At 49.3% G+C, this 64,453-nt stretch overlaps 2 protein-coding genes and 1 long non-coding RNA gene across 16 annotated transcripts in view; all 3 read right to left on the bottom strand.

Annotated features, from left to right (window-relative positions):
* Window positions 1-12,322: 12,322 nt before the first annotated feature.
* On the bottom strand, window positions 12,323-13,794 carry LOC146765511 (uncharacterized). Its single transcript, XR_014949908.1, has 2 exons — window positions 13,663-13,794; window positions 12,323-12,880 (listed from the first exon to the last, which is right to left on the bottom strand). It is a non-coding gene; the product is annotated as an uncharacterized LOC146765511 (long non-coding RNA).
* A 529-nt stretch (window positions 13,795-14,323) lies between these two features.
* Window positions 14,324-39,951, bottom strand: CLIC4 (CLIC family member 4). The gene is made up of 6 exons (XM_021534968.3): window positions 39,782-39,951; window positions 25,882-25,991; window positions 21,165-21,290; window positions 20,268-20,374; window positions 19,090-19,271; window positions 14,324-18,306 (listed from the first exon to the last, which is right to left on the bottom strand). The coding sequence occupies exons 1-6, from the start codon at window positions 39,851-39,853 to the stop codon at window positions 18,142-18,144; spliced, it is 762 nt and encodes a 253-aa protein (XP_021390643.1). The 5' UTR covers window positions 39,854-39,951; the 3' UTR covers window positions 14,324-18,141.
* A 12,560-nt stretch (window positions 39,952-52,511) lies between these two features.
* The window catches only part of SRRM1 (serine and arginine repetitive matrix 1), a 16,955-nt gene continuing 5,013 nt past the window's right edge, over window positions 52,512-64,453 (bottom strand). For 2 of the 14 annotated variants that reach the window (XM_085559565.1, XM_085559578.1), the window contains 15 exons: window positions 63,830-64,000; window positions 63,520-63,632; window positions 62,878-63,078; window positions 62,219-62,422; window positions 61,583-61,687; window positions 59,815-60,086; window positions 59,598-59,678; window positions 59,184-59,270; window positions 58,419-58,557; window positions 58,145-58,186; window positions 56,441-56,545; window positions 55,476-55,937; window positions 54,320-54,497; window positions 53,672-53,866; window positions 52,512-53,495 (listed from right to left, as the gene is read on the bottom strand). In XM_085559565.1, coding sequence (XP_085415691.1) covers window positions 53,391-53,495; window positions 53,672-53,866; window positions 54,320-54,497; window positions 55,476-55,937; window positions 56,441-56,545; window positions 58,145-58,186; window positions 58,419-58,557; window positions 59,184-59,270; window positions 59,598-59,678; window positions 59,815-60,086; window positions 61,583-61,687; window positions 62,219-62,422; window positions 62,878-63,078; window positions 63,520-63,632; window positions 63,830-64,000 — 2,460 coding nt within the window. In that variant the 3' untranslated portion in view covers window positions 52,512-53,390. The remainder of the gene's footprint in view (window positions 53,496-53,671; window positions 53,867-54,319; window positions 54,498-55,475; window positions 55,938-56,440; window positions 56,546-58,144; window positions 58,187-58,418; window positions 58,558-59,183; window positions 59,271-59,597; window positions 59,679-59,814; window positions 60,087-61,582; window positions 61,688-62,218; window positions 62,423-62,877; window positions 63,079-63,519; window positions 63,633-63,829; window positions 64,001-64,453) is intronic. The other 12 variants (XM_085559575.1, XM_085559579.1, XM_085559567.1 and 9 more) reach the window with 11 other exon arrangements.

Here is a 64,453-nt window from a genome sequence, read left to right on the forward strand (position 1 = left end):
CGGGACATTGCTGAGGGACAGACGTGTCCCAAAAGCCTCCCAGGAGGAGCAGGAGCTCCAGACCTCCCAGGGGAGCGTGGATGAGCTGGCAGGGACACAGGGTCAGAGCAGGGATCCTGTCTGGAGCACGGAGGCTTTGCTGGTCCCCTTGGCTCCAGGGCCACCAGCGTGCAGAAAATCCCTTTCCCAGCCCGCAGGGGCCCGGGACAGCTGCGGAGGGAGGGGATTGCTCATCTCCACGGGGACTGCGGCTCCCGGGGGAGGAAAGGATGTTCCCCATCCTCCCCTCGCACCAGGGATGGATTTTTGGATTTTTTTCCTCTCTGGGACCTCTCTGAAGGGCCAGCTCAGCCCCGTCCCCCCGCAGCTCCCAAAGGGATCTCGGCCGCCTCCTCCGGCACCTCTTCAATGCAGTGGCGGGGATTTGGCGGGGGCGGAAAAGCCAGGAGAGCATCGCGGGGCTCGAGCTGCCCCTGCCCAGGCCGGGACCGGCTCTTGGCCCCTCGGGGCCGGGCAGGGCCGGGGCCGCCGGCGCCGCTCCCGGGAGAGGCCGGCCCGGGGCGCCGGGAGCGGCGGGCGCGGATCAAAGCGCCCGGGAGGTTTCGGAGCGATGGACGAGCCGCGGCGGGAGGGCGAGCAGCCAGCAACCCGCCCCGGCTGCGCCGTGCGGGGCTGCGGGAGGACGGGCAAGGTGCAGGCTCGGAGCTCTGCCCCACTTCCAGGCAGCGACCTCGGGCGCTGCTTTCATCTGGCTCCGGCTCGGCAGACGCGGCTGAAACGCTGCCCTTCGGGGCTGTGCGGATGGCGAGGGCAGCGGGGGCTGGCACCGGGGCTGTGCCAAGGCTGGGCCGCTCCAGGGCCCGGCTGTCCCAGAAGCAGCAAGCTCGGGTGTCCCCAACAAACCTCATCCACTCACCCCGGTCCGGGAGCACCCCCAAACCCCCGTTTGCTGGAAAAGAGGGGAGAAATGCAGAATGGAGTCCAGCCTGGCTTTGCAGCAGGGGGAGGAAATGTGGGAGCTCCTGCACTCACCACCAGCCCCTCCTCACCTCCAAGGGATGCAGCAGCAGCAGCAGCCACAGCCGAGCCCCTCTGGGAGCAGGAGCAGGAGCCGGGGCAGGAGCTGCTCCTTTGGGCCCCAGACCCCCGAGATTCACACCCAGCTCTGCCCATTTCCATCTCCCGGGCCCGGCTGCCCCCGAGTCCCGCTGGGGTTTGCCAGGACGGGAGGAAAGCACAGCCCGGGGAGGCGAGCGGGGCACTGGCACAGGCACTGCAGGAAAAAGGGAGCCTGAACCCAAACCCACACTCCGCTGGTTTCTGGGAAGGGTTTGCAGTGACCACAGGGAAAACACACAGGTCTGGGCAGCACCTGCGGGGTCACAGCCCGGCCTGGGGCCTGGCACAGCGGGCAGTGCCAAGGAAACGCTGTGGGAAGGCAGGAGGGATGTGCTGAGCCTTTCCCTGCGGTCCCCTCCATCCTTTCTGCATCCTCCAAGCTCCACCAGGACTTTTCCCTCCTGGACAAGCCCTTCCCACTCCCAGCGCCGCTGTTTCACAGCGAGCCCGGGTTTTTGGGAGCTCTGCTGGCCACATCAGCCGGGGAGCTCCCAGCTCAGTCCCTCGGCTGGGCCCGGCCAGAGCAGGGAGCTGATCCCTCACCGCCGGCTGCGGCGTCCCCAGCTCGCAGGGAAGGTGGGAGAGGAGGCCGGGCCCAAGTGCCGGTTGTGAAATAAGCCCCGGTACCTGCCCGGCTTTGAAATGCAAAGCGCCCGGCTCCGCTCCGGCAGCGCCGCTGCGGTCTGGGGCGAACAAAGCCCTCAACACAAACGGGCTGCAGTTGCTGATCAACGAGCAGCTTCAGACCGAGAGGCATCTCGCATGCAAATGGGGTTTCCCGCTAATTAAATGCACAAAGGAGATTTTTCCAGGCATCCAAGGTTGCTCCTGCGGAGTCTGAACTCCCACACGCGCACACACCCAGCGCCTCTGCAGAACGAGGGCTTTTTCTGCGCACAAAGCACTTCATTTCCATGCGCGTGGATTGGGCAACGCCGCCGTTCCCGGCTCCCTGCCCCGCTCCCGCCGAGGACATCCCGACCCAGCAGCGGCTCTTGGGGTTCCCGGTTCCACCCCGTGTCCAGCTCGCCGGGAATCACAGCACTGGGATAATTTCAGCCCATTTCCAGGCTCGCTGGAGCTGGGTGAAGCCTCACAGGTGCTGGGCTCCGACAGGTTTGGGGAAAAGATTTTGGTTTGAGGGACAAGACCCACAAGGTCCCATCTCCCAGGGGGATCCATGAGGCCACTTAATCTCCTGTCCCATGAGGATAAATCCCCTGTCCCCTAAGGACGTGGCACTGGCAGTGCCCGTGAGCCAGGCCAGGGATTGCTCTGCCCCAGGAACAGCGTCCAGATCTCCCCCCGGGCTCACCCACAGCCCCTTCCTGCCATGGGGCAGCCCAGGAAACACCAAAACCTGTGTTACACTGCCCAGGGAACACCAAAACCTGTGTTACACAGCCCAGGGAACACCAAAACCTGTGTTACACTGCCCAGGGAACACCAAAACCTGTGTTACACTGCCCAGGGAGCACCAAAACCTGTGTTACACTGCCCAGGGAACACCAAAACCTGTGTTACACTGCCCAGGGAACACCAAAACCTGTGTTACACAGCCCAGGGAACACCAAAACCTGTGTTACACTGCCCAGGGAACACCAAAACCTGTGTTACACAGCCCAGGGAGCACCAAAACCTGTGTTACACAGCCCAGGGAGCACCAAAACCTGTGTTACACAGCCCAGGGAACACCAAAACCTGTGTTACACTGCCCAGGGAACACCAAAACCTGTGTTACACAGCCCAGGGAACACCAAAACCTGTGTTACACTGCCCAGGGAACACCAAAACCTGTGTTACACAGCCCAGGGAGCACCACAGCCCCTCTCCCCTCCTCCCAGCACACCCAGCCCCCCAAATCCAATCCTGACCCCAAAGCTCCCCTCTGCAGCTGCCCCCGGCCCAGCCGTGTCCGGGCTGCGCGGTGGGGCCAGGGCAGGGCCGGGGGATGCTCGGCAGGGTCGGGAGGGGCTGTTGGAGGCGCAGCAGGGACACCCCAGAAGCTCCCAGGCCCGGGGGGACACCCCGGCGGCTCCCAGCCCCGGGGGGACACAGGGGACACTCGGGAGTCAGACCCGGCCGCGTTTCACAACCACCGACGGCTCGGGCTGCCCCCGCCACCACCACCCACACTCGGGGTGTGTTTGCAATGCCGAGATGTGGAGTTTGTATCTCCTGCCCATCTCCAGCTGAAGCATTCCTGCTTGTTTACTGGTCCTCTCCCCCAGTCACAGGATCCCAGTCCAGCAGAGGAGCTTTCGTTTCCTGGGGACATCTTGCATTCATTAGGACATGTTGTTATTGACTTACAAGGCTGCTAATTCCCAAGGTCCAATTTAGCCCTCAAAACCACCAACATGTGTGCTGCGGAGTTGCTACATCCCTGCCAGCAGCCAAGTGTGCTCAGCAGGCACAGAGGGAGCCCAGACTGGAAGCCAGGGAGGTTTGGGAGCTCTCTGCTCCCAGCCCGTACCTGCGCCGGTGGCACACGGCCACCACACCGGCCCAAATATTCGCCCTCTGCAAATAGGGAAAATCAGATGAAAAGCAGCTGGGGAGATGCTGTGGGGTGACGGGGACGGTCCGAGGGGTGACAGGGACAGCTGGACCAGGAGTGCAGCCCCCGGGTCGTGGCCCGGGGCTGGCAGGAGCGGGGCAGGGCCCCGAGGAGCGGAGCCCAAGGGTGAGGGGTGCCTCAGCCGGGGAGGAGCTGCCCCGATGGGCTCCTCGCCGGGTTTAGGTCCGACAGGTTCGCTTAACTCCCCATCTCGGGCTTATCTCTCCCTGCGCTGCTCCCGCAGCCGCGCTGCCCAGCAATAAATAAATAGATAAATATGAAATGTACGGTGTGGCGAGAGCGAGCTTAACTCGGGCCCCCGGGGGCACTGAGTCACCTCAGCGGGAATGAAAGGCTGCCGGCTGAAGCAATTCCAGCCGCCCGCTCCGGCCCCACCCCGGCCGGGAAGCGGCAGCCCCCGGTGGCGGAGCCGCCCGGGAGCGGCGCCCGGGCCGGGCGGGGAGCGGCGGGCCGGGAGCCCGGGGCCGGGAGCCCGGGGCCGGGAGCGGCGGGCCGGGAGCCCGGGGCCGGGAGCCCGGGGCCGGGAGCCCGGGGCCGGGAGCCCGGGGCCGGGAGCCCGGGGCCGGGAGCGGCGGGCCGGGAGCGGCGGGCCGGGAGCGGCGGGCCGGGAGCCCGGGGCCGGGAGCGGCGGGCCGGGAGCGGCGGGCCGGGAGCCCGGGGCCGGGAGCCCGGGGCCGGGAGCCCGGGGCCGGGAGCCCGGGGCCGGGAGCCCGGGGCCGGGGCAGCCCCGCCGCCGCGGCTGCAGATCGCGGGGGGCACCTGCGGGAGCTGCGGGCCCCGCTCGGTGCCAGGGCTGGGCACGGCCTGGGGAACGCTTCCCCCTCGGCCGGGAGCCCGCACGGAGGGCAGGGAAAGAGCTGGAAGTGCGGGTTGTGCCCCAGCACGGAGCTGGGCACAGCACGACCCCGCTGCCGCCTTCCCTACCCCGGGCTGGCGGCTTTGGAGGGCACGGGGGGCACGGCACCGCCTGCCCTGAGGGTCCGTGGGGACAGGAGCCCTTCGGAGAGGGGTGGGGACCATTTCTGTGAGGCTGAGCAGCTGCAGAGGTTTTCCCTGGGGGCACAGGGACAGCAGCTCTGCCGTGGGCTCGGATCCCCACGGGCACGAGCAGAGGTGTGGGGTTGGCATCAGGTGCAGCTGTGCCCCACAGCCCAGGAAGGGGGCAAAGGCAGCACCCAGCGGGCTCGGGCAGCTCATGAACCTTCCTGCAGGGATCCTGAACTCTGGGAATGGGCTCCACGGTGTCCTGAACCTTGGGAATGGGCTCCAGGCTGTCCTGAACCCCGGGAATTGTCTCCAGGCTGCTCCTGAACCCCTGGAATGGCTCCAGGCTGCCCTGAACCCCGGGAATTGTCTCCAGGCTGCCCTGAACCCCAGGAATTGGCTCCAGGCTGCCCCTGAACCCCAGGAATTGGCTCCAGGCTGCCCCTGAACCCCAGGAATTGGCTCCAGGCTGCCCCTGCTGTGCGAGTGCCGAGGCCCTTTAGGAAATCAGGCTCCTGGAGTGCTGCAGAAAAGGTCAGGAGCTGCTCTAGGAGCTCATTCCCAGAACCAAATCCCAGGAAAGCCAGCCCTGGGCTCCTCTGGAGCATCGATTCTCAGCTCGTGGCCAAGAGGGACGGGAATTCATTACCGTGGACTTGGAAAATGCAGATGAAGAGGAGCCTGGGCAGGACAGAGGCACCTCGCTGCAGGCAACCTGTAATTAAAGGGTTCAATTAACTCTTCCCAGGGTCAGGTCACCACTTCACTGCCCCTCAGAGCACTTTGTCCTGGGAAAATCCCAATCCCAGCCACAGCTGAGAGCATGTGGGTGACATCAGACCCAGAGAACCACCTGCTGATCAACCAAGATGGGACAACAACCAAAAAGGTCCCTTTTGGCATTAAAAACCTACATCTCACCCTTGGAAAAGCAAGCCCAAAAGCCTTTGGTTGGGGATACACATCTCCAGATGCAGCAGAGGCTGAACTTTCATGGAGATCCAGGAGAGGTGGGAGAGGGTCTTCCTAACACACAGCCAGCCCTTGAGAAAACTGAACTGCTCCAAATTGGTTTTAACAGCCTTAAAACAGCAGCTGAAAAATCCAAAGGGATCGTTTCCTCCTGGACATATTTGGGAACGTATTAATTTTATACCTTGTGAAAAAAAAAAAAAAAGAAAAAAAAGAAATTCCAGGATGTAAGTGAGAAGCCAAGAAAAGGAAAAAAAAAAGAAAAAAAAAAGAAAAGAGGGGAGGGGGAAAGAAAGAAAACAAAATTGACTGGGCCTGTTTTCCGTGCAGTATTAAATCTCCAGCACACAATGAATCATGCAGTCCTCGGCCTAACAAGGAGGACTCCAGAAAGTCTGTAGGCTGAAGGAGTCACTGGAGACTCCAAGAAATATGGCAGGCTTGCTCCAAAGTGCACAAAAGTTTTTTTTAGTAAGGGAGAAAGAAAAGAAAAGGAAAAAAAAAAAAATCTCTGAAATGACAGCCCTACACCAGCCTCATTTGTATAATCCCAGTCAGGGCGGGGCTGGTGCAGCTCTCCCCGGGAGCAGCAGCAGATGGCAGAGCCCCAGCACAGGAGGGATGGGATTGTCCCAGCTCCAGCTCCTGTGCTCACGGTGGCACAGGGAGCGCCAGGCCAGGAGGAGCCCACAAATCCCAGAGAAGCAGGGCTGGAGTCACAGAGCTGCTCCCTGCCCCCGGAGCAGCCGTGGCTCCCCAGGGCACAGCCTCCACCCCGCGGGGCACTGCCCCAGCAGCTGCAGATGTCTCCAGGCATCCAACCTCAACCTGCACCTTTGCTTTCCTCTCCCTCGGACAGCAGTGCCCTCCACGGGGGGTGCTGCCTCCTCCCAGACCTTGTTTCCCCAACTGTCACTCCCTCTCCATTTATCCCACAGCAGGCTCCCAGTCCCTCCTCTCTTCTATGGAATTCCAGGAAAAGCCACTTTAAGCTCTCAGGTTTGACCTGGCAGCCTCCAGCCCCGACAGGGCAGGAAAAGGCTCGGGGGAGCTGCAGCAGCTCTGGCCCAGCCTCTGCAGCCTCTCCCCGTGCTCAGGATGTCCTTCCTGACTCCGGGGCTGGACATCCTGAAGGATGGAGCTAGAGGAGGATCCCTGCAGTTCTGACACTGCCTTGGCTCTGCAGGGAGGCTGCAGAAACCAAGAGCTCTCCAGGAGCTGAGGAGCCCAGGAGCTCTGGCAGTGATTCCAGCACCTCCAGAGCCTGTGGAAACCAGCAGGGAGAGCCAGCCCTGGGCACAGCAGAGACCAGAGACCCCTGACCACGGTGCCACCAGGATTTATTTATCTGCTCCTTGAAATCAGCCTCTCCTGCCCCTCTGTAAAATCCTTGGGATGTGCAGCAAGAGGCAGCTGTGGGTCCTGGGGAGGGCAATCCTTTCCCTCTGTGCCCTGCCAAGGAGCAGCTCCAGGATTTGCCCACACATTTTGGCCAGGGTGAGCCCCAAACCCCGCAGTGCAGAGCAGGGAATGTCACACCTTGCCCGGTGCCAGCTCTGACTGGGACTGTTCCTCTTTGGAGCACGTGGAAGGAGGAATGCAGAAGTGAGCACAGAGCAGGGCAGGGGAAGGAGGCTCTGGGAGGAGGGGGCTGCCCTTTTTTTGGGAAGAACAGGCTGCAGCAAGCAAAAGATGGAATTGCCACTCGGCTCAGCCCGGCCACCATTCAGGCAGCAAAACACTCTCTGGTTTTGCTCCATCACCACCACCACAGACCCTTCCTGGAGCTCCCTGGAGTGACTCTGGTGCAGGATGGATGCACGAAAAACCTGGGGAGGGGCAGAAAGCTCAGCCCTGGGCAAGCACAAGCACAGCAAACTCGTTCCTTGGCCTTTCATCTGCTTAATAACAGTCTCTGTGGCATCCAGGGAAACCTGGGAATGGCAAAGAACATGAGCTCGTCTAAAACGGGGATCCACCTTCTCCTTGTGTGCTGGAGCACAGGGAGCTCCAGTGGGGACAGTGACCCAGGGAGCAGCAGAGCCTGGCAGCAGCTGCTGTGCCACCAAAACCTCCACGGGGTTTAAGCCCTCCTGGCTCTCCTGGGTGGGAAATGAAAAAAAATATTTGCTCTGATAACCCCCAAAGGGTTCAGGTCCAGGGAACCCCCCCAAAAACCACCCCAAAGCACCAAAAGGAATGCCAGTGTCCATCTGTGGTCTCCTCTGCATCCTCAGAGTGCAAACTCAGCACATCGGAGATGTGGCAGACCCTGGGATGGAGGCACAAACATTTCTCCAAGCCAAGCCCAGACGTCGCTGTGCTCTCCCCTCAGCATCAGGAAGAAAATCGCGGAGGATGCTGCAGGAGGGCAGCGAGAGGCAGCGAAGCTCGGCCGGGTGGGAGGTGCAGCCTCAGAGGAGCCCCGGGAGGTTCCCGAGCCAAGGCTGACCTCCACAGGCCGGCGGGATCATCACAGCTCTGGGCTCATCACGGTCTCGGGACCACCAAAACCCGGGATCATCACAGCTCCGGGACCACCAAAACCCGGGATCATCACAGCTCTGGGATCATCACGGTCTCGGGACCACAAAAACCCGGGATCATCACAGTCTCGGGACCACCAAAAACCCGGGATCATCACAAACCCGGGATCACCACAGCTCTGGGATCATCACAACTCTGGGACGATCACAGGCCCGGGATCATCACAGGCCCGGGACCAGCACAGTCTTGGGACCACCAAAATCCGGGATCATCACAGTCCTGGAATCATCATAGTCTCAGGACCACCAAAAACCCAGGATCATCACAGCCCTGGGACCACCAAAAACCCGGGATCATCACAGCTCTGGGATCATCACGGTCTCGGGACCACCAAAAACCCGGGATCATCAAAAACCCGGGATCATCACAAACCCGGGATCACCACAGCCCCAGGACCATCACAGTCCCAGCATCATCACAAACCTGGGACCATCACAAACTTGGGATCATCACAGCCCTGGCTGCTCCTGGCACCAGCAGCGCCCAGAAACGTCCCCAAGCCCTGCCCACAGCCCGGGCCCTGCTCCCACCGGCCTGTCCCAGTGCCACCAAAGCTGGGGACACCCGTGGGGGCCGGGAATTCCTGCTGTGTGTCCCAGGAGGGCAGGGAGACACGGGAGATCCCAGGCTGGTTCCTGCTCTCCATCGTTCTGCTACACTCAGGACTCTTCCTGGGAGTCTCCCCCACTGTTTCCTGCTGTTCTGGGAATTAAGAGAGTGTGAGAGATGGGAATGCTGCAGACAGGGAAGGTCTGCAGTGCACAGAGCTGTGGCTCTGACAGGATCTGCAGGAGATGGAGCCTCCAGGCCAGGAGCTGATCCAGAAATCCCAACTGCCCCAAATCCACATCACCTGCTCCAACAGCTGACAGCAGACAAGGGCTGCTTACACATTTGCATTACTGGAAAGGCTTATCCTATATCCCAATAATAATAAGGCAGCAATTTGAGGATTGGGTTTTTTTTTTCCCCTCAAAAAGAGGGAAAGACCCCATGGGTGAAGCTGATACCAGGCTCCTGTTCCAAGAAAGTCTGAGCGAGCACAGCCCTGCCAGGGCTGAGGCATCCCTGGAGGGCAAGGGCAGCTCCAGCCTGGCTGAGGTTTGCACCAACAGCTGCTGCTGTGAATTCCTAGACACAGCCTCTGCCTCCTCAGAGCCTGGGGTTTGTCTGGGTGTCAGCGCCAAATTCCAGAGCGGATCCGCTCTGCCCTTGCCTGTGACGGGAAGGGAAACCTGGCAAGGGCCCCATGGAAGGGCAGCTGGAGCTGCTGCTGGGGGCTTCAGAGCAAGGGAATCAAAGGAGGATCAGCCAGAGACTCGATTTAATGCCTGGGGGAGAGCGAGCAGAGCAAAGCCAAGGGCACAGGAGTGGTTTGCAGGTCTTGTGCTTGAGGACACAGGCCAGAAGTGACGGGGGCTGCTCCGTGTCCCTCACCCCACAGCCTCTCCCCAGGCCTTGGGGTCTCGCTGAGCCCCATTTCCCAGCCCTGGGGCAGCCCCAGCTTCCCTCAGAGCTGCCCAGCCCAAGTTGTCCCACCACCACTGTGACCACCACGTCCCCTCGGAGAGCTGCAGGGCAGCTGTGCCCACAGCACACCCAGCATTCCAGGGACCAGGTTTTCCCTCTCCTAATGCGGGAACAAGCGATGCCAATGGGAAAACAGAGCCCCCAGACCTTCGGGATTGCTGTGCCACTGGACTTGGAGCCTCACTGACCCACCCTGCCTGGCCTGAGTTTACAAGAGGATTCGCTGGGCTGGTGCTGTGGGGGCACGAGGAAAAGGCTCCCATGGAAAGCCCCTGGCAGAGTTTGATGTGCAGGCACATCCTGCAGAGCCAAGAAGTGCACCCTGGGCTGGGCACGGATCAGCAGCACAGCAAGGCTGTAAATCAAATCAGAGTCCAGCACTGACTCCAGCTTGCCCACTCACAACGTTCCCATTCACTCCAGGAAACATTCCCAGCAATGCTCTCATTTGCTGTCTGGCAGCTCAGGCTGCTTTTCCCCTCTGTTGAGCCAACACTCCTGATAAAGCCGGGAGCCTTCCGGCTGCTCTCCCTCGCCTTTCACCCCCTGCTCCAGCCAGCGCGGCCAGAGCAGCGACCCTGGGGGTCAGGAGTGCTGGATTCCCTCCTGGCCCCTCTGCACAGGGGTTCTGCTGAAGCAGGGGTTTGTCAGCCCAGCTCCTGCAGGCACAATAAAATCCACCCTTGGGAGCAGTGAGACCACGGCAGGACCGTGCAGAGGGGCTGTCCCAACCAAGACACAGCTTTGCCCCGGGGTCAGGGCTGGAGAGCTCTGCCCCAGGCTGGGGGCTCACCCCAGGGCACCCAGAGGCAGCTCCTGTGCCCAGGGAAGCCGGAGGGACCCCCAACGACGCCGTGGAGCTCAGCTCTTCCCGGGAACCAGCCCCGACTTGCCTGGGATTCAAGGCCCTCTCTTATCTTCTGCGGCAGCTCGGGCTCGTTGTGAAATCTCCCCACTGGAGATGTTAGCAGCCAGGATTTATGGCTTCTGTAGTTTCCCTTTCATGGCTCCAGCTGGGGAAGCGCTGGCGAGGGATGAAAGGTGCTGCTCCGGGAGGGATGTCAGGAGAGCACTTCAAAGGCTGCCGAGACAGAGTCGCGTTAGGATACTTGGGATCCTTCTCCTCCATCCACCCAGAGCTTCCAGCAGCCTCTCCCTCCTCAGGCACAGCCTTAAAACCAACTGGAGCCAGAGTCAAGCACCTGCAGCTCAGCTCTGGAGCAGGAGCTGCCCTCAGGAGCCCCCAGCAGGTTTCTCATCACCCCCAGCCAGCGAAATGCCAACTGGCTCAGGCAGGGCAGCACCACCACAATCCCAGAGGTTTCATGGGAAAGATGAGCAAGATCTGCCCATAAGGGAAGTCTGGGCTGGAGGGGAAGGCCAGAGGGAGCCTGAGAAGGGAGTTTGGCCACTGCTGCCTCTGGATCACGGCCCCCTCGGGCAAGTCACGCTGTGAGCAGCTTTGCTCATGTGCATCTTTCGCTGCCCGCTGGGACAAAAGGATCTCAGAGTGCCTGAGCTGGGCTGTCACACTCTGGTGCCTGGAGGGAGCCAGGGACAGTCTGCATCCTGTGAGCTGCCTGCAAGTGTGCAAAATTTCTCTTCAAGGAACCTCACAGAGAACAATTCACCCAAAGGTCAGAGCAGCATTATTTCCCTCTCCTCTTGGGTGCTGACTCTGGCTCCAAGGCCACAAAAAGCTGGGAAATTAAAGCCCCGTGAAGAAATCTCACCCTGAACACTTCAAACCCATCAAGCCCATGCATGGAGCCTGCAGTAAATGTTCCTGTGCTGTTGTGGATCTGATTCCTGGGTGAGTGGGTGCAGCAAGATGAAGAGCCAACCACTGCCCTAAAAAACAACCAAACACAGACTGCAGGAACTCCCAGAACCTATAAGAGCTATTGCCTGAGGAAATTAAAACTCAGAAGTAGCTGAAGCAGCACATGCCTGCCCACACTTTAAATCCCCAAAAGCTCCCAGCACTTTCCTGCCCTCTGTCCTTGCCTGGGCATCCTTGTGCCACAGGTGATGCCACCTGGCAGCCAAACAGCAGCTGAGGTTGCCCAGGTGCCCTGAGTGACAGAAAGAACAGCACAGGCTCCATTCTCCAGCTCCAAACACATCCAGAGATGCAGACCAAGGCAGCCAGGCTGGATGGAAAAGCCCAGCTCCAAGGCACAGAGCAGGGCTGGCTGCTCACACAGCTCTGGGACCCCGCTGGAGCTTTGCTGCCAGCAGCCAGAGGAGCTGATAAACTGCAGGCACTGCGAGCAGCACTGCTCAGAAAAGCCAGTTTGCTCAGAGCACGTGTCCTTGTCCTCAAGCAGCCTCCAGGGCAGCGACCTCAGGTCCCCTCCTCACCCCAGGAGCCTCCTGACAGGAGGTGCAGCAGTGCTGGGACTCGTCTGGGGCCACACGTGAGGGTTTGGGCCAGGGCAGGCTCAGCAGCCAAGCTCTGCCCTCCAAAGGGTCCCCCTCAGCTCTCAGATTGTAGCTACACATTGGAAATACCACCAAAACCTTCCAAAGGAAATGATTACTTTGAATTTCTGAAATTAAATTAACTGAAATGGAAAAACACCCAATGAAGGAAAGGGGAATAGTTCACCCTACATTTTAATTACCCTACATTTTCACAACAAATGGGAACAGCCTGCCTGACACGGACAAGAAATGAACTCATGGCCTCTAAAGTCAACTCCAGGGATCCAATTCATCCCATTCCTCATTAGGCTCTTCCCAAAGAGAACTTTACCCCAAAAACAACCTCCAACAGCTGTGCAGGAGCTCCACGTGGCTGTTCACAGGGTCCAGCTCCTCTGCTCTGTGTTTAAAAGCAGCAAAGCCTCTAATGCAGCTCAAAGCCTCAGGCAGGAAATGGTTCAGGAAGACAACTGGGGGGTCGTCATCTCTTTCCTGGCATCCCATAATGGCAGAATCCAGGAGCTGGAGGTCCCCTGGGAGAGCTGTGTGCACACAGCAGCTGGGAGAAGCTGTCTGGGCTCCCTGCGGGAGGCTGGGGCTGTTCAGAAACATCAGGATAGAGGCAGCAGCAGGGACATGGAGGCAAGACAGAAATCAGGAGAAGCTGCAGAGGAGGGAGGGTCCCTGATGCTGGAGTGGGGAGCCAGGTCCCTCTGCACTCTGGGCAGAAGAAAGAAAACCACAAATAACATCTGTCTGCTCCTGCTTCACTGCAAGCACCAGCCCCCTGTGAGACCCTGAGCACGCCCTGCGTGGTCCAGGTCCCATCTCCCATCTCCTGGCAAAGCACAGCAGATCAAAGCAGCCCCTCTGCTGAGCCTTGCCCCAGCTCCCTCCCTGGCAGCCTGTCAGCCCTGCTGCCGTCGCTGTCTGGCTGCCCCAATCAGCAGTTTTAATCACTGAGGATCATTTAGATCTAGAACATTGCTGTGCTCTGCACCCAGAGCTCAGCCCCATAAATGATTTCTCCTCTCCCCCACATTCCCCCCACATGGACAGGGATGTTTTCAGACTCATTAAGAGCAGTATCACTTTAATCAGCCTCTTTAAAATAACAATTCTGTGTGCAAACTGACAAAGTCATTCCCTAGGTCCTGCCAAGCCCTTCGCCGTAGGCAAAGGAGCTGAGACGTCCCTTAGCATCAATTTTGTTTGTTTATTTATAAAGTTCACGTTTGATCTTTGTTTAGCAACTGTTTTCATCTCCCTGTCCAGTGGTAAGAACACAGCAGTTCTTCTCTTGAGTCAAAGAATCATGAGTTCTCTTTTCCCAGCTCTGGAAAGCATCCAGCATCAGCCTGGAGAGCTCATCCCAAATTTAGGCAGGCCCAGTGCAGGAGGCTCTGTGGGGAGGGCTGCTCCCCTCCACTGCTCACCAGGAACAGCCCAGCCTCTGGGTGCTGAAATGAAGGTTTTTAATAATTACCTGGTGACTAACTCACCTCCATGGCTGTGATTTCTTTCAAACGTTGCCATCACGACCCCAGCCTGCTCAGTCACAGCTTTTGGCAATCCTGGAAAAACACTGACCCAGATTAAAACACTTTGGTACTGCCAGAGCTGCTGCATCTTATCTGAAAGCAAAGACAGCAAAGAAACCCATCTGAAATTCAGAACAAGAGCTCTGAAATCCAGGAATTCTGCAATGGGATCAAGTCAATCTCAACTCCTGAAGTGGCCACTCAGGGGATAGAGTTGAACCAAAGTTGAGGGTTTTTTTTGGTGTCTTTTCAATCAAATCTCACAAATCTCCGAAAACCTGCATTCCATAGAAAAACAAGCTACCAAGATCTGTTCTCAACTTTCCACTGAAAATCTGAAATAAATCATCTCACTTCTACCAAAGAAATTGTGGAAAGTCATTATTTCTCAGCTTGATCTTAATTTTAAGGAAGTTCTAAATTTTCAGGGGCACCACAGCTGGTTATAGTGTTAGAAATAACACTAATTCTGCCTTAAATCACATCACCACTGAAAAAACCCTAAACCTGAAGGCCAAAAATGGAGAATATAATTACTAATGAGTTGTGTTATGCAGTTCAGCCCATCAACCTGCAGTCCTGGATTACACATGAAATCTTCAGAAATAAGAGAAAGATCTGCTTGGTAGTGAAAATATAATTTTATTTAACAATAGCTGCCAGCAGTATACTGGTATATCTGTAAAAGATGTTCCAGAAAGTGAAAGACAAAAGCAAACTACAACAAATTGTATCAACTCTTCAAGTATTTCTGCAAACCACGCTCCAATCCTTGATGTCCTGTCTCGGGAGTCTCCATCCCCTCATCCTGCTCCCACCCCCTCCAGAAGCAAAACTCGGGAGTTGGTGGCACAGGTTTTGAGGGAGTTGGAGCATTTCTCACTTGGGTTTCAGCCTTCTCCTGAAAAACGTTCACAGGATGGGTTCAGGTGGTTCTGAGTGGCAAAGGGAGCTCAGCAGAGTTGGCTGCACTTCACCACTTTTTGTTCTGCACCCAGATAGGCATCAGTGGGTTTGGCTCCAGCAGCTCCCATTTACTCCTGTCTGTGCTCCTTTGATACCAAATGCTAATTTGCTGCTTTAGCATAAAAATTTGATTACATCTCTCTCCTTATCAGGGAGCTGCACGCAGCTCTCGATCAGTTTGGACATGCCCAGTGTGGAGAAAACACAATTTTATGGGAAAATGCAAAGCTGAAAGTTGGGGCTGCCCTTGTGGGACATCCAGGGAAGGGATGGACAGGGAAGCTGTGGAGGGGTTGGAATTGTTCCACAAGTCCCACATGCCTCTTGTTCCACAGGCAGCCTTTCCACAGCAGGGATCTCCTCAAGAAGGAAAGCGAAAAATAAAATAATAATGCACCTAGGATAATCTGTTCTCCCACACAAAAACAGGGTGCAGGTGATGGATTTTCCCCTTGTGTTCAGGGAATACACAAGTCACCTGTTTTAATGTGAATTTAAGCATATTTCAGCTTGAGAATAAAGTAAGTTATTCAGCATGCTAATACATGCAACCAACTTGCAAACTGGAATGCCTACTTGAAAGGGTAACTGCTGTTTTTAAATTGGAGAAGGGGCTAGAAGCAGCATTTTAAATTTAAACAGGGGGTAGATTAATTGCTGTTTGATGAAATTAAAAATGCATTTAAAGATCAGATTGTAAACAAGTTGACAGAAGTCAAGAATTTACATAGTTATGAAAGGGCTTTTTTTAATTAGTGTGGAGCTGGTGATTGGGGCCAGATGAAAGTGCTCTGCCCACACCAGACGCTGCCGTTCCCCGCTGCTCTGCAGGGATCACCTACGGAGCTGGAGCTGCTCCTCTCCACCAGATTCCTGCTGCCTCCCGAGCCAGGAGGGGCTGGGCAGCTCCTGCCACAACAAAACTGCAGCAGGAAGCCTGAGAGACACCCAGGACAGTTAGCATGCCAAGCTGGTGCTCACTGGAATTCCACCTCCGAGGGAAAGGCTGCTCTGTGCTGAGATAAGGAAGCCACTGGTCACAGACAGAGCTTGAACTCTGTTTACAAGCTCTCAGACACAACAAAATCACTGAGGGAGAAGGGGAATGGTTTGAAGGCTGCCTGAACAGCAGAGGGAATGGATTATGTCAGAAGAAGCCTGAGCTGGCGTTGAAGGAGGTGGGGGTTGCTTGCAGCACCCCAGGAGCTGTGGGTGCCCTGCTCTCTGCACTCCAGGGATGATTCCCTGGGAAGGGGAGCACAGCCTGACTCCACAACCCACCAACACAACTTCCAAGGGCCATCCTGATCTGCTTTTGAAAGGAGAGCTGAAAACTTGACAAAGATATGCCCACAATCACATACAGCTCTGTGAACCCTGTGGTGGCCAAGAGCACCAAACCAAGGAGGGTTGGGTTTGGGGTTTCTTCACCCCATGTGGCATTAAAAATGCTGTTCTCTAAATAAAAAAGTCATTCCTTTTTCTAGATGTCACGTTGTAGCAGAGACTGAAGCCCTACAGAGGATTCTTATGGCTGAGGAATTTTATTCAGGAGGGGAACGTGACATTAGAACAGTAATTATTAAAGGGCTGCAGTCAAGGTTCTCCTACCAGGTCACTCCCCAGGATTTCCCTCTGTGCCTAAACATTCCTGTAACAAATCAGAACAGGGATTAAGTGTATCTAAGAGAGTTGCCTTTGAAAGAGATGTGGCAGGATTGCTAAGTGCCTTTATATTGGAATTCTAGCTCTAGGAAGGCAAGGCACCACAAGCCAGGTATACAAATATGGATCTGGTTTCTCTACCTCTTCTATGTCCAGCTAACTCCATGGGTACATAAAGTAGCAAAAGCAGGATGCTTAGAAAAGTCAGGCTGGTTTTCAGAAAGCCAGTGCTTTACCAAAAAAAAAAAAAAAGAAAAAAAATTTAGTGTATAAAAGTGTTTGTGTGAGCATTTCCACGTTATTGCAGAATGTTAAATATTCCAAAAACAACCTAGCAGGAATAGCACTTTCCAGCTTCTAAAATCAGTTAAATATAAAAGTATCTTTACAAAAAAATAGGCATATAAGTCTAGCATTCTTTGGAGTTGTTTATGATGGTCTTTTAAAAATAACCTAGCAGTTTATTTCGTGCATCAAAACCATTAATTTTAAACAAGAAAACTATTCCCTGGTTTAGAAACATTTGAAAATTGCTTTTAAAAAAATTGTAGTGCTATTCCTCAGTGTTGCTGTAAAAAGAATTATGCATAGTAGTGCAATGATTATGAGTATGCAAAACTGCAGTCCAGGTGCACAAAAACAACTGGGATAAATTCAATGGAAAGGACTGGATTCCACCACCATTTCTTTACAAAATTCCAAGATTTCCTTTCAGAAAAAAAATCTTACTATCATTTAAGGCAAATGTACTCTTTAAAGGTCACTTTAGCTTTCTTCAGGGAAGAAAGGGCATTAAAAAGTTCCCATTTCATGGCTCTCAGTCCATTTTGCATCACTAATCATTGCACTGCTATTCCCCACCCAGAGTTAGGACACTACAGTTTCCATGGATTTGGGCTATGACAGAACAGGTTTTTAAGTAAAAATCACCAAAAATACCTATACAAAACAAAAAGGCTCTTAACTACCAAAAAGAAAGCCACTTGCAATTCTTAAGGAACAGAGGGCAGCTTCCAACTCTGTTGTTCCTAATGGAAAATCCTGACAATTATTTGTTTGCTGCAACTCAAAATTCATACAATGCAGGTGTTCAAATCTCCTCAAGCTCTTGAAGACACAATAAACGTAAACTCTGAGCTTTGAGCTTCCTGCCCCAGCTCTCAAGCCTGGATTCAAACTTCTCTGATGCTGAGGTCATTCAAATCCAAGGTTGACATTGAGTCCATTCTCAACCATTACTATGACTTCAAATCCAAGAAATTTTTAAAAAATACAACAAAACAAACCAACAAAACATCGCCAAATATTTTGCAAATGGCTCTTTTGGATACTAAGTTCCCTTCTCTATGTAAATAGGATAGACAAGCAGGTACAGTTCAACGTGTCACAGGCATGACAGGTGTGTACAGATCTTCTGGAAAAGCAATAAATTCCAAAATACATAAATATTCCTTGTACCATACAGTGAGACAGGATCCTAAACCAATTCCTGGACAAATCATAGACTAAATGTTTACAGAGAAAAGCAGCAGGGGCAAGCCAACCCTTCACACTGAAGAATCCAGAGTCACCCCAGTGCAACGGGAACACGACTGCATCGATCATACTCAAAGGCTGTGAGAGGAGGTCAGGAAAAACAAGCCTGTAATTAAGTCTGCAAACTTTAGGTAATTACTGTACCTGGTCTATCCACGTGACTTGGAGTAACTGCGAGTTCATGCAAAAAACAATTGCTATTGATATGAAAAGAGCAGTCTGTTAGAAGCATTGTTATGGGATATGCAGGACCTGGTCCTTTGCAAGTGCTGGTTACTTGGTGAGTCTCTTGGCTACGTCACTGTAAGCTATTTCAATCTCCTTGTCTCCAGGACAGGTGTTGGTGAACTCATCCCTGCTGTAAGCATTTGTCAGGTATCTCCAGATCCCTGTCATCTCCTTGGGAATCTCAAAGTTGCGGTATTTTTTGGCCACCACCTGGAACACAAGAATTATGCTATGAATTTACATCCTTCCTTGACTTTAAATACTTTTCCAGCCCTGGCCATTCTCTTGTGAAGTTATCCTTTTGGCTTGGATGCTTGGGATGGTTCCTGCAGTTCCCAGAGGCTGTTCCTGAGGGATGCCCCTGGCCCTGGCTGTTCCTCAGGGCTGCTCCTGCCTCGCTCCCCTTGGGGCAGTGCTCACCCAGGGAAACTCTTCCGCAGGCAGGCAGAAACTGAGCCTGTGGCTCCATCTGCAGTACAGAACTGACACAGATCACTGCAGGCAGGAGGAGGAATCAAACCACACTGATGTGGGCACACCTGCACTCCTGTGCTTGTCCCAGGCTGCCTCTTCCAAGATTCCAACTTGAATTTTTTATCCAATCCCTTTACTTCCCTCAGTGTCATGTACTTTGTTCTGGAGCAGTTTCCTCTACAGAAGTGAGCAGACACCCACTTCAGCCATTACCTGCTCCCCTGATCTTCACCTTCCTCCTCCTCCTCCTCCTCCTTGTGAGCTCTGCAGATCTGAGACCACGAGGTCAGTGCAGGGAAATGGGGTTTGGCCCCTGCCATTCACATCCTCTGCTGCCCAGCCTGCCCCAGTTTCACACCTGCACTGAACTCCACTGCTCAGAGCCCTCAAACCCTGCACAAATTCAGCTGCTAACAGTGCACTTAAGCTTACAGACAGCTGCAGTTAGCTGGGCTCAGGAATGGCACAAACCACAAATATTTTCTCCTGCATTTTCCCTTGCCACTCCCCAGGTTTTACCTTGACAATGTGCAGTTTGGGCAGCAGGTTGCAGTCGGCCAAGGTCATCTCGTTGCCATCCAGGAACTTGCGGGTGGAGACTGTGACATCCTCCAGGCTGTTCTCATCGATCTCGTCGGGCAGAGGGGAGTTCAGGTACTCATCCAGCTTCTGCAGGGTTTTCAAGAGGCCACGTTCTAAGGCTGCACAGGAGGGGATGATCCAAAACAGACATTAAACTGAGACTGGTGCCAGATCTGAAATACAAACCCCATGGACCTGAAGGATTTGTAACTCTTGGTCAGTTTTTTGTGCCTCTGTGCTCACCAGAACACTGAAACTGGACCAAAATCTCTTTAAATATCTCACATATGCAGTTTATTTAAAAGCTGGCTAATATAGGAGCTTGCACTAATTTAAAATACTGTAAGACTGCCCACAAGGGTTTATTTTTGGTTTAAAAAGTGGCTTATGTCAGTTTCTTAAGACTGTGCCTAACTGGCTTAAACTGATTAGAATTAAGCTATGCTGGGGTTTATATATATTTAAACATAATCTGTTTAATGTCACATGCTCAGCAAACAGCCCTGACCAACCCAGAGCACCCAGCTGGAGCTGGAAGCAGGATATGGAAAGCAACAGCAGGTTTATGGAATGCAGCAGCAGAGGGCAGCACACCCCATAAAATCCCCGTTTATTTCCCAACTATTCACAAATATTTTGCATCTCTCCCTTTGAAAAGCAGCAGAAAGGAACCCTGATTCCCTGAATTTGGTTTTCTCTCTAAGTACTTTGAGGACAAAATTGATTTGTACTGAACTACTTAAAGGCCCAGCTGTGAGTTCTTTACCCCTTATTGATCCCTCATATGAAATCTCCTGTTTTCCCTCCACACAGAAAGGTTTTAATCCTTTAATGGAAGTGACACAAACTAAGCTTAGCTCAGAACTCTGAATGGAAGCCTTCAGTCCTAGAGAGGTGAAATAAGAGCAGCAGATGCACAGAAATCCAACCATTGGGGCATGACACAAACTCTGTCTGAAATTTGCTTCTGGATGTGGAAATATTTATCCTTCATTCAAGAGTTTTGAGTGGCTGCTGCACAGAGAAGATCCAATGCTGGGGATATTTATGAACCATGCACACCCCACTGAAGTTCTGATTGAAAGCAGGAGTGCACTGTCCCCCCAGTGACCCACCTTCATTAGCTTCTGGTCTAGAGTTCTTGATAAAAGCAGAAAATTTGGCAAATATGTCCATTCCAGCAGTGTTGGATTCTGGATGCTTTGGTGAGAGTTTCAGGTACCTGAAAAGCAGCAAGGAGCAGATCTACAGCACTTTCAGCAGAATGGTGCTCATTATCCATGAACTAGCACAAAATGGCACTTTGTTACTGATTTATCCTTTTCCAGAATGGCTCCTGAAGTGTAGTATAGTACTAGTAAACACACTTAGTAGTAAGCACACTAAGGTTTTTAAACCCAGCATTTCCAGAGGGAGACCAAAGCACATTGCTGCTTTCTGAATGAGACACTTGGTACAAGCAGAGTGTCTGAGGAGCACCAGAGCTCCCTTAATCTAGTGCTGCCAAGGGGGCACACACACATCTGTGAGCAAAATATAGGGTTTTCCATTTTAATTAACATCAGAGGACTCCACATCTTTCAAAAAAAGCCTGAAGTTTTGCCATGCTGAAAAGACAAAACAGTTCAGTCTGTCAAAGGCAGCGTCTGGATCTGCCTGCCAGCTGAAGAGTAGAAAGCCAAGAGTCTGGAGAAAGTTTGAACACATTATAAAACAGTCCCACTATAGTTTAGGACTAAGTTTTGTACAGCAGACTCATCTTCATTTGCATTATTTGAACACAAATGTGCCTGTCACCAAAAAGAAGAGTTTGAAAGTGCAGAAAGGATGACCAGGGTATACAAAGAATAATTTAAAAATAATCTTAGTGAGAAAACAGTTTTTGATCTAAAGATGGGGGAGCTGAGGGGAGGAAGGTATGACAAGCAAGAGCTATCCTCCATGTCTTCAGTTTCTTGATGCTGAAGAACACCTTACTTAGGGCAGCAATCCCCTGTGAGAACCACACTTACTTGGGTGGGGCCAGAACATCTTCCAGGAACTCTTCAATCTTGTTCACGTCTGTTCTCACTTCCCCATTGTATGTGATGAAGGGTGGGTGAGTGCCTGGAGCCAGATTCTGAAGGTCTGCTGGTTTCCTGGGGTGAGATGCAAACCCATGAAGAGCAAGCAGAGGACAAAATTTCATTGCTTCGACCACAAAAGCACTGCTGAGGTTTCCACATCCTCAGTTTTAAACAGATACCACCAGTTTACTTTCTAAAATGTGAGTTTACAAATAAACATTTTGAATACTCTTGCTAACAATTAATTTAAAACAGTTAAAAACAATTTCCTCCTACCTCTGGCTGTGTTTATTCTCAAATCAATACAGTGTTGACTAGAAGAGGGATACCTGTACACACACCACACATTCTCCCTCTTTCCCCAGCCCTACAGAAGAGTTTATATATAGCATAATCTGTGCTAATCCTCCCCCCTCACACAGAGCTGCTCTGGAAAGAAGCAACTTTGCTCCAGCCCAGTGTATAAAGCATTTATTACGTGCCCAGGGAGTTTGGGTCCAGGCAGATGCTTCAGTTTCCTCCAGTGAAAAAAGGAATTTACAAACAAGAGCAGCACACCTGGGAGAGGAATCCCACATTAGGGTTAGACATGAAACAGCAAAAAGCTGAAATACTAAGCCATTTCTAGTTCTATTTCTACGTAACATTTCCCTCAGCAGAGCAACCACATCCTGCTGGCCCAGCCACAACAAACACTGGCCCAGCTGAAAACTCTGCCAAGGTAAAGCTGCCCCTTGGTTCCTGCTGAACAAATCCAGACTGGACCATAACCCTGACCTGGGACTGAGCCCTGTCCAGCGTGGCCACGTTCCTGAGCCAGCTCCAGGCATGCAGGAGCTGGATTTCCTGGAAACTGCAAGTGCAGTGCAAGAAATCCTCCTGACAACACCAGACAGGGAAACTGAACTGGTGACATCCACAGCCCCAGTCCTGCAGGGCAGCATGAGAGAGCAGCACGTCCAGGGAGAGCAGCTGGACTCTAAACTGAGCCCAGCTTACAATCAATCTTGTTTTCCATCTCTTACAAAATTAAGAACCCCAGTCAGAATTTCATGTCCTGCCCGCTGCTGCCCCTTTTATAGAGCCAAGGGTGCTTACTTGTAAGACTGAATGAGAAAAGTGATTTTCATACTTTACCCTGCTTTAAGCCAGGGGATGGAAACCTTATGAATACAGGAATTTAACTATTTTCAATTTGCAAGCTTCTGAGAAGTTATATCTCACTAAGAGCTGCCACCACTCTCTCACTTTTAGGATTTAGAGTCTGTCATTGGGTAATGCTTTAAGTAGCTTAACAATTCATTTAAATACAGCTTTGTAACTCCCAACAATTACAGGAAGTCATCGTGGCTCCCTTCCAGTTCCCCATGTTGGCCAGATAAAATTCCTCAAAAGGAATGTTATTTTAAAAACAAACAGGGGCAAGACCACAGGATCTGCAGGAATACTATCAAAGGCAAGCTTTAGTTCAGAAACAGATTATTCCAAAGAACTACCCAAAAAAGTTTCCCAAAGAACCAGAGTGCATCTCGGAGTACTTTATCCATCCAGGCAGACCACCTGGATCTTTCATCAAGAGAAAGAAAGCAGAGATGAAGATCCACAGGCCAGGCCCAAACACAACTCAGGGTTTGACTTCCAGTTTGCTGCTCCTGCCAGGAGATCCTAACCAAGCCCTTGGAGCAAAGCACACAGGAACAGCCTTAAAAGGCTCAGAGTACAAATTCCCTTAACAGTCAAACAAGAAGGCAATTACTGTAACAGTTTTACTTCAGAGATAAAGCTGGAGAGCTTAGAAACCAAACCCAAACAAAAAACCTTTCTGTAACCACTCCAAGTAATTCCAAGATGGTTTGTGCCTACCCCAAAGTTTACCAGGGGTTTTGGAGGCAGGGCCACATTAATTATCTGGCCATCACTCATGGCCAAACACCTCATGGCTTTGCCACAAACCAGAATAGTAATTAGCATGCAAATTATTTCTTGTACAGCAGACAAAATTCAGCCCTTAAATGGAATACATTTATAAATTACACAAATACTGCAATGAGGATCTGAAGGGTAGCATGGGGAAAAGCCAGCACTAAACCCCAGTTCCTCAGCAGTATTTCACACTGCCGAAGTTGGATTCACCTCTGGGTGGTCTTTAATATTCAATTTGAATATTTCATACCGTTATTTAAGCTTTGCCTGTCAAAGGAACTGTAAAAGCTCCAAATGAAGATGCTTCTAACAGGATTTCAGTGCTGAGCTGAAGGCAAGCTGGCTCTGAGTGCTGTTCCAAGCCCAACAAATGGGTTTGTGCAGTGCAGCTCTGCTCTGGCCTCCAGAACAAGCCAGAGCTCTGGGCACAGAAACGCTGCTGCCCAGAAGGGAAGAATGAAGCCTCTGTGTGCCCAAAGAGAGGGAAGAAATGCCTGACTCCTTGCAGAGGGTGGGACTGCCCTCCTCTTGGCCTATGTGCATATTTTGTGTGTTGAGAGCAGAGGGGAGCACTGCAGAATGTGCCTTTGTTAGCACAGGGCAGTTCTGGAGGGGAAAGCACAGGCAGAGTCAGGCAAGGCAGGCTCAGATTTTCCTGTGTCCCATGTCCCTCACTTGTGAACTTTTGTACCCAACCATGACCTTTTCAGCCTCACAAACAGACAGAACTGGCCTTGCTGCTGTGCAGCACTGACGTTATGAGGCACAGGCAAGCAAAGCCTTTCTTCTGGTTTTGGCCAACAAAATAAATTCAGTTTTTTTAAACAATTCCTGCTCTGCTCTTTGAGTTTGTGTCTAACAGGAACAAGGAGCAGAGGAGATAATTGGCTTGAATAAAGTGCTCACAAAAGCAGTTTCTTGTAGCAACATTAAGGCACCACCTAACATCTATTATCATTCTGGCAGTGATAACAAGGGGAAACAGCCCCACGTGGTATCAAACATTTCCTATTAAGCACTTGGCTGGATGTGATGTTCTGCAAGCTGCACTGCTCTGCCACTGGGTATTGATCAGTCCACAGTGTTCAAGTTGTATTTAATGACATCTAAATAAAGTCTAGAAGGAATTAAGTTTGCATCAATATCTATTCCAACCTGAACTAGCTTCAGTGGTCTTTTGTTTCTTTTCCCAGAGAACCCCTTCAGTGCACAACACAAAGGTGGTTTATTTGACCTACTCCTCTGCAGATCTTTAATTTTGCACTTATTTTCTGTTTTCCCCTCCTCAACAGAAAAAAAAAAAAAAAACCTGAAAGAAAGCTTTCCTTGTTTAACAAAGGTCAACTTTAAACATCTGCAACCAATTTATAGGCTAAAAGTTAGTCTTACATCCCATTCCCCCATCCAGTTAACTGCAAGTTGCCAGGGGGACGCAAAATAAAACCAATTCATCAGGAATATTTGGCATTTTAATGATATCTAAACTGGTTCAGCAGTAAAAAGCCTTTCAAACCTAAAATATCTCTGTTCACCTCCTCCTCCTGCCCACCCCAGTAACTGCAATAGGTTAAACAACCCCATCATTAAAGAAAAAGGAAATCCCAAACTACCAAGAGCCACAGGCACCAGTTCTGCTCCTGAGCTTGCACAAACCACGGGCAGGGCTCGGTGGAAGATGGGACACGTTTGGTTTATGGGGCTGGCAGCACCAGTATTTGCAGGGAAATCCCACACTGGCCAGAAAAGCTCTTTGAGCAGCTCCAAATGCACCCAGAGCTGACAAAAGCTGCTTTCTGCCCCTCACCACACATGGAAGCCTTTAAAACTCCTTGCCAGCACTGAAGCAGAAACTTCAGTGAATTTTAAAACCCAAACAAGTCACCTCCCTCAAAAAAATCCCAAGAGGTTAAGTCCAGCAGCAGGGTGATTTCTCCCTCCTATGCTGGATTCAATGCAGAACACTGTGTTTCTGTTGGCTTTATTCCTGAAATTCAGGTTTGGAGGCACTGGCAGCCTCCCCTCTGCAGAGCTGTGACCAACAGAGTTTTCCATCAGTGCTGGGAAAACATGACTTCACACCCAAAGCAAACACAAGGCCCCTGCTGAATTTAGCCCTTTCATAAAAAAGAATGCCCAGCCTGAGGAAATTAAGACTTCTGAATTCACTTCTCACTGTTTTTAGCCACCAAGGTACTCATTTCATAGAGGAGCAGTTGCAATTTAGGTGACAGCACCATGGCTTATCTGGCTGACACAGAACATTCTACATTTTATTCCTACCCATTTCACTTGGATTTACCTCATGGGCAGGTATTTTCATTATTATTGCACAATAACCAAAATCATCTTAAAAATGTTAAGAAAAGAAGGAGGCTGCACATTGTTTGTGACAATTATCCATCACTGGAGATTTGACAAGAAGGTGGTCGACTAAAGATATCCATCTGTCCCCACTTAGGGCATCTTGATGTGAAGTCAGTAAAGGAGGAGTCGATGTTCAGTTACAAAAGACTTGTGTGAGTTTTACAAAGAATCACTGAACAAATTCAAGAGAACTTACCATTATTTTTGGTTAAATCATCAATGAAAGCACCATTTGCATCCAGGTTGCCTCAGTTAATTATTAGAACACATTTTAATTTCACAAAACCAGTCTGTGAGCCATAAAAGCTCTGGCCAAAGCTTTGTTCCACCAAGGGTGCTGAACTTCTGCTGGTCCAATGAAACAAAGATTTCTTACCTCTTCAGGTCCACTGTTGTGACACTGAACACGACTCCCTTCAGCCACAGGATCATGAAGAGCCTCTGGGAGAAGGGACAGTTTCCTATGCTCTCACCATCACTGCCAGCCTGCAGGACAGAACAGAGCAATGATGTGGTCAGGGCTGTGCCATCTGCTCATCTCACAGCCACTGCAACAGCTTCAGTTAAACACACGCTCAGTACAACTGAAATTGCTGCATTCGTCAAGTTTTTACTTGTCATGTCCTCTAGCTGCTCAAACAACCTATGGAGCAATATTTCAGTTATCTGTGATACTGCCAGGGCTGCAGCTGCCCTTGGCAGCTGAACATCCTCCTGAGCAGCCACACCTTCTGATGGCAGCTTTCCAATGACAATGCTGTTCTCTGCTCTTTATTATTCTTTTTTCTTTCTTCTCCAAGGCATAGCTAATTAATTGGAGTCATCTCCCAGTTCAGTGCCTCTATCTCTGCCTGTGCAGTGCTCCAGGGAGCCAACTGCAGCCAGGAACTGAGAATTGATTGTACTGCAGGTGTTGTGAGGAAAGACATAACTGTGAGTACATAGAGACTTCACTGACAATTAAATAATATCCCAAAGCCACTTTTTATAGGCAATTTATCAATCAGTCTTTGTCCCAGCACAACAAAGGCCCATTAGAAAGCAGCAGTGAGCTCCCAGTGATAGCACACATCTCATCATCGCTCTGACAATGAAGGATACATTGCTGACTTGGAAAATTTTAGTTTTTTCTGGGCAAAAATGAGGCACTGGAAACCTTTGTTATAAAATTGAATCCTCTGAGAACTCATTCAGTTCTTAAACCTGCCAAATTTGTCCGATTATTCTGACATGTACTTCATATTAGATGGGTTTCAATGGATTTGGTTTATTATTGTTATTATTACAATCCTTCCAAGAGGGATTTTCATCCATGCAATCCTCAAAGCTTGGCCAACTCTTTCATCATCACAGTGAGAATTCAGAAAGACTTTGCAAGTTAAGAAGAGTAACAGCAGGATTTTCAAAGCATAAAATAAAGGCCAGGAAAATAGAGTTTTTCAGTAAAACTGTTTTGAATTCAGAAAGCTGTTTTGGGTTTTGTAAAATCATCTTTATTTGCAGATAAAGCTGAGTCTCTTTAACAGCTGTTGAGGATTTTAAAATTAATGAATGGACTCATTCCTGCAAGTGTCCCTCCTGTCAGAGCTTCCAAAGCCCTGGTTATAGATAGAGTCAGTTTTCTTCAAACCTTTATTAGTGTCATTAATGAAGACTTGACAGAAAAAGGAAGTTGTTATTCTGCCATAAATTACGAAGTGCCAGCTTTATCTTTGGATAGTAGAGTCAAACTTGCAGCAGATTATTATTGATGGATTGTCTTAAACTCTGCCATGTGTTTGCTCAGGAGACTGAATTTTAGAAGAATCTAGAAAAAGGATAATATGTTAATATTTAACTCCATCACTGTCCCTGCACACAGCAGGCTGGATTTCAGCAATTCCCTCCCCTCCACCGTGTTTACACTGGAACTGACATTTCCTACAGGTAAATTATAGATTTATATTCATCTGCTTTTTCTGTTGCCACATGTCAGGTCTGATCTACCTTTGGAAAAAAGGGACTGAAAAACACAACACAGCATCCCATCTAAGGAAAATAGATATTTTGTACTGCCCAGGGTAATTCATGCTTTGAAGCAGAAATAACTCTGACTCAGAACTGATCTGAGTCCTCAAACATCAAGCAAAGCCTGAGTTACACTGCAGCAACAGCACAGGCTGAAATCCCCATCCCATTAAACTTTACTTGGCTCACTGGAATCCAAACCAAAGCTACTTTAAAATCATAGAACTGCACAAAAAGTTGTTTAAAATTTCAGGCTGACCTGTGGCTTTCCTTAAGGTCCATCCTAAGCCAAAATCAAATGGACCAAAAAAGGTCAAATGCATTTTCTTATCCTGAAACTTTCCTTCTCTCCCAACTCAAGTGCAACATTCAAAGTGAACAAGCAACCAGCAGCATCTGCTTTAGTTTAGGACAGGCTGTTTGGATAATTTGAGTCAGAGGAGGGGATTAGAGCCCAGTAACAGTCAGTGAGATGCACAAAGCCTGATGCACTCTCAAAGCCCAGCAGCCCAAACGGAGCCCAGACTGTTCTGTCTGCAAACGTTTGTCCCACTTCTGCTCCAAAAAGCCCCAAGTTATTCTGAGCACACACTGCAGAAGGAATGCACTCAGAATGCCAAGAAACTTTGGCTCCAGAGCTCTGGAGCCAAGGAATTCTGCTCTGTAAGTGTTTGCCCGAGAGGCCCATTTTGTGGCTGTGTTTGATGCTCCAGCCCCTCCTGGGGAGCAGCCAGCTCTGGATTCTCCCTGGTCCATGGATTCTCTTCTGAGGGTCCCCACTGTGCTGGGTGCTCCTGCAGGAGTCACTCCTGGCTCTGATTTTCTCTGCCAGAACACGGCTCTGCTGGCAGTAAACTCTCAACTTGACATATTAGAAGAATATTCTGAAATCTGACATGATTTGTCATGCAGGGGTTAATCACAGAATAATTGTTGCTTGTCATTGCCTTGTCTTTGAATTCAGGCCATAAAATTCCAGGATCTCTTCAGTGTCTAATCCTCATCACCATCAGAGTAAAGCAAATATTACGTGTTGACTTCTTTGCAATAACAGGTTATTTGTTATTTAACAAGGTTATAGTCATTCTGTACTGAGAAGCTTTGGGGTTTTATTGCAAATTCTTCTTAAAACCAGTCTAAAAAACTTTATTACAAGAAATATTGGTAATATTACTAATTTCAAACTGCCTGCAATTAGGGCTAATTTCCAATTCTGCCGTCATCCACTAAAGGATATGCACTCAAAAACCTCACCATATATCAAATTTCACTGAATTTCAGGTTTTCAATTGTAGAGATTAGGATCAGACAGAGGAAAAGTGCCACACCTCTCACACAGCAAGGAACATGGAATTTCTCACTTGCATGTTACCCTCTACAAACTGAATTGAATTCAAAAAGCTTCTGAAAAGGTGGCAAAAAGGACCTTGTTAATTGTAAGACATGGCACAGGGAGAGCAGAGCACACACCCTCCAGAACACAGCTCTACAGTGTTCTATGAAAACAAATAAAGCTATTTTTAAAGAAACGTTAAATAAGAAAGGAAGTTCAAACAAGAACGGGAGAGTTCCAAGGCAGTAACACAGATCAGCTGCTCATTGAGAAGCCAGCCTGCTTTATCACAGCCACACTGAAATTCCTGGCAACTCCCAGGGCCCATGCCCGAGTGCAGCCCTTGGGAAAGGGAAAAACCCCCAAAATCTGCTTATCCCACTGTCTGCAAGAGTGAGCTTAGCTTGGGAGCCACCTCCTCCCTTTCTCTTCCCCTGAGTAGTGATTTCATTCAAATGAGACCGTTTTTCAAAAAAAAAAAAAACAAAAAAACAAAACCCCAGAGAGTACAAGTAATCAAACATCTGTTTGAGTGGCTGAATAAGCTAAGGGAAGGAAAAAAATCCATTTAAATTGTGAAATGTTTGTCTCTACAGCTGCATAAAAATTAACCTGAGTCCTGACATGAGAACCTGAGTGGATTTACCTTAGCAAGGGAATGCTGAATTTTATTGCAAGACTAACAAAAAGCCAGACAAGCAAAGAAACATTAAGAGGGCACAAAACCCTTCTTATACAGCACAGATCTGAGAATTCTAGAAATCCTTGGTCCCAAAGATTTCTACAAAATTGTTTCAAATATTAACCAGTTAAAAGGAGCCCACTACAAGTTTCCCAAACTAGATCAAATAACTGTAGAAAAAGAATAAAGTGCATCTGATGAGTAATGTAGTACAGCTCAGTCTCTGCCTGCAAAAATAGAACAAAAGGAAAGGGCAGAACACCAGAAGACCATTTCTTAATTTACCCAAAACTCTCAAGGGAATTTCTCCCAGAGCTGATACCAGAAGTGATATAAGAAGTTTGGATGAAGAGGGATAAAGATGTTTTAGAAGCATCTCACAGAATACTTTTCACCAAAGACAACGACTGGAGCCATCTGACTGCAGCACCAAGGAAATCCCCACTCCCCCAAGTGGGAAATCTGCACTCTGCAAAGTCTAGAAGAATAATGTTCCAGCCAATAAACAGATTGGGGAGAAAATGAAAATGAAAGAGAGGGTATGTTCTGAACTCAGTAATCTTGAAATATGTCTTGAGTTCTAACAATGAAAACCAAACCTGCTGAGAAAACTGTACGAGCAACCCAGCATGATGCAAAGCCATTGCCTCAAACCAGCAGATAACAATCAATTTTGCATGTTTAATGAGCAGTAAGCTCATTCCAAAAGTGAGTAATTAATAATAATCCTTTAAGGATTACTGTTTTGAGAGGAAATGGTTTAAGGTGAACTAACAAAGCAATTCAAGTGAAAAACCTGCAGCAGGTCTGGGATAAAGGAACAGAGGATACAGACAGGAGTGGTTTGATGTTCCACACATGAAAAGGGTCTGGCTGTATCAGCCCAAATCCTTGGGCCTTTCTCTTGCCAAGCTGAACAGGCAGAATCCCGTGGTGCTGACTGAAGGTTTTCAGATGAGATGTAAAGAATTACAGGCATGGAAGGAGTGACAGCAATCGATGGAACGAATGCTCCCCACAGTGCCATTAGTGCAACTGCTCCCTGTGCTCGGGCAGGGCGTGGAAGAGCCTCAGGGATGCTCTGAGCTCACACTCACTCTGCAAACCAAAGCAGACCTTAAAGGCTCCCAGCGGCTCAAGTATTGATGAATATTGATGTTCTCCTCTTACTCAAAGAGCAAACCAAGTGACAAGGTAGTGCGGTGCAGGCTGGAAAAGCTTATCTGCAGTAGTGTTCACCTCCTTGCCAGCCTCCCAGAGCTGCAGTTTGAGAAGGGAGTTGGTTTGTTTTTAGGGGAGGAACAGGTCAGGGAGCAAGGCAGAGTCCAGCCCTGACTAAATCCGGTTCAACCAGATTTAATCTGAGCGCTGAGTGACAGGGACGCTTCCTCCTGTCACCTCTGCCTCTCCAGGACAGGGCCACGACCTCCAGGGCAAAGCTTTTCCTTGTGCCACCAGGCAGAGCAGAGATGAACATTTCAACACAGGGCACAAAAATTGGGCTGACAGCCCACAGAACTTCCCTGCCACGATGAACAAAACCAGGAAAGGTGGGAATCAGAGAAAAACCAACTGCACATCCTGCAGAGGGTTCGGGATATCAGAAGTGCCTTTTTGAAAGTGAATTTTTTATTTGGTTACACTGTTTGAAGGTAAACTCTCAAATCACAACCACCACGCCCTGCCCAAATTTACCTCTACTGAACAACTTAGGCCATCACTGCAACTTTAAATAGCCATTCCTTTGAGAAAAACATAGGAAAATGGAAAACAAAAAGTGTCAGGTCAGTGCTCACACCTGGAATTCCCTAAGATAATTAGCCTACGATAATTAGTGTACATTTGTTATATGGTGACTGACATTAACACGCCCAGGGCTAAACCAACCTGAGTTACCACTGCCTCTCATGACCCCTATCACCATTTGTAACCAACCCAAGTTCCACTTCAGCTGAAATTCCTTTAAACTCAAAAAATACTTCAAAATAATTAACTTGAGTGCCTGTGTTTACTTGAGATCAGGCTCTTTCAGCAGGGAAAGGAATGTTTGCCAGCCCATCCAAGCTGCCCCTTCAGTCATTACCTTTCTGATAAGTCCCCTCTGTGTCACACCAGACTGGAACAGCCACTGACCATTTTAGGATGATGCTGTTTTTAGCCCTGTGATGCTGCTCCCAGGAAAATCATTAGCAGACTCATCCTGCACATTTTCCTGCAGCTCCTGCTCATTGTTGCCTAATTCTCAGTAAAAGCTTTTGGAAAATGCTGTGGGATCCTCATGGTGTACAGAAGTAAATCCACAATTCAGCAGAATTTAATTAAGTGTTTCTAGTCCTTTGGAGAACAGGAATTATTCCATGCTCATCTTTTGGGAGAATCAGATGGAGAACCCCAAACCTGCTTTAAATACAAATCACAATTTTCTTCAGTGAAGAAGTGAGCTTAATGACAGGGACACAAAACCCTGGGGTTATTGTGGACAGATTCAGGACACTTCCTGGCCTGGCACAGGAAAATCCAATTATTCACTAATGGCACAAGCCTGGCATCTTTGCTGTGCCAGTACCTCAAACAGAGCTCGTGTTGAACAAACCCCACCCCATCAGCGGGACCACACTCACTAAAACGTGCTGGATAACATCTTGACACAATCTTGCAATTTTTCTGGTAGGAAACTGTAAGCAGACAATTAACTCTGCAGCACTGAGGGTTTCTTTTACACTGCCTGAGAGTTGCCTTTGGGTCTCCAGCATATAAACCTAGAGCAGGAATTGTTGATGACAGTGATTCTCTCTCCCTGGACTTATTAAATTTGCTGAAGTACAGTGTGTGCTTTGGCTACAGCCCAAGGGACCCATTTCCAAACCTCCCCCACCAAATCATGAAGCACCAAAGTGAGAGGAAAGAACTGCAAATGCTGTCACTGGGGCTCAGAAGAGCCCAGTCAAATCTCTATCTGTGGCATTTCAGAGTTCTTCAAATAAACCTCTGACTGTGCCTCACTTCCGTGGGACAGGAAAAGATAGAGCCATGTTTGTGGTATTTATAACCTCATCTAGAGAGAGATGAGCCAGGGGCTGGGCAGATGAGCACAGAGAACAACCAAGAGCTGCTCCAGCTTCACCCTGGGCTGCTCCTGCTCCTCCAGGTCACCCCAGCCCAGCTGGCTTGGACTGAACCCTCTGAGGAGCAGCAAACCCAGAGGAGTTTCATGCCAAAATCCCAGCCCAAAAGGTGCCAGCTGAGGGCTTCAAGGCCTGGTAAAACACAGGATGTGCAGCTGCCTCAGCCTGGGCTCTGAGCAGCAGTGCCCACGAGGGAGGTGGCAGGGAGGGCACAAACCGCCCAAATTCTCAGCAGCCTCTCAAAAGTCATTGCAGTCCTGAACCTGTTCCCCTGCCAGCAGACCATTCAGAAGCTCTGGGGAGGAAAAGCATGACCTGAGATGAAAAGTGGGGCTGGAGTTTCTATTTCAGAGTGATGGGACTGAGGGAGGCCTGCTCTCTGTCCAACACAAGCAATGCACAACTAAAAGGCACCTCCCTGACTGAATTCCCCCTCCCAAGTTTCTCCTCTGGGACCTGTGTTCTGATCTCCCTGAGCTCCAGAACACCGTGTCTCACCTAATGCAGCACCCTGAAGGGCCACAGAATTCTCCTTAGGCTTGCCTTGATTTTATTTTTAGATCAAACCACGTAAAAAAGCTATTTCCTTTATTTCAGCAAAGCAGCTCTCCAAAGGACAGCCAAAATAGTAAAGCTCCAAGAGAGCCAAAAAACTCTGAGGCTGGCCCAGTAGCACTGACTGATCCCTTTAGCTCTTCTCAGGGAAAATATACAGATATGACTTCACCCCTGGATTACACTGCTATATTTAGTTTATACCTAATATGGAGATTCAGTGGGGAGAACTCAGTCATTTCCTTTCCTCGGGTAAGTTCTTTGCCCTTTGTCTGGCCAACAATACAAGGAATAAGTCTGAACTCTCAGAGAATTCCCACACAAAGATGTTTGTAATTAACAGCAGTTTACCTTATGTTTTTCACTTCAGCAGAAGCAAACACCCTAAAAATCCAGATTGTGCCACAAATGAATCTGACCTGAATTAAAAACCCCAACTACAAAGCAAGTTTAAAAAATATTAACTGTTACAATTTTTTTTTAAGGGAAAAATATTGTAAATATAGGATTTAAGGTTCCTGAAGTCAAACCTCTATTGAAACTTCTGAGACAATCTTGGGTTTGAGTGTTTTTACTGCTACAATATGCACAAACTCTTAATTCCACAAAGGAGCACCTAGCATCTATTTTAAGACTAAAACTATATTATTCCACACTGAAGAACATGCAGAAAAAAAAAAAACAGACCTGATTAGGACAATAAGCTGTTTGTTACAGCTTATTTACCAAGAACTTTGAAGATAAAAATCAAATTAGATGGATAACAAATACAGATGTAAACTATTTTTCCATGAACCATCAGTTTGCAACCAACCACCACCTTAATTAAATTTTGTTGTCTTAGACAAACCAAGTCCTCCCCTGGCAGACAAAAACCACCTTGTTTTCTCCCATGCTGTCCAGTCCAGGCTTTACAGAACTGCACTGCTCAGTTCACTGGGAAAAGAGAACATCTACCAAAACAAGGCAACAAATCCAATTACTGCCAAGTACAGTTATCCAGTCTTAAAAGTTGTTCTTGTGGATTTTTAAGTGGTATGTCCAGCCTGGCCAGAAGCTGGGATTGATGCAGGCACTGGTACAAAGGCTTGCAGGCCTTGTGTTTGCCACATCACAACAAATGTTTCATTTAAACACAATCTGAACACACGCTGGTGAGAAAATAACAGTCCAGGGCTTTTTGTTTGTCCCTTTGCACACTTAAAAAAAATCAAACTTTAGAGTCCAACAAGTCCAACAGTCGCTTCCCAGAGTACACAGTTTACTGTTTAGCTTGGAGTTCAAGGAATTCCCCAATTAGATTCTTCCAAAGGGACAACTCAGCCTTCAGAGAACATGCAGAGAACCAACGACTTCTCTCCCCATTCCAAGACAGGCCTGCTCCTCGAATAAAGAACTCTTTCCATGCCCAAGATGAGGTCAGGATAGCCATGGAAGGAGCAGACAGTGCCATGAGTCACTCCAGGCTGGGTGGGGGTGATTACCAACTTCTCCTCGTGCTAATCCTGTCCCAGGGCTGCCCACTGCCAGATTAGGAGGGCCTCCCACCCACTCCCTAAACTGATGTAAGGATTTCTCCTATCTCATTACTTCTCAACAATCAAGCATCTTTATGCCCACACAAACCTCTCTTTAAAGAGGATCTCACTCTCTTTACCCATTTTCACAGGAATGCTGGTGTTCACAGTGCCCTTCCCTCTCGGTGAACTCATCATTGCACACTCACCCTGTCACAGACTGACACAAAAACTCAGGACAAGCCTTGGATCCTCAGTGTTCCTTTATCCCTGACTTTTGGCAGCCTCCAGGCCCTAAAGTTTGCCCCACAACATGTGCTCTGATCACAGGCTTTTCCTTCCACTCCAAGGCCTCAGTGCACACCCTGAGAAACCCCAGCTGGGAAAGCTGAGGACAGACTTGTCTTTTGTAGCAGGATCTGTGCTGCAGGAATGTGTCCATGGCACGTGTCCACGGAGGGAGTGACTCACAAGCACCACCATACAGCCCAACCCTCAGCCTGTGGAGGGCCACCAGCTGAAATCTGGGAATTCACAGTTTTTAGATCCCTCTGAGGGGAAAAGAGGAAAATTGCCTGAGACATATTTCAGCTGCAAAGTGAAACACAAGTTCTCCTGACAATCAGAGCTGTCTGGATGTGAATCACTGGGAAGGAGAGTAGGGATTCCAGGGAATAGAACTGTTACTCAGAAGCAATTCCTGACTGAAAGAAAGCTAACTCATCTGTGCAATCCCTCTGGAAATTATTGCCAGGAGGCTTTAAAGCTTACTTACCAATGATTTGCAAAAAAATTTAACATTTACACTTGAGACCATCTCAATACTTTTAAACTCTGTACCAAGAGCACCAGTTCCTGTATCACCACCCAGACTCAAATAAAAAAGTTGAGGATGTTTTTGGCTCTGAGGACTTTCCCAGGCAGAATTTAAAGGAATTACAGTTTGCTGGCCAGAGAAGGAAAAGGCCTGATTTATACCCACTGAGCACAGGCTATAACTAAGTGGTTACACCTCAGTTTACAAAGGGCTCCTTTACAACACTCCCAAGAAATAACCCTCACATGACATTTTGCTGTCTATACCAAACACGTATCAAAGAAAGGCTGAGGAGGTTCTCAGCTGCTGAGGTTACATCAAACCCTCCAAGGATGAGCTGGTGCATCAGGAGGAGACTTATCTAATAAGATTATCAAGCAATAACCCTACCAAGACTATCTCTGAGAAGCAGCACTGCATGTCTCAAGTCCTGTTATTTCCTTGTACTGATGTGCCTTTAAATCACACAGTTACTTTGTGGGTGAAAAAAGATAAAAATTGATGACAAAGAAGCTCAGGGATGGTTTGCTATACACCAATGTACAGAGCTGCAGTGTCACAGCAGAGCTTACATAAGGGAATGAGCACAGGGTGAGACAAAGGCAGACCTGAATCCACACAAATCCATCCCGTGGAGCTGCTGCTGGAGATGCTCACATCCCCTTCCTGCCTCGGCCCCAGCATTGCACTGAACAAAAGAGACCCTGAGCCCACAAGACAAACAGTTCACCTGCCAAGTCTCTGGTTCAGATACACAAAAACATGGACAAGCTTCTGCTACAATCACTGTGAGTGCTCCAGAGTGGGGGATTTATTAAATGTGAAATCACAGCTTTTTCTTTTGTAATGACAGACAATTCAAAGGTAAACAGATAGTAGACTCTGATTTTCAGCACAGGTGCCCCATTTCGCAATAACATCTTATTAGAGCTGCCAGAAATCCAGGGTCTGATTAATTAGCAAGTACACACACGTTGCTCAGTGGAGAGGGGAGACCTTCCTCACGGGTTCCCTACATCTGCTCCAACCCATGCCATACCATTATCTGCTGGATAATCTGAATTTCTCGTTAGTGGAGTCTGTTGTTTGTTTCCTTTAAAACTGAACTTGTTGATCCTCTGTCTTCACCTTGGCATGAGCAGAGGATGCAATCACTGAGTGTCCTCCAGAACACCCAGGGCTGAGCTTTCAGCAGCTCCATCCTCACACACTCCCTTACAGGAACTGCACAGGCAGTTTTGTAACTCTGTCCTGTGACTTCCACAGGTGACTGGGTCTATTTGACCAAGTCACTTCACCATGTTTTTTATTTACAATAAAATTCCACACACCATCAACTTATTCCAAGTGACCTGTCTGAGTTGCACTCAAATCCCAGAGCTCAGGTTTCTCCGAGCATATTCACCACAATGCAGCCTTCACTGCTCTGAAATGCCACTAGGGCACATAAAAATATTCCTCTTAGACAATGGAAGCCTCCCTCATTAATAAAACACGGAACAGACAAGGAAACGAAATGAAATCAGATACATCACTGGTTCTGTCCTAGTCAGCTCTCAAGAGAAAAGACTTGGAAAATATTTACACTTGGTTTAAAAGAGACCACAGGCAGCCCACCGGCTCTGGAATTAAATAAATCTGGAAGTTTTCATCGTGACACCTAGAAACAGAATCACCACTGTAACAGGTTTCCTTACCTAAGCACCCCAATCCTGAAGGGAGTTCTCACAGACGAAGAAAATACAGGTTTCAGTAGATTGATACATTGTCTGGTGGGAAAAATCGTATCAAAGTGCTGGTGACAACACTGTGACAGCCATTCCCGACGGAGCCCAGCCATGTGCGTGCTCCTCCCGGGGTAGAGCCCATCCTGTTTTGTTACTGATCACAATTTAATAAGGCTCAAACCCCACAGTGTGGGCACAGAGCCAGACCCTTTCTCCTGCTTCACGGGTTTGTTTCTCGAGCTTTAATCCCTACCTTTGTTCCATCTGGGTTCTGGCTGCTACAATCCTTTGTGCTCAGGTCATGCAGTCACCGCCCCTGGCTGAGAGCTCGAGTTTGGTCCAGAACTTTTCCCACTACCTCTGCCTGAAGCGCTTCCCCGGCTAACAGGGCACAGGTAGATCCCAGACACGGCTTGAAAAGTGATTATCTGCATGGAGAAGCTCTCAGTAACTTCAATTTTTTTTTTTTTTTCTAGATTGCATCCACAACCATGTGGAAAAACTCCAAGTGAGCATCGCATTCACGGAGGGAAAAATAATTACTAAAATCCAAATTTAGTTATCCTTTAGACAGACACCGTTGGTTCTCTTTAATAAACATATTCTGCTCGCAATTTCTGAAGTGAGCATCGAAATGAGTCAGAAAACAAGATTTTATTTGCCTTACAAAAATGCTGTCTTGACAATCCTCAACAGGTTCAATAAAGTGTGGGACAGGCAGCAACACCCAGGTGAAACAACTATTTTGGTCTGTCTGCTGGGCTGGGGGTTGTCCTTTATCTGAAGGATTTTACAGGAAATAACCTTTACCTGAAGATCATGAAGGCAGGCAATAATAACCTCTTATTTTAACCTGAACTTTATCCTTAGGGCAGACAGTGCTCAGTGTGCTGCAGTCATCCATAACAATGGGGAAAGGTTTCCTTGAGGGAAAAAATGCTCACTGATAACCCCAAATTTAGCCTTCTTAAACCTATGTCAATGAAGAAATTTCAATTGAAAAGTACAGAAAATTTCCCTGATTTCATATAATCTCACAGATTTATTGGTCCAATTCTTATTTAATCAGAATGAACACATCTCTCTCAAAACTATTTTTACAGCTTCTTCCATGCCACTCCTCATGCATGAAATATTATCTTTAAACACACCCACAAAGCTGATTTCCCTCTGCCCCCAAACCATTGTGCCATTAATCACTGCTCGAATTTGTTTAAAAATAAGAAAAATCAGCTGACGAACTTTAGGACAGATGAAGACAAATTGGCATTTTATATTAAAGATACACTGCTATAAATAATTCAAAGTAATCTGTAGCTTAAGTGCTGCAGTTGTAAGTTCTAACTTCTACACTAAGAGCTTAAATATTCTGACAAAAATCAGGTCTGGAATCCTCCACTGCAACGCTCTCCCCGGGGTCCCATTACTACCTCTTGATACTACTATTAAGAAGTATGAAAAGAGGGAAAATTCAACACATTTAGAGAGTATAATTTAAGAAATAAAATCGATATTTCATAAGTTATTTCCAAAGCTCTAGCTGGAAATTTTCAAGTTTGTCATCGTTGCTTTTGTACAAAGCAATTCCCAAGTTCCCAGATGAAGAGATCTCTTATTTTCTCGCTGCAGTTGGAAGAAACTTCATCTGAAGAATTTAAATACTTTTCGGCAGAGGCTTTCATTAAAGGACGTTTAAACACAGAAAGAGAAGATTGCACGAGGTAATTGGTGCTACTTTTGATATAAAGTAATAAAAGTAAGATGCTGCATCACCAGAGCCCCGGAGGATGCAAAATATTGCATCATACAGCAATAAATGAATGCAAAACATGTGGAGATACCATATGGTATCTTCGCCAGATAAGGGCAGTACAACACATGCTCATTCTTCCAGTTTGTATAAAAACCTAGTGTTAATTTACATATTCTCTTCCCGTCGTAAAAAAGTAGACTTTTGGGGCGGGGAGCGAGGAGCAACTCGTGTTTTTGCTGTTTTCTGCCGCCTCGCAGCGCTCGGCCGGGCACACAATGGGCGATCCATCGCTGCTCGCCGGTGCCAGCGGTGCTGCCCCGCACCCGCGGCACCCTTTGCTCCGGGCGGAGAATCTTCCAGCCCCCCCTCAAAAACAACCAAGTGACTCTGCTTTGCGGTCCGCCGGCGCTATCGGCCGCTCCATCTGCTCTGACTCACCGCGGCTCCCGCACTCCCTCCCGGCGCCGGGCACACGCCCTCGGCTCCGCTTTTGTGCCCGCACCGCGCCGGGAGCCGCCCCGAGCGCAGCGCCGCGGCTGCTCGGGGGTGCTCGGAGGGGCTGGCGCCGCCGTGCCGGGCGGGGCGCGGGGTCCGTGGGACCCGTGAGGGGACCCGGAGCCCCCCGGGCGGGAAGGCGGAGGGAGGAGGGAGGGGAGCGGGGGCAGCGCCCAACGGTCGCGGCGCGCGCGCGCTCGGCGCTCCGACGGGACGGCGCTCCCCCGCCCCACCTCCCCTCCGCTGCCTCCCCCCTCGGCCGTACCTTGACGAAGAGCTCGATGACGGGCTCCTTGTCACCTTCCTTCAGCCCGTTGACCGGCACGGACAGCGCCATTGCTCTCGCTGCTGCAGCCCCTGCCCCGCCTCGCCCGCCGCTGCCACAGCCGGGACGGCGACGCCGCTCCGCTCCCCTCACCCGCCCTGCGCGCGACTGAGCGCGGCCCCGCCCCGCGCCCGGAGCCCGCCGGGGCCGCGCGGGGTGGGCGGGGCTCCGGCAGGGGCGGGGCAAGGGTTGAGTGGCATCGCGAGGGGCGTGGCCTCCCTGAGGGGACAATGCTGGGCAGCGCGGGGGGCGTGGCCGCCGCGAGGGGGCGTGGCCGCCGCGAGGGGACAGCTCTGAGGGGCAGCGCCGGCCATGGCGGCGGCGGAGTCCCCTCAGGGATGGGGGTCCCCGCGGTCACCCCCGTGTCGGCCCCCGCTGTGAGACACCGCCCGCGGCTGCTGCCGTGCTCGGTGACAACGCGTGGGAGCGGCCTTGGCGGGGCCACAGCCCCGTGGGTGCTGCCGGCCCCGGGGTATGTGTCCCCCCCACCGCCATCGGCTCAGCCCGCCTCACCCTCAAGTGGAAAACTTAAAATCTAGAAACTTCCCCCTCACAGACCCACCACACCAGAGCAGCACGAACGGCTCCTTTCCTGGCAGGGGGAAAAATCCATCCCAAGAGGCAGCTGAGTCTGCGGCCTAATTTTCCCCTCACTATTAAGGTCAGGGACTGAGGAGCCGGACAAAAAAAAAAATTGTGGGTGAAACGCCGGAAAGAGAGGAAACCGCACTTTTCCCAGGCTTTCCACCGAAACAGCAGAGCCACGATCACATTTTCCCCATGCGGCTTCACACAACAGAGCGGCTTTCATGCCTCGGCGCCTCCCGCCCTTGCTCGCAGTCCTCGCTGCTCTTTTGGAAGCCCAGACTCTGTTTTTAATAGTCTGGAGCTGCACCTGAGCGTCTCGGCAGAGCCGTTCCCAGGGCAGGCCGGGGCTGTGGCATCCCCCGAGGTGGCCCGGGGTGACTTCAATGCCGTCTGTGACCCGAGATGAGCCTCCCTGTAATTTGTACCCAAATGCAGCCCGCCATGGCTCCACATGGAATGGTTACCAACGGAGCGCTCGCTGCTAAGAACAAAACCTCCTGTCTCTCCAGGTTCTGCATAACCGGATGTCTTTACGCAAATATCGGCTTTGAATGCCCTTGGATTCATCTGGAGCAGGAAAAACTGCTGTGAGCCCCTCTCCGGAGCTGATAGGGCTGGGCTAACGTGACAAAGTCCTTTTCATTCCCATTCCTGCAGCTTCTGGACAGCCCCAGCTCCCCAGGAGCAAGTGGAATATCTGTCTCTGCCTGGTTTACAGTCCAAGGAATCTCGCTGATTCATGGGGTGGGACAGCCTGGGCTGGAAATTGGTGTGTCAGTGGAACCAAACTGATGTGTGGCTGTGCAGTCCAGCCCTGGCCAGGAACCTCCCTTGGTAATTACCCGTTAATTAATTGCAGCCTGTACCATGAAAGGACACCGTCCCACTGTTCCTGTTGTTGCTGGAACGTGGGTTCCAACAGAAGGGAAGAAACTTCCCTTAAATGAGGTTGTCCCAGAGACTCCACAAGCATCTGTCTGAGGCTTTGCATTCACTTTTGTGCACGCAGAGTAAGAAATTTGCACCAGTTAGGGCCAAATGTGGATTCTGGGACTGGTTTAATGAGAGGCAAAGAAAAGTTGGATCCTCTGTCTGCTGGGAAAGGCAGGAGCTGAGTCCTAATTCCAGGACAAGGAACACTGAGCCAAGGACCAAGCCTCCCTCTCTGCTCTACCAGAAGTTTAAAATCCCAGGGTTTTGTCAAACTTGCAGTACTTCCCAGGGCTTCCCACAGCACAGACCCACCTGCTCGAGAACAGGCAGTGGTTTAGCACAAAGAATCAGTTCTCCCACAGCGCCCGCAAAAGTGGGTGTAGAGCAACAAATTTGAGGTCTGCGAGGCTCTCGGGGCCTTTTTAAGTTTCCCAGCCCCACAAAGGAGCTGCCAGGGCTGTTTTTCCCTCACTGCTGCTGCATTTGTGCTCCAACAAAAGCTCTCCCCTGCTGATATCTCGCAGAGCAGCTAATAGCTTATTTCATTTATACCCAGCTGCACCAGCCCTGGCTCTGCTTTAATATCTTTTTAATTATTTCACTTTCAGATGACATTTTCCTGGTTTCCAGCTACCACTTACCAAACCCCTCATGCTTCCCATTCAAGTGAAACCTCCAACAATGTTCAGTCTGAAAGCTTTCAATTCTTTCCTCCTTCAGTAATTGCTGTTTGTATTATTCTGGATTTATTTATTTCTTTTCTAGAACACTTAGAATGAATTTGTCCATGCTTTACATAATAAATCACCAGTGCTCCTAACAATCCATAGGGAAATGAGCATCACCCACCTTTAACAGCAGTGAGGAATGAGTCAGGAAAGTTCAGTGACTTACTCAAAGCTAAATTTGCACCAAGCCCTGGAGTGGGAACAAAGCAACTCTGGCCCCCCACGTGTGCTCAGTGGGTCACTCCCTCAATATTATTTTATGCTGCATTCAGGAGCTTTGTCCCCATTTGGCCGAGCAGCAAAACAACATGAGATTGTTTCATTTCTCTGGCAGTTTTGGCCTTTCTGCAGCAGTTTTTCCATCTCAGACTTTCCAAGTGCTTTTGAAACTGGAGGCATCAGATGTTAAAGATATCAAAGCAGGCCCTCTCCTGCCCTGGCCGTGCGTGTTCCTCTGGTGGAATTCTCTACCACACTGACCCTGGGGCTCAAAAATGGGTTTTTATTTCCATAGGGAATTTTTCAGGCACGGGAGGAGCTCAGCACAAAGGTCAGGTTGTCACTCAGGGGGTCACACGTAAGAACATCCCATTTTTTAAATTACAGTGAAACTGCTGTGAGAAGGAAGATGCTGAGGAGGTTTGGGAAGGAGTGCTGGCTGTGGCTGGAAGCAGGAGCCTGTCCTGACTGCCGAGTTCATTAGAGCTCCTGAAAGCCATGCTGGACACAGCTGGGAGAGGAACCTGCCTAGGGACACCTATTAAAGGAAAGCAGGACTGCCACACCCTGGATATAAATACCAGCATTCCCATTCCACAGCTAATTCGGGATCCTGGGCTGGGATGCAGCAGCGGAAGCACAGCCACCACAGCCCAGCCCTCGTGTCACAGATGCTCTGCTGAGCTGCTGCCCCCTCAGAAGTGAAATCCCAGGAACTCCACATTCCTCCCTCCCATCCAGGCACCGAGAGGGGTTTTGGGCTCCATCCGTCACCTGCCTCCTGAGAGGGACAAATTTGTTATGGCTCATTCCTCTTTTCTTGCCCCTGCATCAAGCAGGATTTGGTTTGCCAGATTGCTAAGGATTGCGGGGGAAACCCAGCTTCTGCTGGTGTCAGACTGTTTGCAGTTTGCTGTGATTCCCAACCAGCTGTCCCTGGATGGCTCATTTTCCTCCGGGGTGGCTGCCAAACTTTAGGATTAGCTGCAGTGAGCAGCTGAGGACACGCGTGGAGCCAGCCCCGGAGCTCACAGCTGCCACTGGGGAGAAATCCACAGAAAACAGCTCTGTGCTGTGGGCTGAGCACTTACAGCAGCACAGGACACATCCCGTGGCCTTATGTGGGAAGGTGACCTCATCCCACAATTTCTGGGTCACTCCTGTGCTCCATGGTCCAAGTTAGCACTGCTCCCAGCACAGAGATTGGAGAACTCGACGATTCTAGGAAATGTTCATCAAGAACTTTCAGTGGCAGTAATTGCACTTGGAGTAATTTAATAATCAATGGCCTTTCCGTGCTTCTTCCTTTTTTGTTTCCCCTGGATACTGGCATATGGTCCTTTCCCCGGGGAGCTGGATGGTAATTAATGCATTTTGTGGTTAAATGTTTGGACTCAGCATCTCAGGGTGGCCGAGAAGCAGGGAGGGGACAAAGCAGGCATTGTCTGCAGGTTTCCCTCTGCCGTGGGTCCCCTCACAGAGGCACCGGGGGCAGCTTTTTGGGAATGCTGACACAGGCACAGCTTTCACCTCACTTCCTTTGGATCACAGGGAAGTTGAAGTGTTTGTCACCTCCCTGCCTTTGGAGGTGATACTCGAGGAGGGGGAAAAGGAAAGTTGGCTCCCAGGACCACACACACGACAGGAGTAATTGAATGCCTGACTCTCCCCTTTCAGCAGGACGCTGTTGCTGTGCTCTGCCCGGGGTTTCTTGCTGCCCTACTTTCCAAATTCAGGTGTCAGCCTGTCCTCTGCTGTGAGCATCAGGAAACAAAGATTTGGGCTTCTTCCTTCTGCAGGAAGAGACCTGGAAAGGATAAAGAGGCAGAGATGGAGCTGGGGCTGAGTGCTGGGAAACCTTCCCATGGTAGCACTGTGCAGATGCACACACACGAGGAGTCCTTCAATAAAAACCCCAAATCCGCTGCATTCCTGGTTTGAAAAGTTACTTGGGGAAAAATAAAAACTAGTTTTGTGAGCCTGATTAAAATCTGTATTTCCCCACCTTTATGTATAGAAGTTGCCTGAAAGTAAATAAATTCAGGTATTGTCTGTTTTCTTTTAAGGTTAGTCCCCAGGTGATTCAAACACCTGGGCTGATAAGGAGACTTGGTGAAGAAAAAAGCACTACATAACCTGCTTCTCCCAAAATAACAACCCAAGCTTTGCCTGGCTGAGGTTGATTAAGTGGTTAAATCAGCCACAGTCCCCTGCAGCAGCAATCAAACACCACCACTGAGGTTTCCTGCTGAATTCCCATCATCTGAAAAGCCTGGAAGCTGCCGGTAGCTGGGGCTCCCCTAATGAACCCTGTCCATTATATCCCAGCTGGGATTCAGCACTGAGGACTGGCTTCTGTCACAGAGCTGAAATGCAGAAACTGTTTGCTGTGGGTTTTTAATGGGCTGCAGGTCTGAGGGACCCGGGGAAGGGGAGCTGAGGGAAGGCAGTGCTGGCTCTGTGTGTGGGGAAAAGGGAAGCAGCAGCACCCTCACAGCTTCCAGCCCCCCTCCCATGGATCTGCAGGGGTCAATCCAGTCGCAGCAATGACACCTAGATGCTCGATTTTCTCTCTGAGGTGCAGCCCAACATCAGAGAGAAAGAGATTCACAAAAAAACCCAAAGCTTTTATCTTCAGGCTGGCTTGATCCAAAGCTGTGAGCATTAGGAAAAAGTTCATCCCTGTGAGGGTGGGGAGGCCCTGGCACAGGCTGCCCCTGGGTCCCTGGCAGTGCCCAAGGATGAGCAACCTGGCATGGTGGAAGGTGTCCCTGCCCATGGCAGGGGTGGAGCTGATCATCTTTAAGGTCCCTTCCACCCCAAACCATTCCATGATTCTCTGATTCCATCAGTGCAGGCACCTGATAATCCATCCCAGTTTGGGCAGGATTGTCACCCCCACAAATCCAAACCACTTCTGTACAGCTGGGCACCATCTGAAGTTTCACATCTCTGCTCTGCCTGTGGGGTGAAGCTGTACATCCCAAATCCCCCAAGCTTCCAGGAGGTTCCTTGGGCAAAGTCCCCATCTGGGAGGGATGGCATTCATCCCAAGGAACAAAGGGAACACCTCTCCCAGAGCCACCCTGCTCCAAAGCGATGGCGTAAATGCTGATCTGACTCAAGCAGTGACATGATGAATGTGGGGTTTATTTCCTCCAATCTGAGTCACACTGGAAGGAGCCAGATTTTTTTTCCAAGTACTCAGGAAAGGAATTGTGGGCAGGACAAGAGGCCAAGATGTCACAGCTCTAGCAGGATTTAGAAATAATCTTTCTGATAAAATTATTTGCATTGCAGCAGCATGTAGAGCGCTCCAGCTCTCCAAACACAGGGACAGAAACTCCTCCACCTTCTCCAAACCTCGCAGCCTGAGGCACTGCCAAGAGAATGACATCCCAAATCCCTGAGATACCCACAGCAGGACGGGGAACTGAACCCAAAGCTCCTGAGTCACCAACTCAAAAAGCAGCTGCGGTCCACAGCAAAGCCACTGTGCCCTGCAGATGGGGAGAACAACAATCCTGCGGGGCAGGACCAAAGAGCTCCCAAATCTTCCTGTCTCTCTGCTCCTTATCTGCAGCACACGCTCGACCTGCTGAGGCTGAAATTCTGGTATTTCAGATCATCAGGTCCTTGCTTTTGCAATTTTAATTATCACCTCTTTACCCCGGTGGTTTGTCTGTGTAATGATTGCTGTAAGGCTCTTCAGGCTCCTACTGAGCAACGATAAGAGCCAGTTAGAGCCAAAAACTTAGGCACAAACCCGGGAGAGATAATTGAGGACTGGAGCCATCCCTCTGCCCCCCAGCCCAGCCAGGGATGTCCAAACCCAGCCAGGCTCTCAGAGCATCTCTCTGAGTACCAAGGCTGTGGAGATTTTCCCCTTTTTAAGTCCTTTGCTTTTATCCCAGCCATGCATCCCAGCTGATCAGTGCAGCAAGGTGGGCAATGGGATGGAAAGGGGAAGAATTTTCACTGAGTGGGTTAAAGCACAGCCAGCTGCTTCTCTGATCCTGCCCTGATCAGCTGCACAAGAGGTTTCCATGATTCAGGTTTCTTTCACAGATTTAAAACTCATTCCAGATAAGCAAATGAGCAATTAGCAGCGTTGCATCTGTGATGTCATTAAAATTCAAAGGGTACCCTGGCTGTGGGATGTGCAGTTGGAGAGGATAAACCCAAATCCTCTCTTGGCAGCAGGGGGAACCCCTCTCTCCACAGCCCCCTTCCCCGGGGGTTGGTGCCAGCCCCTCCTCGGCCCCTCTGCAGCAACGTGGCCTCTGAGCTGCTGGAAAAGTCTCGGTTATCAGCACGCTGTTCATCACATGAGCTTCATGAGCCCTTTATCAACAGGAATCTCCCTTCCGCCACCACTGGGAATGCTGAGCCGTGGTGCTGAGGGGACACTGAGGCAGGAGGGGGATCCCACGAGGATTCCCACAGTGTGTCAGCGTTCCCAGCTCAGCGCCCACCCCACAAAAATCCCCCCAAGAAGGGTGGGGAGCAGGGGCCTGGATGAACGCCGGCTGCAGCGGGGCTGGGAAGGGCCTGGGCTGGGGGCAGGAGGAAGGAAGAGGAGCTGGAGAAGGGCCAGATCCCTGCTGGCAACGTGGCTGGCCTTGGGAGGGCTCAGAGCAGCAAAGCCTCGGGGCTGCAGCAGCTCCTGCAGCTGCTCCGGCGCAGATGGAGACCCTGGGGTGGCTCAGCTCATGGGATGCAGTGGCTGAAAGGGTCTGATCCCCTTGGGAGGGGGGCAGGCTTTTATCCAGTGGAGAAATTCACCCTGTGGTGAGCTGGGAACCCACAGACAGCTGACACAAACCCAGGGCCCTGTTCTCCCACAGAACATGGGGATTTCTCCCTTTTCACACTGCTCTCTTCACTAATCTCTGTCCTGGATAACAGTAGGTATCCACTTTCCCTGTCTGGAAAGAAGAGTTGAACTGAAAGTGGAGTCTGCCTGCAGCCACAGGGACGGCTCCCTTTATCCTCCCCCATAAATAATAGAAGATTCATTCACAGGCTTGTAACAGATTAAAAATAAATAAATAAAAAAGAGCTCAATTTTGTTTTGCCAATCATGCACTTAATGCAATTTTCCCTTCTCGTCCCCTTGTGCCGGTGCCTGTGGACTCACAAAGGTTTTAATAAGTTGGAAAGGTGCCAAACCATTTCTGCCTCATTAAAAAAATATCAGCACGGTGACAAAGGTAATTTTTTTCACATCAGTAGTCAAACCCACTTGCTGAATTAAAATCCAGTTGACAGGGAGACTATCAATTTTTAATGGGAGCTTCCTCCCTCCTGGAGAGGGGAAGCCTGGGGGAGTTACTCTTAAAAGGGATCCACATTTCTCACAACCACTCCAACAGCTTTGGTTTCATCTGAAGCTCAAGTTTTAAAGCCTGAGTGAGGAACTACAAAAAGCCCCCCCAGGTAAAAAACCTCCTGAGAGCTTCCCAGGCTGTGCCCCCACAGCCATTCCCTTCTCCCACTGCATGTGTGGGTCAGGGGCTGGACCCCACAGAGCTTTGTGCACTTGGGGCCAGCCCGGAGCAGGACACTCAGCACAGGTCAGGGGAGGGGACAAACCCAGAGGAAGCTCTGGCTGGGCAGATAAGGACCACACGTGCTCTGGAGAGTCCTGCCCCTCACGCTGACCCTCCTCTCCAGGGGCCATTCCCAGCTGACGTCCAGCAGAATTCCACGTATTTCACAGCCACAACAATTTACACGAGCTGCAGCTCTGCCCCTGGACTGAACACAAAGCCTCTGTGGGGGAACCAAACAATTCCCCACAATTCCCTTCCTCCAGCGCTGCTTTCCCAGGACAGCCGTTTTCCGTGTTTTCTTTCAAGTGAAACAGAAGGATCCTGCACTTCCCAGGGATTCGGAGCATCATCCTCCCCCTGCCTGGATCAGCACAAGGACCACGCCAAATCAACCTGGGCTCCCCAGGATCTGCTGGACAAGGTCCTTCCCCGTTTCTCCCGGGGTTCAATAGCTCCATGCAGGAGCAGCCCTGGCTCTGGGGGTCACAGCCCCAGCCTGGTCCCGGAGCACAAAGCCCACATTGACTCCAGGAGCTGCCCAGGGCGGCTGCATCCTGCCTTTGTGTGGGAGGAAGGAGGCTCCGGACCCACATCCCTCCTGCCTTCAGCTCCTGAAGCAGATGTGGGAGTTCAGAAGGATTCCTGACCCCATCCCGGGCTGGGCAGCCTCCCCCGGGCCTGGCCCAGAGGTCAAGTCCCACACCTGGCTCTGGGAGGTGTTGACCACACAATTCCCAAAGGATTGATCCTAAATGAGAATAAAGCACAATTCTTACAGAATCTGCCACAACATGAACGTTGAAGATAATTAATGACTTGGTGATTAAAACACCTTGCACTGAAGGCTGAGTCTTCTCTCCTGCAGCAAACCCCACCCGTGGGGAGCTGCACTCCTGGCACTGACCCCAGCCCCCCTCGCTGACCCCAGCCCTGGTTTGGGAGGTGGCACGTTCCCTCCTGCAGCGCTGATCTTTAGGATTATCCAAACCCCGAAACAGGCTCGGCACAGCCCCAGAGCACAGCACAAGGGAGCCACCCCAGCTCCAGTGCTGGCTTCACCCAGACCTGACTCACCTGCCCGGGAGTTGGCCGGCTCCCATTACAAAATCCGACACTCCCAGCTAAAGAAGAATTTCGCAGTGTTTTCTCTCCCTGGGAGATGGGCTGGAGCCACACACCTCCTGTTCACTGCTCAGACACAGCCCCTACACAAGACACTGGCAAACCCCAGAGGAGGCACTTTGTGGCTCTTGATTTTAAATAAAAGATTGGGAAAAAAGGCAAGAACAACCCAAACCCTCCTTTCCAGGTGCACAACAAACTGTGATCCTCATCCCTTCAGAACAGCTTCCAGTCCACCCCCAGCCTGGTGAGGTCCTGAAAGCCACTTGGGGATGTTTAGGTACAAACCTACAGTGAGAACTGGGGACCCCTGTGAACATCATCTCCCTCTGTAGGTTGTTCTCCTACTTTAAGAGCAATTAAAATCAACCCCACTTTTCCCAGCCATCTTCCCAAGGCTTAATCCACACTCAGTATAGGACAAATGAAAAATTCACCTCCTGAGTGCCTCCAGCCACAAACAAAAAAAGGCAGCAAACACAAACCATCACAAGTGGACCAGAAGATCTCTAACTGTGTTGGAAGCTCCCTGAGCTCCACTCACAGCAGAAGGAAATGCTCTGGCTCACAACAGAACAAAACTGAACAAGTGATAACAAAGCCAAGAACTTCTTTCCCCCAGAACCTGGCTCAGAGCAGCTGAGCTGTCATCCCTTGAGTGCCACACAAAGAAGTCCAGTTCCTGTTGGACTTTCACAGGGACTATCTGATCCTGAGCCACAGGGAGCCCAGATAAGAGTGGCTGGTACAGGACATCCTCTGCCTCCAGCCAGTGGGGGGGAACCATCCCCAGTTGCTGTTTCACACCCAGCTGAAGGGACTCCAGCAGTTCCAGCCTCTTTGAACTCATTCAGGATTGTTGCATGAAGTTCAAAAGTCAAACTGCTGATTAGTCTGGGAAGGCACAACTCCCCATCCCATTGTGCTGAGATTCAATAATCTTTTTATTACCCTGGAAGAGATATAATTACTTCCAATAGTTATTGATGAGTAAGACCTGCTTTAAGAGAAACACAATTCCATTGAATTGTCAGTGCTTTGAGACATTGGTGGATTGGCTTTGAGACATCCACAGTGGACTTCAAGCAGACAAATCAAGGGTTTATGAGATGATCCTGTAACAGATCATCAGTTATGACACACAACAGCTGGAATGGAACTCCACCAAAATACAGCCCTGTGCCCTGCTGAGCTGCTCCTCCCAGAGATGCTTTTACACCAACACACAGGGATTTGGAATTTGGTGCTGCAGAAATGAAGTCAGAGTGCACAACTGCTCCGCCAAGCTCAGGTCCCTCCCTGCAGCCCTCACTGCTCAGAGCATGGATTTGTGTCAGGTGAGGGAGGTTTTGGGATGGCTCCCAGCAAAGAACTCTGCCCTGGTGCTGGGATTTATCCCTGGGCTCCCAGGGAGCAGCAGCAGAACAGTTCTGTGTCCTGGGGCAATTCAGAGTAAATCCCTCGGCTCAGGAAGCTCCACGCAGCACTCCCAGGCAAACTGCCAAAGTCACACAAGTGGAAAAATTTAACAATCCAGCCCTGAGTTTCTATAAGCTTGGAACTGTTGTACATACACACCTGCCATTGTCCCACCTGTTGACACAACAAACACATTTTCTTCAGAAGCAGCTACAGAGACTGACCTGTGACTCACCTCAGCCTCACACTCACTGCTGAGGACTCAGTTCCATTTCAATTACACAGCCCAATTAAACTGTTTGTGGAGTTGGACACAATCATTGCAGCAAGTCCCTTACCTAAACCCTGTGTCTGTCACTTCACGAGGGTAGCCTGGGTCAGGAAGCCAAAATTCAGCATGAGCAGATCCAGGATAAAAAGAAGTGAGATCCAGGTAGCTCCTGCCTCATCACACCAGGCACCTGCGGGGTCATTTCTGAACTACAAATACAAGGATTTAAAAACAGAGAAAAGAGGTTAACCAAGAAGCTGGAGTGGGGAAGGGGTCAGACAAGTTTGGGTTGGGATGAGGGGAGCTCAATCAGAGGATCAGGAGAGAATTCAGTGGTGTCATGAACAGCAGAGACACAGATGGAACCCAGCCCACCAGAGATTCTGTGCTAAAAAAGGTCTGTGCAACAGCAGGGACAGCTCAGGAGAGGAGAGGGCTCATTATCCCAATTAGTATTTAAATGAAATGTTACTACTTGAATGGATAAATAGGAAGGAATTAAAATACTAAGCTAAATATAATTTAGAAGTTATATTTTTTTTAAACACTGCATTTAATTGTTCTTTTCAAGCCTATCCATGCTTTATGGATAGATGGAAAAAAAAAGACATAGGGAACATCAACAATAGGAACTCCAAGGGAGATGGAAAGATGGAGGGAAGGTCTGGCCCATCCACAGGTCCTTTATCAGTCCTGGAGGCAGGAGATGGAAATAGGTGTGAGGGAAGATAAGCAGTGACTCAGGTCCTGAATGTATTTAAAGAACTTCTATTAGTGCTAAGATTAAAAGGCACTCAGAGGTCACTAAACCCAGGTAGAAGCAAGATTGGGATGATAAAGGAGGAGGCACTAAACCCTGAGGAGCTGCACCCCTGCAGGACATCCAGGGAAAATCCAAGTGAATGAGGATCAGCACGTCTGCGGCTCCACAAGCACCAAATTCACCCAGATGGACTTTGTAAAATGCCTCTGCCCAGAAGCTTCTTGGAATTTATCACACATTTTTAGTAACAGGTGATCCTCAGCATTCCAGCTCTGGAGGAGGTTTACAAGCACTTGAGCACACAATGACATTTGTGTGACGAAACAAAAGGCTCAGCACAGAGGGAAGTGCAGGAGGAGCTGCTCTGAAACCTCCCCTCCCAGCCAGGACCTGGAGCAGCCCTGCCTCGGGTTAGACCCTGCACAAGGGCAAGGACAGACTCACCAAGCTGCACACTTCACTGTGTACATCACAGCTACTGCAGCTACAGCACTAAAATAATTCAAAAGCACCTTCCAGAAGAACCTCAGGCTTCAGAACTGAGTTCATTTCACAAACACAGCTGGAGTTTTTACAAGAATTCCACAGCAGCAACCCAGCAAGTTTCCAGGGATTAAAAGGGGGTTGGAACTGGGTGCTTTGTAAGGTTCCTTCCCACTCTGTGTTTCCATGATTATGGAAAGGCAGGGAGCCCCCAGGATTCCTCAGAAGAGCTCTCACACCACTGCAGCTCCTTCTCCAAGTTAATCAAACCTGCTGTTCATTTCCTGCAGAGCCTTCAAACACTTTACTTGCTCTGACCAGCAATTTTCACAGCGAATGTCGAGTTTGAGCTTCTCCATCCTCTCAGAGCACTGCCCAGGTACGGCTGCTTGACTCCTGCTTGACAAGAACTCCACAGGAGCATCACTAATTAAAGGGTTTTTCCTGCTCCACCAGGCCAGTTAAAAGCCCCAATTTTTCCAGAGCCAGCACAGTGGATCAAACACTTTCTCATCTCTGAGCAGCCATTAACCCTGCACAAAACAAAGCTGATTAGCAAATGTAAACGTCCAGATAAAAATAGCCAACATCTGTTTAAATTTAGAAATTTATTTTGTTTAATCCACAAGCTTTATATAGCTTTAGTTAAAAAAACAAAAACAAAGAACAGTGAAAACATGACAATATCCAAAGTTCAGGTTCCTCTAAACTTTCAAAGAACACAGCTCTGAAAGTTGCTCAGACCATTCTGAAGAACCGTAACGAGACAAGATTTATGAATGGGGCAACGACAGCTCACAAACAAAATTTATGGAACTGAAGGAATTATTTTTTTTTTCTGGGTCTGCTGATCATGGAAACTGCCCTTTAAAAAAAGAACATAAAAATACAAATGAAATTCCAGTGTTCCAAATCAACATGTTACATCAATATAAACCCACAGTGTCCTGGTAAATAACATGCTTTCATTTATGTACCACTCTAAATTGCTATTCTTGATTGGCTTTAATGGAGACTATACAGGCAACAGTAGAAAGCATTAAAATAGAGATGTACTTCTTGAATTCTGCAGTGGTTTTACTCCTGGGCAAGCCTACAAACCACAAAGGTTAGTAGCATCATGTAAGTGATACAAAGGAAGTCAAATGAGCCCCTCACAAATTCTGCTCAAGGCTCTGCTGGATTTCAAAGAAACGAGGGAACTGACGGTCATGTTTCAAACCTCCAAAACAAATTCCTACTGCTTCTAAAGTCTCACTCTAAATGAAATTATGCTGTCAATGAAAGAATGTCACTAGTACACTGTGGACACCTTTTGTAATGTAAATCCATGCCCTTTGTACATGGTGAACCTCAACCTAGCAATTATTACAACAAATGTTATATTCTAAAGCTCAAACACATTTAGCAATTTGAAATTGAATTGAGTACAAACCAAATAAAATGTACATTATATCAAAGGGTTGGCCTAGGAGGGGGGGGACACCTGCGCCTTCCTCATGGACCTCAGGGCCTTCTCCCGCAGGTGCTTTTCGAGGTCATCCAGGTTGTCCTCGGGTTCACTTTCTGTCTCCTTCAAACAAACACAGAGAGCTGTTTCAAACACCCCAGGCCTGGCCAGGCTGAGCCCTCCCAGCACTGAAATCCCCACATGAAATCACACCCCCCAAATCTCACTTTGGAATTAGGGCAGTCAGAACATCAGCAAAGCAGTGCAGACCCGCCCTTTACAAAGTCCCAAATCCTCACCTTTTTGGGTTCTGTCTCTGCTTCCTGGTCTCCCTGTGCTGAGGTGGTGTCTGCTGGAGCCACAGCAGCGGCTACTGCAGCTGCAGCTGCCTTCTCCTTCTTATGCTTTTTGTGTTTCTTGTGCTTTTTATCCTTTTTATGCTTCTTATCCTTCTTTTTCTTCTTCTTCTTGCCACCACCTTCTTGATCTGAATTCTGTAATAAATAATTCAACAGATGTTACAACTCATCTCTAAGGCTTCAAACTTCTCTGGCAAAGAATGGAACTGCCCCTGGGAAACACCTCAGAAGAGGAGGTGAAGATACCAAACAATCTGTTCTCTTCCCACTGGGAATACTCTGAGTTTGACAGAGGATACTGACTATAAATAAGCCCCCCTCCTTTGTAGACCATAAAACTCATATACACTCATGAAATGGGACAGAAGTCCGATTTTTTTATAGAACATAATTTTCTTTCGCACCTGGAGATGTTAAGTTTGAAAAAATTATGTTATGTATTATTTTTAGAAGTTTTTAGCTATAAAGAATGACCCCAAGCAGTTTCCCCCTCTGTGAACAACTCTGGGGCTGTTCAGCAGCTCAGCCTTCCCAACCAGAGCCTGTCCCAGAACCAAAAGCAGCTCTGCTTCATGAGCAGACAAATACCCTGGCAGGTGATGGGCTCTGAGTTGGGCTCTTGGCCTTTTTTGCAGGTGACCAGTTTGCAGAAGGAGAGCGAGAGCGGGCAGGAGATGCAGGTCCTTGGTGTTTTTTGGGAGCTGTCTCAGGTGACCCTGATGCAGATCGGGACGAGGACACGCGCCGGGGGCTGGGGGTGGAAGCCCTGGGGATCACAAGAGTCACAGTCAGAGGTGAGACAGAACAAGGGAATACCAACACAAGAGCCAAATGAACACCTGTGCTTTAACTTGGTCAGGCTGCACTTAGATGATTTAAACTGATTTTAAAATAAATAGACTAATTGCTTTGCTGATGTGATTAAAAAAAGCAAAACAATCCAGTAGCAGAGTGGATCCATAATGCAGAGGGATAATGCAGCCCAAAGAGCTGTTAACAGCCCTGCTGCTGCTCAGAACTGATGGCTGCCTTTCTGGTTTAACTAAGTTATAATCACATTAAATATCAAGAGAACAGCAATGCTATTTAATTGTGCAAGTCTTTCCATTCAGTTACATTTTCCTTCTGAAAAAATTCATAAGCCATGCACCACACTTCTCAAAGTCTGCTCAGAAAAGCAGCATCTCACTAAAGACAAAAATATTTACAATTTTAGCAGTTTATTGTGAATGGTCACTTATGGAATTATCTCTGAGCTAATCAGAAGTGTTGGTCCCATTCCACAGTTAGGTTTAAAGACAAAGTTAAGTTTTCTTTAAAGTCAGCAATTAAAGGGAAGGATCTTAGCAGACCTCGTGGCAGCATTCCAGGGTTTCATAAAGAGGGGGAGAGGGGCTTTTTATGCAGGCAGCAGAAGGGGAAATGGCTTCCCACTGCCAGAGGCAGGGTTAGATGGGATACTGGGAAACACTTCTTCCCTGTGAGGGTGGGCAGGCCCTGGCACAGGTGCCCAGAGCAGCTGTGGCTGCCCCTGGATCCCTGGCAGTCCAGGCTGGACAGGGCTGGAGCAGCAGGGACAGTGGGAGGTGTCCCTGCCATGGCAGGGGTGGCACTGGATGGGCTTTAAGGTCCTTTCCCACCAAACCACTCCGGGATTCTAGGATTGCTTAACTACTTTCTTTGCATTACAACTAAACGACAACCCCCCCATCAACCCCAGAGCAGACAAGGTGGGGTTTTTTACTTTGTTTTCTTGGGTTCTGGCGTTCTGGACACCCTCCTGATGGGCCTGCTGCTGGGTGAGGGTGACTGTCTCCTCTGCGGCGATGCCGACGCTCCGCGGCGCGGCGGCGGAGGGCTGGAGGAGGGGTGGGAAGCTCGAGGCCGTGGTGAAGGTGAATGCCTTTTGTTTTGTGGTGGAGAACGTGTTTCCCTGTTGGATCTGCTGGGAGGAGACCCCTTCCTGTGCTTGGAAGATACGGAAGGGGAGCGCCGTTTAGCAGTAGGGGAGCTCCTCTGCTTTGGCGGTGGGGAGTGGGAGACTCTGCGCTTGGACTGCGGGGAAGGGGAGGCCCTTCTTTTGGGAGGGGGAGGAGGAGAAGCTGTTCTCCTCTTGGGAGGGGGAGATGGGGAATATCGCCTCTGGATTGGGGGGGAGTATCTCCGTGGAGAGGGAGAACGTCTGCGCGGGGGTGGTGATGGAGACCTGCAAAGAAAACAAATGTTCAGGGGCCACCCAGGCATGGCAAACAGTTAGCAGTGCGTGCAGTGCACCCAAAGAGGGGGAAAAGGCTTCTAGAGTTCTTTAAACTTCTCAAAATTTAACCAGGAATTCTTTAGAGGTTGTAAGAGTTTAAAATAAAACTCTTTAATTGGTATCCAGAAAGGTTATGGTTGCCCCATCCCTGGGAGTGTCCAAGGCCAAGCTGGACAAAACTTGGAGCAACCTAGGCTAGTGGAAGGTGTCTCTGCCCATGGCAGGGCGTGGGACTGGATGATCTTTAAGGTCCCTCCCAACCCAAACCATCCCACGGTTCTGTGATTCCGATTCAGCATTTCCAGCAGCAGCCCAATGACATCCAGGCCATGCACCTGCCACACCCAACCTCACCAGCACAACACAGCCCCCGCAGCTTCCCAGTGAGGCAGGAACTGGGAGCAGAGCCCTTTCCCCGTGGCCAGGGCAGGCAGGGATGCCCGGTGCGGTACCTTCGGCGAGGCGGGGACGGGGAGCGGCGGCGCCGGGGCGGCGGCGCCGGGGAAGGGGAGCGGCGCCGGCGCGCGGGGGGCGGCGAGGGGCTCCTCCTCCTCCTGCTGCAGAAAACAGGCACTGGTCAGGAAACTGCCAGCTCAGCCACCAGCTGCTCCGTGCTCTGCTTCCACTACACAAAATCTGCTCCTTCATGCACCTTAAAATGGAATTCTACTGGGAGCACGGATGGAAAGAAATGTACTTCAATCTTTCTGAAGGCGAGTGTCTGACTGTGACCCTGAGCCCACCACAGGTGTCTGACTGTGACCATGAGCCCACCACATCAGCCAGGACACAACTCCACATCTGCACAACCTGATCCATCACTACCTTGTAGCCAGAGAAAAGACCAAATGGTTGGAATAAGTGATGGATCACATGTTGATTTTGCCTTGGGTGGAGTTCATTTTCTTCACAATGTGAAACTGTGCTCCATCTGAAATCCAAAATTATTTATTTCTTGAAATGCAGTGAAAAAAACCACACTAGCTGCTAAACTGCAGCTCTCTGGATTAAAACTGTTCACCAAATGAGCCATTTTCTGCTTTGCAGGGCTTACAACAGACTTCTGGAAGGGGGAATTTTAATCCAACACATTCTTGCATAGAATTTTAAAGGAGAGGAATATTGGTAAAGTGAAATATTTCTTTTTTTAAAAAAAGCAATTAAGATAAAATTGAGAGCAATTAAAAAGCAAAGCAGCTCATTTACATTAAGTGAGATCTGATTTCAAATATGCTGGGTATTGTTCTCCAAGGCAATGAAACACACTTTTATAGATAAGAGTTTGCTCCAAAATACCATGTTCTTTTATGATCCAAAAAACCCCCAGTCTTCAAATGTACTAAGTGTCCTAATTAAACATGTATTTATGCAACAGGCAGTATGTGAATTCAGTGTGTTGCAAAACAAGATCAAAGCCTTTGAATCCCAACCTGTTTTCCATAGAAATGTTTGACAGGGTCCATAATTAGGAAGGTCTGCATTGGTGAGGGAATCATCCTTATCTCCTACATCATGATGTGTGCTGTGAGTATCTGCTAGCCAGGGCTTAATTACAGCCTGCTCAAGGGTCATTACATCCAATTAATAAGCCCATCAAGCTTCCTGCACCTTTCTAAATTTCTAGATCAACAGAGAGCAAAAAGTGTCACAAATAAAAAAGTCACTGCTGTTTCACTGATCCTCTACTTCCAGTATTTCCAAATATCTCATGAACTGAGGAATGAGTTTTGAAAACTCCAATCATCTCTGACCCACAAGATCAGGATCTTAATTGCTTGTTGCAAGTATGCAGGAGGGTTTTGAGTCAGTGGCAGCAGGAACCCACCACTGCTCACCCAAAGCTGGGCGTCTGGAGCGAGGAGCTCCTGAGGAACACAAGTGTTCAGCTGTTTTCAGGCATCAGTGGGATGTAACATCAAAGTTATTGATGTCACAGGCTGATGTGAATTAACAAGGGGTGAACAGTGAGGACACAGAGTAGGTGCTGTTCCTTCTCTTTTTGCCAGTGAAATGATTCCCGGTCCAACACATGAAGGAGCACATCAGTCTGAATTTCCCTTACTGGAGTGTGCAAATCTAAAGGACAAAAGCATGGCAAATGCTTATCCATGCCAAAATAAATGACAGCCTGTTTAAGAGATGAATTTCTAACCAACCTTTTCATCACTGGTGATTGCCACCTCTTTTCCATCTGCATCCTGAGAGCAGTGGAGGGAAAACAAAACAAAACAGATCTATCTGCCACGGATCTGAGGCAAAAATGAACACGATCAAAGAAAGGTCAGAACAATTTTTGCCAAATGAGTGTAATGGGAAGAAAACCTTGAAATAAGACTGGGCAGAGTGGGCATGACTTGATGTGTGTTTGGTGAGAGTTGCAGAGATAGACATGAAATAACAAGAAGGCATGAGCTAAGCTCAGGCAGTTACCGAGGGGAGGAATCCTTCTGGCGCTTGCGGGGCGAGGGGCTGCGTGAGTGCGAGTGCCGGTGGCGCCTGCCCACCTCCCCGTTCTTCACGTTCGACCTCTTGGGCCTCTCCTCTTCTGAGGAAGATGAAGAACCAGAATCTGCAAATGTAGAAACAATCACTCTCTGGAAAATGATCCTTGTGACACCGATTACTGACAGGGTAAGGCTGTAGTTCAAACCAACGTCATCTCCCGCAAAATGAGAACCCGAAATTTAAAAGCAGATCAACTGAAGGTGTTGGTTGAACTTAAGTGATAAATAAATCTACTGGGGAAGGGTAAAAATACTTGCAATGATCTAACTGTTCCCATAAAATCTGGCTAGACAGATAATTTAAAAGGTGAACTGCAGCTACTTTTTGAAACAACGTGACAAAAATATCCAGGTGAATTTACTGATCTCAAGCATAAACGAGTCCAAAGTAAGGACAGATGATGTAATCCACAGCACACATTTCTGTGTGCTTACAACATTTGTGAGAGTTTAGAAGCGCAATTTTAAAGACGTAAACCTATTAACAAAAGATGTAATGACCTTTAAAAGTCATACTTTTATTCCTCCTGAGCAATAATTAGTGACCTCATTATGAGTGGCAAATCTGTAATTAAGTTTACAATAGCACTGCAGAGCACAGAGCAAATAGTTTTAATCTGTATTTGAACTTAAGCTACTTCCTGCAAAAGGAAACTACAACCCAGTTTTAGGGAACTTCTTTGCTCCATACCAGATGAAGACTGTTGATTTTGCCTCCTGTACTGGCGTCTCTGTTGGACAGAATCTGCTGCAGCCATTTTGCCTCCTTTGTCTTCTTCTGAAAGGACACACAAGGACAGAGCACTTAAAACAAGGATACAGATTTGCCTTATGCAGGCAGAAGCAAAGTTATGGAGAGCAGACCATCAGGTATGGGGTTTTCCTCCACTCAAATCTTAAGATAACATAAGGTTGGAATGCTGTAGCTGAACTTCCATCCCAAGCAATCTTGGATAGACTGAGGCAGCAGGAGTGATCACCCTTGGAGTCCTGAAAACTCTTGATTTCAATGCTAGACTTCCAGGAGGGCCCAGCACTTCACTGCCCGAGTATTTTTGACAAAAACCCCACACCCAGAAGCAGAGCTGGGTAGCCAGAGCCGTACCTGATTCCGACAATTCTGCTTTCCTGGGTTTGGGCGCTGGCGAAGGAGACTCTCTTTTCTCAGTACTCTTATGTTTGGGTGCTACAAGACAAAACGGAACAGCTCAGCCACACTTCACACCGCTCCTTCACGCCCTTCTGTCCCTACAAACCGCACACGGGCTCTCTGATGGAACAGAAGCCCCGAGCGGCAGCTGAGCCGCCACGGTGTCCCTCACCTGAAGCCCTGCCGGGCGAGACGGAGCCGCGGCTCTTGCGGGCGCGGTTGGACTGCTGGGGGGTGGGCGAGCGGCGGGGCTTGGGCGGGGGGCTGGCGGGGGGCGAGGGCCGGTGGCGGCGCCGGGGCGGGCTGGCCGAGGGGGAGAGCCGGCGCGTTTTGCGGGGGGGGCTGGACACGGGTCTCTTGGGAGGCTTCTTTGGTGGAGAGCGGGAGCGCGACGAGGACGAGGAGGAGCTGCTGCCGGACAGCGAGGCCGAGGAGCGTCTTCTCCTGCAAATCAAAGCCCACATCAGGTCCTGCCCGGCCACAGCGGGGAACATCTCAGCACAAAAAACAAAGAACTGCAGTTGTTTGCAAGCACAGACACTGAGCCACAGACAACAGCACTTCCCAAACATGGTGGACTGCCTGCAACACTCGGTTTGGAGAAGAGGAGGATAACGACCAATCTTTCACAGTTATTCTTAACTACAACTGTGAGCAAAAATTGTTAGTGTCACCTTTACTGGCTTTCTGTCAATCTACAGGCTACAGCTAAGCTTTGCCCCTGGACACAATTAGTTTTGGTTGGGCTCTCTAACTTCTGGGTGGTTAAGAGAATTGTCTGTGTTAGCATACGTGACTTAATGATCTCCAGAGCAGATCTGGTAAGAGCTTAGTGTGCAAGGACACTAAAATGTTTTACACCAGGAGGTGAAAATTTCAGACAACTTAACAACTTAACAATTCAAAATCGATCTATCCATCCTTATGTTTTAGTCTTTCATCTTTACTTTGTAAATTTAAAAGGCAGGGCCTCAGAATTCTGCGGCAAAATTTGTGGCAAGTTCTGTTGCAATTGTGTACCTGCAGAATCCACCTTTGGCTGCAGAATTCCTGAGAACCTGGAAAAAAGAAACCCTACCTTGAGTGAGATAAACATTTGCTGAAAGGGTGCTCTTGTACATTTTGCAACATACATGTTCGATACTTTTCACAGTTTTCCCAGTAACTGTGTGAAATGAACATATTGACAAACTCAGGAAATAGTCATCACCTTGTCACAGAAAGAAAGTGTTGCTTCCTCAAAAACAACTGCTGTACACAAGAAGCACCACTTTGATTCTCTTCCTATGAAAAGGATCAGAATCTGTTCTCTCTCCATGAAGACAAATGTCTATTTTGACACTGCCAAAAGCACATCATTTACTTTGCAAGGCAGCTAAGAGCTTTGCCTCTAGAGCAATTCTTATGCTGTGAAAAATGTGCATTTCAACACCAGAGGGCAAATCTTGAAGAATCTTAAGTAAGAGAACATGAAACATATTTCAAGTCCAAATTTAATTTTATGTGCTAGAAATACAAGTCATCATTAAAAATTCCCAACGAGTAAAATTCCCAACTTGTTCTCATTTTTTTCCCCAGTCAGGAAAGAAAAATACTAAAACTTAAGTAAAAAAGCCCTAAGAGATCATGTCAGCCTGTACTGGGAGCTACTCAGAACCATTTGAAGAAGCAAAAAAGAAAAAAAGCTCTGAAATTGCCACTTTTCAAAAAGGTGGAATTCTCATCACTACCATAACTCAGAAGAAATAATTTCACATTTGCAACTGTGTTCCCCCACAACACACTTAGGAAATGTGACACTGCAGCTCTTCCATCACTCTAATCACACACCTGCCAGTGCTAAGGTGACATGAACGAGGGAATTTTGCTAACACAGCTACAGCTCCCTTTAACTTTGTGGGTTTAGCACCTCCAGCTGTCTCAAAAAGCAGGGCTCTTACCGCCTGACGGGGGATCTGCTCCTCCTGTGCCTGGGTGGGGGAGGCATTCTCCGGGGCGGGCTCCTCCTGCGCGGGGACGGCCTACGCCGCGGGCTGGGTCGCCTTCTAGGGGAGTAAGAGGTGTCACAATCAGAAATTCCAGTGAAAAGCAACTATCTAACTTCCATAGTTGAGGAAATCTATGCTCGGGCACTGAGTGCACAGCTGCTTTTCTCCAAGTGCATTGTATTAAGGCTGTATTTAGGTGAGGATGCCAAATGTACAGACACGATCAGGGCTTTGAAGTTTAACAACATCTCTCTATTAAGTAGTAGAATAATACAAAAAGGAGGTAAAGGAAGTATTTTACAGCACTTTCAGCATCAAACCCATGTCCTAAAGAAAGGCTATACAATTCTCATTATCAATATTAAGCAGCTCAATTCCTTCTCTGATCAGTGCTGGTCACTGTGAGCATCTTCTCATAAATCAATATAAAACACTCCCAAACACATTTGTACACCAAATGCATCCTTCTTATTTGGCCCAAAACATCCACAGCTCAACACCTCTAAAAACATCACTAACCAAGAACATTAAGTGGCACCTTCAGCAGAAAATATTCTCAAGCTTCACAATCAGCAACTGAAGCCCTACCTTGACCGTGATCTATGGCGCCTTCTGGGTCGAGAATGAGATGGAGAACGGGATCGGGACCTTGACCTGGACTTGGACCGAGTTGGGGATCTCTGACGAGTCTTCTCCTTCTCCTTCTCTCTCTCCTTCTTTGAATTACGTTCTGGTGACGTTTCCTTAGTTTCTGGTACAGGTGGTTCAGGTTTAGGAGCTTTTGGGACATCACTGTTAAAAATAAGGACTTAATTTGTAAGCATATACAAACCACAGCCTGCAGAGCAACATTTCAGAAGCTGCCAAGATATTCCCCTACAACAAACTTTCTCCTGCCCATTCTCTGACAAACTGCTCCAGAACTGTGGAAAGAGTTAGAATGTGTTACAATGATTCAAAAAGGAGAATAAATAACATAGAGGCTACGTGATGACAACCAGTTGGAAGTCAAGACGACATTTTCACAAGTGTCAATGATGAGAAGGACAATGAAACTAGAGTGGCAGCAAAGCACTTAGAATTCTACACAGAGCAAAGAAATCTCACTGAAGATTCTAAAATAAATGCACAGGCTGTTGCAGGGGCACAGGAGGAGCAGGCATTGCCCAAGCCAAGCTCCAGTGAGGTATCAGAATAATAATTCCATTTTTTAAGGCAATACATGGCTCTACACGCTGAGTTCTCACCTGTTTGAAGTTGCCTCTTGCACAACAGTCTCCTTTGGTTTCACGGAGGGCTCTGGTTCAGGAGTGGCCTCTTTCTTCTCGGGGGCAGGGGTGGCACTGCGGCTCTTGGTGCGGTGGTGGGGCGAGCGGGAGTGGCTGCGCTTCCGCTCGCGGCGCACAGGCGACGACCGCCGCCGCGGGGAGGGAGAGCGGGACTTGCGTCTGGGGAGAGACAGGGCACTCAGAGCTCGGGGACAGCCCAGCCCAGAGCCCCTGCACCCAGGGACAGCCCAGCCCAGAGCCCCTGCACCCAGGGACAGCCCAGCCCAGAGCCCCTGCACCCAGGGACACCCAGCACCGCCTGCAGCGTTCAAACACACACAGCACTGCCTTTCTGCTGCTGACTGACAGACAGACAAATTAAAGTGTCAAACAAAAATCCCAACTCCCTCAAAACTAAAGCTAACAAAGCCTGGAACAGATAAACCACTAAAAACAACAGCCCTGTCAGAGCTGCTCTGGTTTACTTGCAGTTCCTGTCCAGCAGTAGGTCAGGCCAGCCTGCTACAATAGCTAAGGGGAGTATTTCCACAGCTCAATTAATTATTCTCTGCCTCGTGTCCTCCCTCTGCTCCTGATATGCAGCCTGTGCATTTTCATTACCTTCTTGGGCTCCTGGATCTGTCTCTTTTCTCTCTGTTGTCTTTGTCTTCCTTATCTCTCTTCTCTTTGTCTTCATCTTGTTTCTTCATTGAAGCCAGTTTCTCCTGTTCTATCTGTGCAACCAAATATCAGCACTTAACTCAGAGGCAGCACACAGACCTTATCAAATATGCATGTCCAACACCAGCAAATATCTGCTTCAGGACTGGAACATTTTGACCAGACAGCAGAGTTCTGCTGATCCCAAAATGTCCACTGGAACAGCCCCATGCTCGCAACTCAGCCACAATTCCATTTAAAAGAATCCTACCTGCCGTTGTTTTATTTCTTCTTTCTTCAGTTCCAGAAATGCAGTTGGAATACCAGCAATGTTTTCTTGTGCACTTAATAGCAGTGGCCACAGTTCTCCCATGAACTCCCTAGCATTTTTCCCATTCAAAAAACCAGTCAGGTTGATTTGCATCATTTTGGAATCTGGGTTCTGCAAAGAGATATGACAGGAAGACAAACCGGTTATCTGAAAAAACAACAGACAGTCCATATTAAACTTAAATTAAAACTACCATGGGGGCTAAAATACATATACACTCAAAAACTACTTTAAAAAAATCTTTCCCTAGTCATTTTTCATCAATGTAAGTCTATTGTACTATTATTTTTTTTTCTTTTTGTGCCTTACCATAAATATTCAGAAAGGCCTGTTAATCCTTTGTGGGTTGTGTAAGTTTTTGGACCATGTGGCTGCTCTACAGGAAATCAGGGGCCTTTAATGTAACACACCATTACAATGCTGCTACGAGATTTCAGAATTATGTTCTAAACATAATTTTCCTGGTGGTTTTGATTCTGCTTGCTTGGAAATCTCTCATCTGCACAAGGGACAGAAGTTGCGTCAGTGCCTAGCACTGGAGATGGCAGCCTGCTAATCCCTCTC

Source organism: Lonchura striata, chromosome 23 (genome assembly GCF_050655825.1).
Source record: "Lonchura striata isolate lonStrDom1 chromosome 23, ASM5065582v1, whole genome shotgun sequence".
Classification (NCBI taxonomy): Eukaryota; Metazoa; Chordata; class Aves; order Passeriformes; family Estrildidae; genus Lonchura; species Lonchura striata.

What these genes read in the sequence shown, in the direction of transcription:
- CLIC4 (XM_021534968.3), bottom strand. Translation starts at nt 39,853, where the DNA reads ATGGCGCTGTCCGTGCCGGTCAACGGGCTGAAGGAAGGTGACAAGGAG. An exon ending in GATGTTCTGGCCCCACCCAA is followed by an intron (nt 20,375 to 21,164) that starts GTAAGTGTGGTT and finishes GCTGCTTTTCAG; the next exon opens with GTACCTGAAACTCTCACCAA. An exon ending in CCAAACTGCACATTGTCAAG is followed by an intron (nt 18,307 to 19,089) that starts GTAAAACCTGGG and finishes CTTGTGTTCCAG; the next exon opens with GTGGTGGCCAAAAAATACCG.